Genomic DNA, 72,089 nt, shown 5'->3' with positions numbered 1-72,089 from the left:
TCCACTGGCATGTGAATAAGCCTGGACTAGCCTGCTGGAAGATGAGAGACCCCATCCACTGGAGAGAGGCCCTGGGCCATTTCATCTGTTCCAGCCGAGGCCAACACAGACAAGCCACCCACAACTATACACCAGTTGACTACAGATATGTGAGTGAACCCAGTCAGGATCAACCCAGCCCAGGGTGTGTCAGCCAAGTGGCACCGTCCACTCATACTTGTAAAAATAATAAATGGTGGTTGTTTTAAGCAACAAAATTTGGGGGGTAATTTGTTATAATATTGTGGCTATACCAACATTATCATATTTGACATTTTAAATGGCAATTAACATTTCTGATGGAAAAAATAGTTTTTGAGGTCATGATCAGATGAAGTTCCTCGGAATCAGAATCTATCAGAGCTGGAAGGGACATTAGCGTTAGTCCTCGCCTACAGACAAAGTTTTACAGCTGAGGAAATGGAGGCCTAGAGAAGGAAAATAAATAACCTTGGATCAGACAGCCAGTTAGGAGAAGCACAGGACACAGGTCTCCTGTCTCCAAGGCCTTTGCAAGTCCTCAGTCTGTTCTTTCATGAATATGCTCTCAGTTTTGCTTGTCTGCCAACCAGCAAGCCTTCGGAAACACAGCTTTTAAAAAGGAGATTACATTTAGAGAGAATGGTGCTTCCGACTCTACAATCTGATTCTTTGATTTCTAAAGGCCCTCTCAATTCTTTGTTAAAAGAAATCCCAACTTTGACATTCACTTTTTATGAAAAGATGAACGGATAGCCTTTACCATCACCATGGCACTGCTTACTTAATCAACCATTATGTCCGTTTGTAATTTGTCAAAAATTGTGCATGTTATAATTAAAAAAAAAGTAGCAGTATGTTTTCTACTCACCATTGAGTGAATTTCTTCACTGGTGTGTATTCACTTCCCTGGCAAGTTAGTAACTCAGCCCGCTTGCTTCCATTCTTTCTTAAGCTCTGGTGGCCATTCTTTGCATCTCAGAATTTACAACATATTTTCATGCAAATTATCTGATTTGAATTTCCCAATAACCCATTTTTATCCCCAGCAAGAAAACTGAGGCTTAAAGCAGTTATGTGATTTGTCCCAAGTCATGTGGGCTGGAAGGAGAATGGCTAGGTCATACTTCTAGATTTTTATTCAACAGTCTGATTTCTATGGATGATGTCACCTTGCCCATTTATAATCTGCACCTGTTGGGTATATATAGGTGCCAGTCATGCCCAATTTCTCCCTTCTTACTGAAATACCCTGGTCCAAAGCTGCTTCCTGAGGAAATGGCCCTGGACTCCTCTTGGCAGAGGGGTCTTCCTTGTGGGGTGATCTCAGATTCAGGGCCCTTCTCTTTAGCTGCACAGTGGGCCAAGGTTTAAACTCTGAAATATGGGGGAGAAAGGAATCTTCCAGTCTGAAGAAACTGAGAGGTAAACCTAAAGGAGAGATAATAGCCAACCCTGGCTCTACTGTGTTTCCTTGGGGCCTTCTGTTTCCAGTTCTAATCCATTTGTGTCCTTATAATAAACCTTATTTTGCTTAACTGGACACGAGTCCAACTCACACAGTCACCTTTCTTTCGTATGACATTTCAAAATTTCCAATGTGATGTCATTCAACAAGGGAAACTAATCTATCGAGTGAATTGCAATCAAGTACTATTATCTCCACTTCACAAGGGAAAAAAACTACAGCTTTGAAGGGAGGTTAGTGACTTGCTCAAGGTCATACAGCAAGGTCACAGAATTTAAACCCAGTTCTCCTGCTTCCCAGTCCTAGGATATTTTGGGTTTCTTAAATTAATATTGAATGTCTTTAGTATGCAACAAACAATATGTCTATGTTGCAATCCTTCTTATTGAAAAGTGTACAACAATTTCCTGAGGGAATATGCTGGAGGAGAGTTTAAAGAGAACCTCAGAAAACTGCTCAAAAAATCCTCACTGCCAACTGTCTGTTGGTATTTCAAGGCAGGATACATATCACTTCATACTCTCTACATCACACTGGTCTCCTTCTTTCTCAAAGGTGATCAACAAAAGTCAATGCTTTAGTTAAGAATCAAGACCCCATTCTCCAAGTTTTACATGACAACACCCAAGTCCTTATTGCCATTTCTCCAAACAGAACTTGTAGAGCCTTCCGGCAAATACACAGTTGACAAATGGCTCAGATAGCAGTGGAAGGTCTAAGGTGAGTATGCAGATCGGATGAATTTCATATTTATGAAACCCTCCATGAGATGCCAAATAGACTGATACATGGCTCTTTAAATACTAGCTACCACTGAATGTTTTTGATGGGGAGGGGAAGGAGGAAAGTTATGGTTTTGAGAATGTGTCTTGCACTCCTCCAACTATAAGAAGAGATGTTGACAGAGGGTCCCGACTACTACAGACATCCATCGCCACTGACTTGGTACGCCTAGTCAGTGACTCAGAATGTAGGAATACTAAAGCAGGCCCATCTCTGGGGGACACTCTGGCAGCCCACTTTGGATCAGGAACTCTCTGACAACCCTGCTGAACCTCCCTAAGGCTGCACAGTGATCTCAGATGCTCCCCGCCCACACCCCCAAGCCTTCCTTCCGGCATTCTCTCCTTCACAGGTGTCAGACCTCACCATGGTCTCACAGCTCTCCCAGCCTTCCTTGGCTCCCCCCCTATTTTCTCACAAGGCATTTCCCCTAATAATACCCTTGCATGGTTAATCACATCTTGATATCTGCTCCTTGGAGTACCTGGACAAGGAGTCAGATGAGTTTTATATGCTTAAGTCAGCAGCTGCTATATGTACATGTATGTGTATAACTTTGAAACTAAAAATAAATTTAAAAATGATTACATTCTCTGATAATGGTTCCAATACCAGATTTTGGTCAGATACTAACAAGGGTCTACTTTCCCCATTTTTATCCCCAGATCATAAAAAAATCCAAGATGAGCCAAAGCACAGCTGTTGGCCTGGATGGACAGGTCAGCCCCGTGCAGTCCAAGTAGTGGGCAAGATAAGGCAGTGGTTGATGTGTCCACTGAAGCATCTTGTCCAGAAGGGTTTTTTCCAATCACAGAAGTCTCTTTCTATACCTAGAGCCTCAAGGAAATCAGAACTGGCAGAAGCAGTCAGTTTTAAATCCAGGGCCCTAAGTAAAAATTTGGGAAAAAATGCCTCACCCACACCCAGAGAACAAAGCCTCCTCCCCCTTTCTGCTGGTCTCTGACCCAAATTGAACAGGGAGGGAACAAAGAAACCATAACTCTTTTTTCCCCACTGGCCTGTCAAGATGGAAATTGTTTCTAATGGTCTTCCAGCAGAAACACTACCTGTAACTCATTCTACTTAAGCCCAGCTCATCCCAAACTTTGGTTAAGCAGCCATGTAAATGGCAGAATAGCAATGCCTAAAGCTTTTATTCCTTCTTATTTGCGTCAGTGCAATGTAAGGGCAGCTCTGTCTGAATTTTTCTCTTATTCCAATAATTTGTGTGTTTTTCCTGGGTCTATAATCCATCTAGTCAGTACCCTGGAGGGTAGACTGGGCCCAAAGTATGTTCTACCCTTGAGCATTATTTTTAAAACTACAATGAGCATACTAATGTCCTGAGGATCTTGTTAAAATACAGATTCTAGTTTGGTAAGTTGTTGGTTACAGCCTAGGATCCTACATTTCTTTAAAGAGAAGGGACCAAATTGATACTGTTGGTCTGAGGCCCTAAAGTCATGTTTCTCAAACTGTAACATGCCTCAGAATCACCTGGAGAGGTTGTTAAAACACAGAACCCTGGGCCGCAACCAGAGAGTTGATTGAGCAGGTCTGGTGGGGCACCTGAGATTCTGCATTTATAATAAACTCCCAGATGATGTCAATGTTTTTGGTCCCTGGACCATACCATGAGTAGCAAGGGTTTAATGAACATATCTAATGGAAAAGTCTCATAAAACCTGATTCTTTCTGCTGTCTTATTATTTGATTTGTCTGGGAAAGTGGGTTTGGAAAACAGCTGAGTATTTTTGCATGAGGCTGATTCATTCTTCTTTCAACTTAACCTTATAAACTACGGGTAAATGCATAGGACTAAAAGCTGCATAGGTTTGGGACATGAATGGGAATCATGGAAAAGGTTCAACAGCATAGATTTAAAATCAAGGGACCCTGATTCACCGTAACCTCTCTATGACCCCCTACTATTAACCTTTCTCATCCTAAATAAGACTCCCTCAGCAATACCTAAATTCTACAACTTGCGTTTTACCTCTGCTTTAGGACTGCTTCCAAGGCTGCCAGGACAAGAACATGGGACTCAGAAAACATTGAAAGCTGCCCAGCACTGGGCCCATGGAAATCCTGATAAGAATAAAGACCCATTTCTGGGGAGAGAGACTGTACAGTAACTACTGGGCAACTCTACATATCTGCATAACACAATAACTCTATATCCTCCACCTGTCCTGTGTGCTAGGGGTTGTGATTAGTTTCTTCCATGCACAGTCTCACATAAATCTTATACCAATCCAACTAGCAGATGAGAAAGCTGAAGCTGTGAGCCACTGGGTCACAGGCCTATTTGTCCAAAACCTGGACCTTAGATGTTTGCCACCGAAAGTGTGGCCCATGGATCAGTGGCATCAGCACCACTTAGAATTTTTTTTTTTTTAATGCTGGATATCAGGCCCCATCCCTGACCTACTTGACCAGCTTCTCCATTTGAACAAAATGCCAGGTGATTCCTGTGCATTTTAGGGCAAACGCTTGGGCCCACTCGGCCACATTGCCTCTCTACCAAGGAAGGATTTTTGCAGAGTCATTTTCTTTATTGGAAATGCTCTAGCACAGAGCTGGTGAGACAACAAAGGCAGTCGTTTTCATCACTGGCAAAGGGATTGCTTTCGGAGGACAGCTGTTTGGCACAATGTCAGAGCTCAGGGGAGAGCTGCATGTGCTGACACAGTAGCTCCTATAGCTTTTTGGGGCTGGACTTGGGAACTGATGTGCAGTTATCATCCAGAAGCAAGTTGGAGTATATTAAAAGCAGGGCTTTCCCTTGTAGAACCTGCTTGTACTAAGGGAGTGCTCTCCAACTGTACAAGGGTCTTTGAGAGCACAGAGTTAGATTAAGAAAATAAGAATCACATTCCATTTGGCTTTTTGGGAACATCACAGATTCAAGAGTGATACTGGGTTGGCCAATATGGTCATTTGGGTTTTTCCCTAAAACGTTATGGAAAAACCCGAACGAAATTTTGGCCAACCCAATATCTTTCCTAGGAAGAGGAGATAATATCGGGCAGAGAAATTCAGTACCAGACTAAAGCAGGGGTTCACTTTTGGGGAAATGTGTAAAACAGGACACTTGGCCAACCTCCTTGTATTTGGTCATTGAAACAGTAGCCACTTATAAATTCACAAATCTGTAGTTGACCAGTGTTCTGCTGACCTGATCCAGGTTTAGTTGATAGTGAAACTCTCTCATGGTTCCAGCTGGGACAACTCTGCTCTGGTTCATGTGTCTCTCACCTTCCTACAGCCTAGCCTGGTGGCTCAGTGGGTTTCCAAAAAACTGAGTGGGAACATTCAAGACATCTAGCCAATCTGGCATTCTGTTACTTCTGCTGCATTCTACTGACTAAAGCAAACTGAAAGGCCAGTCTGTATTTAAATACTGGGGAAACACACTCTACTCTTGATAGGAAGAGCAGCAAGGTCACATTCTTGAAAGGGCGTGGATGCAGGGTGCAGAACTGGGGCTTATTTTGTAATCTGTTATATTCCTACTCACTGCCTCTCATCTGTCCTTTTTTGAAATCGTTATTAGTATACTGGCTCTTGCCTAAAGTTTCCACTTGTTGTTTATGGGCTTATTGCTCCTACTGGCTAGATGCTTTTGAAGACCACTGTGTGCATTTAGAGGTGCTGGTTGGCCACCTCAAGAATGCACGCCATCAAATACAATGGAAACAGGTGGAAAGTCAAAAGAGCACAGAATTTTAATATAAATTAAAATCTCAGTGAGATATCAATACACTCGTAAAATATGCTGAATGAAAAAAAAAAAAACACCAACCAGACAACTGTACATATTGGCAAGGGTGTAGAATAATTAGAACTCTCATATTCCATGGATAGAAAGGTAGACACTTTGGTTAACTGTTTGGCATTATTCAATAAAGCTGATGCTATGCCTGTTCCACAACCCAATGATTCTACTCCTTGAGACAGATCCAGCAGAAATGTTAAATAAGGTCAGCCAAGAATATTCATAGCAGGATTATTCGTAATACCACCAAAGAGGAAAGACCTCATTTTTATTCACCATAGAATGGGTAAATCTATTATTGTGTAGTTTTACAATGGAATATTATACAACACTAAGAATCAATGGTTTATAAATGCTTATAAGGATATGATGAATTTCACAAAACCTAAGGTTGGGCAGAAGAAGTCAAAAGAAGACTTGTTACACAAGTCCACATATTTACTTTCAAAAATAGGCAAAACAAATCTATGGTATTGGAATCGAGTATACTAGTTTTCTATGGAGGCTTTGGGAGCGCTGGTAATGCTTTCTTAATCCAGGGACTACTTACATGAAGTGTTTATTAAGTAAAGATTTCACCACTTTCCACTTAGGACTAGGACACGTTTTTGTATGAACATTATATTTCGAGAAGAAGGTTTTAGAGAAGAGTTCTGAAATGAGAGAAATCTGAGTTCAAACCCAGTTCTACCATGTGGATTTGAACAACATTCTTGACTTCTCTAAGCCCCAAGTTCTTCAACTGCAAAATGGTGATAATTTAATATTATAATGGCCTTAATGATGATTAAATTCTAAGATGTGTGTAAAGATCTCTGTGCCCAATAAATGTTAGCTCCTCCCCCTGCTTACTGTGGAAAATGGCTAACATTGCATTTACTGTCCGAGACCTGCAAAATACAATGTTTTCATTATACTATTGCACAAAATCACGTTCTCAATTTTGCTTCCAAAAGAGAAAGAGAGAGAGAGAGAGAGGAGAGAGAGAGAGAGAACTTAAGAACTTTTCCCATTTCATTAATTATGAGTATGAATATTCTGAGTGTTATATCTTACATAGGCTAGAATTTATATGTCATTCTACCATCATTTATGGTGCTTATTCTTCCCTTTTGGTTTTGCAGATTGTTTTGCTGTTACAGCATATCTAAATCATTAACAGCATTTAGAAAGTTGTGTTCCTCAAGGGATTTTATAGCAGTAAAGTTATTACTTTAATGAGTAAAAAGTACAAAACCTTACTCTATTCTGTGGAAGGACTTAGAGCCATTTGGCTTTCATCCTCAAGCTTTAAAATGATCCTGAGGCATAAATGGGTGAATCAGGCAAAAACAGCCTGTCCTGGCTTTTCACTGTTTGTTCCAGAAGAGGGGCAACAGTGCCTGTGGATGGCACGAGGCAGTAGGAAATCCTGACTCCAGCTTTCTCTGTTCTTGTTCGCAAACCCTCTGGGGCTACCTCATTAGAAAGTGGAGGAAAGAGAGAAGCTTGGAGGAGATTTCAAAGTTGGCTTCTCCCCAGAGCTGTTCTCCATGGTGATACTCACACCTGCGCACATGCAGAGATGCACACGCACACATGCATACGTGCACACACACACATGCATGGAATCCATGCTTAAAATCCTATGTTGATAATACAGGTTGTTGTCAGCCAGCCAACATTAAGCCCTTCATGAAACCACAGCTTTGACAAGAAGAAAAATACTCAAAAGGCTTGATGAGATGGGGAAGATGACTTCATCTATTTCATAATTTTACTTAGACCTCAACCCTGATCTGTCATATCCTGATCTAAAGGAGAATCAAGAGTCATTTAACAATAATAATAACATATAATTATTCTTAATAATCATAACCTTAAAGTGCTGTATGAAGTCTGTATTCTCCCCAACAGCACTATAAAATAATCAGTTCTCCAACCATCATTTTATAGGCAAAGAAACTGAGCCTCTGAGAGGTAGACTAATTAGAACTCAAGCCTCCAGATGCTACCCTGAGACTTTGTTTATACATTTCATTCAAGTCCACTTAAAAAAGTTTTATCACTTCTATATATTTAATATTTTGGGGAATTCCCTGGCAGTCCAGTGGTTAGGACTTTGCACTTTCACTGACAAAGCCTCGGGTCCAATCCCTGGTTGGGGAACTAAGATCCCAGAGGCCTCATGGTGAGGCCAAAAGGGGAAAAAAATTGTGATGGGTGTAATGGGAGTCTGGCAAGAACTATAGAAGCAAGCTAGGAAAAAACCATGTGTATATATAATAGACCTAGGGTTTGGTAGATCGTGACATATTACAGAGGTGGCTGAAGTGACCCGAAGTTTAAGGCTTCAGTTGTGAAAGTCTTTTCACAGATAAAAGGAAGTTATTGATAGAAGGGACCTGGTTGGGAGGGATTGAGGATTTGGAGAAAATACTTGGATGTCAGGTGACAAGAGAACCTCTAACTTGCAACCGTCCAACTGGTGAGTTGCTATGCACTACTTGAGCCCAATAGCACCTAGATATCATGACTGTTCACTAGCCGGTATCTGGAAACATTGGATGTTATCTCTACTAGAGGGAGAATGGAAAAATTAAGAGCAAATGTTAAAGGTTGAATCTGGGGAAATGCACTTGTTTAGTGGCAGCGGGGGTTGGGGGGGAGTGGAAGGTCTGAGAAATAGGAAGTGAGAAGTTAAATGGTATGACATTGTTAAATGGTATTACATTGTTATATTAAGAAGCCCAAAGAGTTAAATTTCAAGGCTGCTGCTGATGGTCAAGAACAAAGATGGGGAATCACCAATTAGCGGGTCGTTTGGTGATTTTAGAGCATAGTGGTGAGTCTGGTCATATTGGTGAGTCTGTGAAGCAGGGTTCTGTAGAAGATGGAGTTCACGTTCTTAAATAGTGATATTTTGTGAGACTATGGAGAGTATAGTTGTAGGTCATATATAAAATTTGAGACATTAAAGATAAAAGGAAGAACTGTAAGGTATAAAACAGTAGGATTTTTTTTTCCGATTTGGTTGATAGGCGTGTTTTTCTTCCTTGCTTGCTTTCTTTTGTTTTTAAGAATAGGGGAAAATCTGCTACAGACAGAACGCAAGAGGAAAGATTGAAGGTGCTACTTGTTGAAGCAGGTTACACACTGAGGAGAGAACTTGAGAAGATGTATCGTAGACCAGGACTTCTTAAATTTGAGTGTGCAGAAGAATTTCTGGGAGAACGAATTAAAACACAGATTCCCAGGCCCCCATTCCTGAGATTTTGAAGGAGTCTGTCTAGGGCTGGCTCAAGCGTCTGCATTTCTAATAAATGATGCTGATTCAGGTGGCCCCGGAGCAGCTCTGTGGCGGCATGTTTAGTCTTCTCTGTCACATTCAGCTCAGAGACACTCGGGGACTCTGTCTTCTCTTGGCTTTCTAGAATTATTTTGTTGTAATTTTTCAGCCTTATTTCCAACACCATTCCTTTCTTCCTGTGCCCTTTTCCTCTCAAACTAGGAAGCATCCAGGAGTTGGCTTTCTGACCAAAGACTTTATCTACACAGCAGGCATGAGTAAATCATTTATATCAACGTTTCCAGACACTGATGCACCAGCTTCTCCTTGCCCATGTATCATCCTTCTTGGTATCTCTACCTGGAATTCTCTCCCCAGCTGGTGGGTTTCTCAGATGCTTTAATCAATAGAAATTTCTTAAGAGGCCAGATGAGAAATTCAGGCAAGGCTTTCCTGGGGCTCCGGCTGCAGCACAAGGGAATGAAAAGAAGTAACTGATGCCCTTGCTCGCTCCCTGAGAGCTGGTCCCTTAAATGGGGTGAGGGTGCGGGCGGGTCCAGGGGTTGGGCCGGAGGGGTGACTTGGGTGGTCAGCCCACCCGCTTGATGGTGTTGAGTGCAGGGATCATGCGCAGTGCCCTGCTTTTGCTCCTGACACCACAGAAGTGGCAGTTGGGTTTTTCGTCTTTTTGTATCTTGTTGTTCATACTTTGCCCCAACTGCACATGCACACAGTTCTTTTTAGTCCCTTATAGCTTCTTTGTAGTTTGTTTCTTAAGGAGATGTTTGTCTAGATGCACGAACTGCAGCAAAGGGTCCCAGGTCCCAGGTCCCAGCCTGTCTCACTACCTCTCCTGAAAACTACCTGTCCTTTATTTCCCTCCCAAATCTCACTGTCTTCTACATAGTCTCCCCTGACTAATATGGTGCCCCACAATCTCTTCCCCTCACAGACCAACAAAGGACCGGATCCTTCTCCCTTCATAGCATCCCAATCCAAGATGTGCTCTCCTTGACTAAATATGGACCCCCCAAATACTATGGTAACAACTGGAGAAATTGGACTGGATTGTGAGATGATGCTAAGAAATTATTAATTTTGTTGACTAATTTAATGATTTTGTGGTCATACAGAAAAATGTACTTATTTTTTAGAAATTTATATTGAATTTGAGGGTTGCATGGGAAATGTCACATGTCTGTAAATTTCTCTAACTTACTATAGCAAAAAAAGAGATGAACCAAATATGATAAAATGTTTAAAAGTATTAAATCAAGGTGATAAGTTATGAGTTTTCACTACATTATCCTCACTACTTTTCTGTATAGTTAAAAACTTTGAGGATTAAATAGTAAACAAGAAAAGAAAAGCCATTGTCTACTGAAATCATGGATTTGGTGATCTGATCCTATCTTCTGGAATACTCATTAAAATAATTATGTATTAAAGTAGTTATTTATCATTGGTTATAAGATTATTGACTAATGTGATTTTGGTTCAGACTTAAGAGTTGGGCTGTTCCCCATCTCTTGGAGGTGGTGTATACCTTTGACTGGAATCTGGATGGACTTGCCTTACAGCCGATTTTTCTACAAGTCTAGGATGGGAAGAATCCATTTGCAGCATGACAATGGGAAAAGCAACAACAAACTCTCAAAGTTCCTTTGTGAAAGACTCTTCGGCCATCACAATTTGGCAGCAGCAAGAATGCGGAGGTTCCAGCTCAGGCTTTGCTGGCTCTGCACTTCAGGCGGCTGTCAAAGCCGGGTGTGGATACCTTCCCAGGTGCAGGATCAGCTGTGGGACAGATGTTTGACCTGATAGTCTCTCTGCTGCTTCCCCAGATACTGATGTCTTTACTTAAAGGGCTTTAGAGAAACATCATGGGAGAGAGAAAAGACTCCACCATAGAAACGTTAATAAGAAAGAGCTGTCCTTTTCCAGCAGTGGGGCTCCCTGCTCCATGAGAAATCGCCCAGTTATATACTAAGCCTATGGATTAGTCCCAGGTGACCCCTGTAAGGAAGCCCTGGAGAAGGTGAGGGTCTGGAGATGCCAGATCCCAAAACAAGCAGATGAGGGGCAAGAACGAGCTTGGCAAAAAAGGACAGCTAGGGGACTAAGTTGGAACACTAGGATGCCCTGAGGATGGATTTGAGGGGATGACTGGAGTGAGGCACTTCTGAAGAGTAGCTACTGTCATTCAGGACCACAGTCCCTACAGTGGGTACAGCAAAAGGAAGGGGGGCTGAGAGGACAGGAGAGAGAACATTATTTGTGCTCCTTGCAGACTGTTTCCTGAAAGCATCGTAGAGCCTTCCATCTGAAAACAAACCTCTTGCTACTCTAACCTGCAAGGTATCAGAAAAGTGTTTTCCTACTAGGTTGGGAAAGCCACTTCACTTTTGAATTGTTCGTTTATTAATGAAAGGGGAAGAAGGCAGGGAACCAGATGACCTCCACACTTCTTTTTAGCTTAAATTTCTACCCATTGCTTGAGTGAAGTAACAGGGGACCATAACTGATCCATTAGTCTGGTTGCCATGCTGCTGGTTGCCATGCTGCTTTGAGCAATTTACAGGAAGATTAATAAAATGTTGACTTCAGTTAGTGGCATGTCCAGAGGACACTTAAGTATAGGATGACTTTAACTATTAGAAAGTTGAATATATTCTTTGTGAAGTCTGCCTTAAGATAATTCCGGCTATTCATTTTCTCTCCTTCAACTGAAGGAATATTTCAGGTGAAATAGTATTGATTTTCCAAAAGAGAGTACTCTGCTATAAACTTATAGCTGAATGCTGAAAAGAAAAATGAGATTTTGAAAAGAGAAATGAACTTTCAAGTCGACAAATACTGAAGCTCAGGGCCCTGGGGCTGCGTCAGAATTCAGAGAGATTATCATGTCATTACGTATTATTGAGCTCCCAAGAAGAATACACCCAGAGCTGATGAGTTCTCAGAAGGGGCATTCAGGTGAGTGGGGGACATGCATTTGTGGGATGGTCCAGACCTCAGACAGGGTCACTAAGAGGTGCCAAGACTGTCGAACCCAGACTCTCAAACTTGGCTGCATGTTGGATTACATAGGGAGGTTTAAAACATACTGATGCTTGGCTTCTGCCCACAGTAATTCTGATTTAATTGCCCTGGAGTGTGGCCTGGATATGAGAATTGTGCAAAGCTCCCCAGGTGACTCTAATGTGCACTCAAGGGTGAGAACAAATGTGTGGATCCCTGGGGCCACTTCCAGCTGGAGAACCTGGCTTCCTGGACAGAGCCCCATCCCTGCCCTTGAGGAGCTCTAATTGCTTTACTGTTTCCCTTCTCTTTTCTCTTAGCCTTTGTTCTACTTAGAAATTTTTGTCTTTCTTCCTTGAAAGTGAACTAACCACAACAAGCAAAAGGAAATAAACAATTATTACATCCAGGCAGCAAACAACCACTACCAATGACAGATAGTTTATGTAAGTTTATGTAAGTAGCTTACTTACATAAACTTACTTACTTACTTTATGTAAGTAGCTCCGTAAACAAATGCTGTATTTAAAGCCGAAGAAATGCCCTTCCCCCGACCACTAGAATAAAAGCTCATCCACATGACGGCCTGTGGTCTGATGTGTGAGTCAACTTTGTTCCTCTCTGAGTTTGTTAGTGTCTGATGGAAGCCATGCTATATTCCAGGCTATTTGTTTGAAGGATAAGACTTTTGTAGCAAAATTATCTCACCTCAATAACCGATAAGGGAGCAGCAAACTATAGCTCCATGGGCCATATCCAGCCTGCCGCTTGTTTTGTTAATAAAGTTTTATTGTAACATAGCCATGTCCATTTATTCACTTATTGTCTGGGGCTGCTTTGGCACTACAACAAAGTTGAGTAGTCGTGACAGAGACTGTCTGACCTGAAAAGCCAAAAATGTCTACTTGTCCTTTACAAATAATGTTTACCAACCCCTGTAAATATAAACATTTCTAGGCTGCAGTGTTAGCATTTGCCTGCTATGGTAGATTGGTTAAAAAAATACGGCCATTTCTTTTTTATTTATTTATTTTTGGCTGTGTTTGGTCTTCGTTTCTGTGTGAGAGCTTTCTCTAGTTACGCAAGCGGGGGCTATTCTTCATCGCGGTGCGCAGGCCTCTCACTGTCGCGACCTCTCTTGTTGCGGAGCACAGGCTCCAGACGCACAGGCTCAGTAGTTGTGACGCACGGGCCCAGTTGCTCCGCGGCATGTGGGATCTTCCCAGACCAGGGCTCGAACCCGTGTCCCCTGCACTGGCAGGCAGATTCTCAACCACTGCGCCACCAGGGAAGCCCCAATATGGCCATTTCTTAACCCCTCCCTAAATCCTTTCCAATGTGACCAAAAATGGAATCCATTTCACCAGCCATTGAATTTAGGCTGGTCTTATGAGTTGTTTTGAATGTTTTGAATGCTGAGGAAGTGACACTGGACCCATCATGGGCCTAGGTTTCAGGAGCCCTTGCAAACTTTCTCGCAATCCTTCCTCTGAGAATAAGCCTGCTGGATGGCGAAAGACACACATAGTCCAGTTACCCCATTGCCTCAGCTAACAGCCGGCCAACCTCCAGAAGCAGAGTTGTCCTGCTGACTGTGGCTGACCACAGGTGTATGTGCCTGATCACAACCAGAAGAGTACTGAGCCAAGCACAGTACAAATAGCCAACCTGTAGATTCATGGGCTAAATAACTATTTGATGTTTTAACCCACTACATTTTAGAGTGGATTGTTATACAGCAAAAGCTAAGACATACACCTATCATTAGCAATGGGACTTACAGTTCCTGTGGTAGGAGTTCCTTCTCTTTCCACTCTGTTTTCAGAGTCAGAATATCTCAGTCTTGCCCACAGACCTCAGTTGGAAAACAGGTGAAGGGAACTCTCTAAAGAAAACATTATGAGAATTCTTTCACCAAATGCTAAAAATACCCCACAAAAATAACAACTTGGGGGGTGGGTCTTACATGGTGGCACAGTGGTTGAGAGTCCGCCTGCCAATGCAGGGGACACTGGTTCAAGCCCTGGTCCCGGAAGATCCCACATGCCGCGGAGCGACTGGGCCCCTGCGCCACAGCTGCTGGGCCTGTGTTCTAGAGCCCGCGAGCCACAACTACTGAAGTCAGCGGGCCTAGAGCCCATGCTCCGCAACAGGAGAAGCCACCGCAGTGAGAGGCCCGTGCACCACAACGAGGAGTGGCCCCCGCTCGCCGCAACTAGAGAAAGCCCGCATGCAGCAATGAGGACCCAACGCAGCCAAAAATAAAGTGGATAGAATTGATAAATTTATAAAAAATATATATATATTAAAAAAATAACAACTTGGATTTCAAATAGGAATAACAAGTCTGAAGGGGCCCACATATAAATACATTCTGATAGCTTCTTTAAAGAAAAAATTATATAATATTTATAAAGTTATATAGTATTATATATAATTCTTTAGTATTTGCCTGGGTAGTGCCAAACCAGTAAAGTAATCTGCACGTTTGCTCTAAATGTTCCCTCTGCCTAAAAGGCTCAGCACCCAGACATTTTGTGGAATATCTGAGTCTCAATCAAGTATCAACTCTTCATCAAAGCACTCCCTGATAAGCCAATTTACAATAGCCCCCTAAGATCTGTAATATTATCGTGTTTTTTTTCTTCCTGGTATTTTTATATCATATTCTTATTTATTTATGTGTTTACTTCTTTGTAGCCTGTTCCTCCCCACAGGAACATGCTTCATGAGAGACCGGGACCTTCATGCTTCTTATTCATTGCCGTATCCCCACACTTAGAATAGTGCCTAGCCCATGACAAATCTTGATTAGTAGTTCTTCAATGAATAGTTTATTCTTGCCTCTCATAGGGATAAAATAATTTTTATCTACAAAGTATTCCCCTGTCAGTGACTGAAATGAAACCCTTGATTTTTGAGCAAATGGAAAAATCAAAAGTGTGAGTTTTTTAGTGGCCTAACATTTTCAAGGAAAAAAATTATACAAAAATCTCTCATTATTCTTCATCTCTACATATGTCCATCATATCACTATTACACTAAGAGAACATGTCTCACTGTCACTAATGCTGCCTATGTTCTCACAAGTAAATAAGGCAGGTCACTGTTTTTATTTGGGAACTAGAAGCAGAGGAATTTTCCATTCCATAGGACCCACAACAAACCACAGCCCAATATGTCAGCAGAACCCAAGGACTTAGAAGGCTTAAAATCCACAAGCTCGGGAAAACACTCAATTAACAGAGTGTAAGTCCAAATGTAACTCATACACCTATTGGAAATGCCAGACAATGTCAAACAGTATCCAATCTTGTTTTGCAACCAGGTTAGTGTTCTGTGCATCCTGGGGGGAGACTGGAATTCCATTAAAAAAAGAACAAACATATAAGATACTTTGCTTCCCGTCAAGAAGTGTAACTCATAGGTTTTACCTATGCTCTCCAGCCCCAAATGATTGAACTGGCATTAGTGCCAAAAAATTGGAAACGTCTCAACATGTATTAATTGCTTAATGGTTGTGTTGTCTGCTTGAAAAGGGCGGGATGGTATTTAAGTTGCTTAATGACTTTACATTTTCCCATGGCAAAATACTTGTGATTTGGTTATGCTATATTTAAAGAGTTACATAAACAAGGCTTTGGAAACAAGTGAAATGGCTTCCTTGGGAAAGGGATTTTGGTCACTCCAGCTGGCATGCTCAGGCCCTTCCGGTGGAGAAAACTACAACCACCAGCCTTCCCTCTGCCTTTTAGAAGTTGACCTTGTGTTTATCTCTGCCTTTCTGTGTGTGTTGCTGAGTGTAGTTTACAGGGTTAGGGGAGTAGGTAGAGGGAAGATTAAAAAAAACTAATAATAAAAGACACTTTATTGCTTGGAAACAATTACAAAACAAGTTGAAATGTAAGTAATTAGGACAAGCAGGGTAAACTTAGAAAAGCCTGGCTACCTTGAATCCAGAGAGCCTAGTGATGAGAAACCCCTGGGGCAGAGTGGGATCTGTCTTGTAAAACCAGCTGATCAAATGTTTATTACTGTATAAGGAAGAGCTTTTGAACCCATGTGGTTTGCTCTTGGGTATCCCAGAAACAATGTCCTTCAGAAGCACAGATGTTAAATTTCTTATGCAGACATCTCTTGCAGTGGTGAAAAGCACTCTTGGCAGTTAAAGGAGGTCCTGAGCAGGGGAAGATGATGTTCTGCCTCCTAGACAAAGTATACCAGTCAGGACAATTGAGAAAGAAACTCAAGGTTTGGTCTCGGGTTTACACAGAATCATTATTTTGGGAGACTGGAGGTCCTTTTTAGATCCCTGTTTAAGCAATCTCCTCTTGCTTATAGACATTTACAAGGAAGGCGGGAACCAACTAGACTACATGTCAGCATCCTTAACTAAAGGTGACTTTCAGAGTACGTTTTCTTTTCATTTCCTAGGTTTCAGCCTTTTGTATATTATAATCTTTGTTAAGTTTGGTGGTGAATCATTTGTCATGTTCGTTGATCCAAGTTTCCTACTGAGAACTCATAAATCTATTCTTAATTAAAACAAATATCCACTGAAATTTTATTTTTCTTAGATATTTGCATCTCTTTAACTTTCAAACATTTGTAATTAAATTCTATGAGCCTTTCATTTACTAAATAGCTAAGCCAACACATGGAATGAGCCCAAATCAGCTTACTTTGTCATTAGACTGACTGGCAATTCTTCTAAGGCTAGAATGGAAGGAGACCACATGGGGGCCTTTGCCTTAGATGCTGTGGCGGATTGATGGCATTCCTGGTCCTACCCACAACTTTCCTGCATCCAAGCCCTTTGAACTAAGACCCTGAAGTTCTTCCCACCAAGAGGCAGAGTCTCTTTCCTGTCCCCTTGACTCTGGACTGCCTGGTGACTTGTTTCTGTGAATAGAATGTGGCACAGCAAGGTCTTGCATGCTTCCCCTCTCTCTCTTAGAATCTTCGGCAGCCTATGTGTGAACCAGCCCAGGCTAGCCTTTTGGAGGATGAGAGGCCGCAGTCTCCGCCAAGGCCTGAGTCAGCCTAGAGCCAGCCGACCCCCAAACATCTGAGAGAGCCCAGCCAAGGTGAACAGAGCTGTCTCCCAACCTCCAGCTGACCACAGATGGATGAAGGAACTCATCTAAGGCCAGCAGAACCACCTGCCGGCATGTTGTTATATTGTGATTTATAATTAAGAAATATGTATTTTGTCTTTGTCTTCTTTTCTGGGAGCTCCTAAAACCCTTGGAGTTCCTAAGTGTTGAAAGCAAAAGAAGGTGTCTTTTGTTATGTGAATGAAGTTACTTTTGGACCTCACCTAAGGATGGGGACTGGTTGCCAAGAGAATCAACCATGTGATTGATTGTAGGAACTTCTGATTTATAGCCAGTCAGCTAGAAGCACGGGTAGCAACCTGGACTTTTGATTGGCATCTGAAAGGGAGAGCAATCTTGTAGGTCTGAGCCCTTAACCTGTGGAATCTGATGGTATCTCTACATAGATGGTGTCAGAATTGAGTTGAATTGTCGGACACCCAGTTGTTGTATGAAAATTGCTTGGTGGTGTGGGGAAAAAAACACACTGAAATTGGTGACGAGAACTTTTATGTATAAACTCATGAGTAATAAAAGACGCTTATTGTTCTGAGCCCTTGAGTTTTGAGGTGGTTTGTTATACAGTAATACTTAATTAATACAAATATTTTAAAAAGGTATCATTTTCAGCATCACTGTTACATCCATGGAGGTAAGGAAGTGAAGACATCAGCATCCTTACTACGTAGATGAAGATACCAAGTGGAACACTGGTCAGTAATGGCCAAATGTGTAATGGAAACCTATGAAATTAGAGACAGTTATTCCAGGATCTGGGAACAAAGTAGGAAACCCAATAGACATGGTACTGGTCCTTGGAGATCTTAGAATCCAATAGAGATAGCAGATATTTCAAATTATTGAAATTGAAATGGCAGCGAGAAAAAAAAAGAACTGTGCTTCTCAATCCTTGCAGCACATTAGTATCATCTGGAGAGATGTAACAGTATCACCAACAGTGGGTCTGATCACAAACTAATTCAATCAGAATCTCTGTGCATAGTGCTTAGACATGAGGATTGAGAATTACTGGTCTGCAGTGCTTTTCAAAGAGCGGTCTGTAGATCAGCCGCATCAGCATCACGCAGGATCTTGTTAGAAAATGAGAATCTCAGGTCCCACCCCTGATATGCTGAATCAGAATCTGAGGATGAGACGTGGGAGAAGGAACCTGTCTTCTAACAAATCCTCTGTGTGATTCTCTTTTTTTTTCTCACATTTTTATTGGAGTATAATTGCTTTACAATGTTGTGTTAGTTTCTGCTTTACCACAAAGTGAATCAGCTATATGTATACATATATCGCCATATATCCCCTCCCTCTTGCGTCTCCCTCCCACCCTCTCTATCCAAACCCTCTAGGTGGTCAAAAAACACCGAGCTGATCTCCCTGTGTGATGCAGCTGCTTCCCAGTAGCTATCTATTTTAAACTTGGTAGTGTATATATGTCAATGCTACTCTTTCACTTCATCCCAGTTTAACCTTCCGCCTCCCCGTGTCCTCAAGTCCATTCTCTATGTCTACGTCTTTATTCCTGTCCTGCCCTAGGTTCATCAGAAACTTTTTTTTTAGATTCCATATATACATGTTAGCATACAGTATTTGTTTTTCTCTTTCTGACTTCACTCTGTATGACAGAGGTCCATCCACCTCACTACAAATAACTCAATTTCTTTTTTTTATCGCTGAGTAATATTCCATTGTATATATGTGTCATATCTTCTTCATACATTCATCCATTGATGGACTCTTAGGTTGCTTCTATGCCCTGGTTATTGTAAATAGTGCTGCAATGAACATTATGGTACATGTCTCTTTTTTTTTTTTTTCGGTACACGGGTCTCTCAGTGTTGTGGCCTCTCCCGTTGTGGAACACAGGCTCCAGACGCACAGGCTCAGTGGCCATGGCTCACGGACACAGCCGCTCCACGGTATGGGGGATCTTCCCAGACCAGGGCACGAACCCGTGTCCCCTGCATCAGCAGGCGGACTCTCAACCACTGCACCACCAGGGAAGCCCCATGTCTCTTTTTGAATTATGGTTTTCTGAGGGTATATGCCCAGTAGTAGGACTGCTGGGTCATATGGTAGTTCTATTTTTAGTTTGTTAAGGAACCTCCATACTGTTCTCCATAGTGGCTGTATCAATTTACATTCCCACCAATGGTGTAAGAGGGTTCCCTTTTCTCCACACTCTCGCCAGCATTTATTGTTTGTAGATTTTTTCATGATGCCCATTATGACCGGTGTGAAGTGATACCTCATTGTAGTTTTGATTTGCATTTCTCTAATGATTAGGGATGTTGAGCATCCTTTCATGTGTTTGTTGGCCATCTGTATGACTTCTTTGGAGAAGTGTCTAGTTAGGTCTTCTGCCCATTTATAGATTGGGTTGCTTTTTTTTTGGATATTGAGCTGGATGAACTGCTTGTATATTTGGAGATTAATCCTTTGTCAGTTGCTTCATTTGCAAATATTTTCTCCCATTCTGAGGGTTGTCTTTTTGTCTTGTTTATGGTTTCTTTGCTGCGCAAAAGCTTTTAAGTTTAATTAGGTCCCATTTGTTTATTTTTTATTTCCATTTCTCTCAGAGGTGGGTCAAAAAGGATCTTGCTGTGTTTTATGTCAAAGAGTGTTCTTCCTATGTTTTCTTCTAAGAGTTTTATAGTGTCTAGCCTTACATTTAGGCCTTTAATCCATTTTGAGTTTATTTTTGTGTATGGTGTTAGGGAGTGTTCTAATTTCATTCTTTTATATATAGCTGTCCAGTTTTCACAGCACCACTTATTGAAGAGGCTGTCTTTTCTCCATTGTATATTGTTCCCTCTTTTATCAAAGATAAGGTGACCACATGTACGTGGGTTTATCTCTGGGCTTTTTATCCCATACCATTGATCTATGTTTCTGTTTTTGTGCCAGTACCATATTGTCTTGATTACCATAGCTTTGTAGTATAGTCTGAAGTCAGGGAGCCTGATTCCTCCAGCTGTGTTTTTCTTTCTCAAGATTGCTTTGGCTGTTTGGGGTCTTTTGTGTTTCCATACAAATTGTAAAATTTATTGTTCTAGTTCTGTGAAAAATGCCATTGGTAGTTTGATAGGGATTGCATCGAATCTGTAGATTGCTTTGGGTAGTATAGTCATTTTCACAATGTTGATTCTTCCAATCCAAGAACATGGTATATCTCTCCATCTGTTTATATCATCTTTAATTTCTTTCATCAGTGTCTTATAGTTTTCTGCATACAGGTCTTTTGTCTCCTTAGGCAGGTTTATTCCTAGGTATTTTATTCTTTTTGTGGCAATGGTAAATGGGAGAGCTTCCTGAATTTCTCTTTCAGATTTTTCGACATTAGTGCATAGGAATGCAAGAGATTTCTGTGCATTAATTTTGTATCCTGCTACTCTACCAAATTCCTTGATTAGCTCTAGTAGTCTTCTGGTAGCATCTATAGTATTCTATATGTTTAGTATTATGTCATCTGCAAACAGTGACAGTTTTACTTCTTCTTTCCCAGTCTGGATTCCTTTTATTTCTTTTTCTTCTCTGATTGCTGTGGCTAAAACTTCCAAAACTATGTTGAATAATAGTGGTGAGAGTGGGCAACCTTGTCTTTTTCCTGATCTTAGAGGAAATGGTTTCAGTTTTTCACCATTGAGAACAATGTTGGCTGTAGGTTTGTCATTTATGGCCTTTATTATGTTGAGGTAGGTTCCCTCTATGCCTACTTTCTGGAGAGTTTTTTTTATCATAAATGGGTGTTGAATTTTGTAGAAAGGCTTTTCTGCATCTATTGAGATGATCATATGGTTTTTCTCCTTCAATTTGTTAATATGGTGTATCACATTGATTGATTTGCATATATTGAAGAATCCTTGCATTCCTGGGATAAACTCCACTTGATCATGGTGTATGATCCTTTTAATGTGCTGTTGGATTCTGTTTGCTAGTATTTTGTTGAGGATTTTTGCATCTATGTTCATCAGTGATATTGGCCTGTAGTTTTCTTTTTATGTGACATCTTTGTCTGGTTTTGGTATCAGGGTGATGGTGGCCTCATAGAATGAGTTTGGGAGTGTTCCTCACTCTGTTATATTGTGGAAGAGTTTGAGAAGGATGGGTGTTAGCTCTTCTCTAAATGTTTGATAGAATTCTCCTGTGAATCCATCTGGTCCTGGGCTTTTGTTTGTTGGAAGATTTTTAATCACAGTGTCAATTTCAGTGCTTGTTATTGGACTGTTTATATTTTCTCTTTCTTCCTCTTTCAGTCTCAGAAGGTTGTGCTTTTCTAAGAATTTGTCCATTTCTTCCAGGTTGTCCATTTTATTGGCATATAGTTGCCTATATTAATCTCTCATGATCCTTTGTATTTCTGCAGTGTCAGTTGTTACTTCTCATTTTTCATTTCTAATTCTGTTGATTTGAGTCTTCTCCTGTCTTTTCTTGATGAGGCTGACTAATATTTTATCAATTTTATCTTCTCAAAGAACCAGCTTTTACTTTTACTGATCTTTGATATTGTTTCCTTCATTTCTTTTTCATTTATTTCTCATCTGATCTTTATGATGTCTTTCTTTCTGCTAACTTTGGGGTTTCTTTGTTCTTCTTTCTCTAATTGCTTTAGGTATAAGTTTAGGTTGTTTGTTTGAGATTTTTCTTGTTTCTTGAGGTAGGATTATATTGCTGTAAACTTCCCTCTTAAAACTGCTTTTGCTGCATCCCATAGGTTTTGGGTCATTGTGCTATCATTGTTATTTGTTTCTCGGTATTTTTTTTTATTTCCTCTTTGATTTCTTCAGTGATCTCTTGGTTATTTAGTAATGTATTGTTTAGCCTCCATGTGTTGTATTTTTTACAGTTTTTTCCCTGTAATTAATATCTAGCCTCATAGCACTGTGGTTGGAAAACATACTTGATACAATTTCAATTTTCTTAAATTTTCCAAGGCTTGATTTGTGTTCCAAGATATGATCTATCCTGGAGAATGTTCCACGAGTATTTGAGAAGAAAATGTAGTCTGTTGTTTTCGGATGGAATGTCCTATAAATATCAATTAAGTCCATCTCGTTTAATGTGTCATTTAAAGCTTGTGTTTCCTTATTTATTTCCATTTTGGATGATATGCCCATAGGTGAAAGTGGGGTGTTAAAATCCCCTACTATTATTGCGTTACTGTCGATTTCCCCTTTTATGGCTGTTAGGATTTGCCTTATGTGTTGAGGTGCTGCTATGTTGGATGCATAAATATTTACAATTGTTATATCTTCTTCTTGGATTGATTCCTTGATCATTATGTAGTGTCCTTCTTTGTCTCTTCTAATAGTCTTTATTTTAAAGTCTATTTTGTCTGATATGAGAATTGCTACTCCAGCCTTCTTTTAATTTCCATTTGCATGGTATATCTTTTTCTATCCCTTCATTTTCAGTCTGTATGTGTCCCTAGGTCTGAAGTGGGTCTCCTGTAGACAGCATATATACCGGGTCTTGTTTTTGTATCTATTCAGCCAGTCTATGTCATTTGGTTGGAGCACTGAATCCATTTACAGTTAAGGTAATTATCAATATGTATGTTCCTATTACCATTTTCTTAATTGTTTTGGGTTTGTTTTGTAGGTCTTTTCCTTCTCTTGTGTTTCCTGCCTAGAGAAGTTCCTTTGGCATTTGTTGTAAAGCTGGTTTGGTGGTGCTGAATTCTCTTCCCTTTTGCTTGTCTGTAAAGGTTTTAATTTCTCCATCAAATCTGAATGAGATCTTTGCTGGGTAGAGTAATCTTGGTTGTAGGTTTTTCCTTTTCATCACTTTAAATATGTCCTGCCACTCCCTTCTGTCTTACAGAGTTTCTGCTGAAAGATCAGCTGTTAACCCTATGAGGAATCCCTTGTATGTTATTTGTTTCTTTTCCCTTGCTGCTTTTAATATTTTTTCTTTGTATTTAATTTTTGATAGTTTGATTAATATGTGTTTTGGCATGTTTTTCCTTGGATTTATCCTGCATGGGAGTCTCGACTTGATTGACTATTTCCTTTCCCAAGTTAGGGAAGTTTTGAACAATAATCTCTTCAAATATTTTCTCAGACCATTCCTTTTTTCTCTTTTTCTTTTGAGACCCCTATACATCGAATGTTGGTGTGTTTAATGTTGTCCCAGAAGTCTCTGAGACCATCCTCAATTCTTTTCATTCTTTTTTCTTTATTCTGCTCTGTGGTAGTTATTTCCACTATTTTACCTTCCAGGTCACTTATCTGTTCTTCTGCCTCAGTTATTCTGTTATTGATTCCTTCTAGAAAATTTTTAATTTCATTTATTGTGTTGTTAATTATTGTTTGTTTGCTCTTATTTCTTCTAGGTCCTTGTTAAATGTTTCTTGTATTTTCTGCATTCTATTTCCAAGATTTTGTAACATCTTTATTGTCATTACTCTGAATTCTTTTTCAGGTAGACTGCCTGTTTCCTCTTCATTTGTTTGGTCTGGTGGGTTTTTACCTTGCTCCTTCATCTGCTGCATATTTCTCTGTCTTCTCGTTTTGTTTAATTTACTGTGTTTGGGGTCTCCTTTACACAGGCTGCATGTTCGTACTTCCCACTGTTTTTGGTGTCTGCCCCCAGTGGGTAAGGTTGGTTCACTGGGTTGTGTAGGCTTCCTGGTAGAGGGGACTCATGCCTGTGTTCTGGTGGGTGGGGTTGGATCTTACCTTTCTGGTGGGCAGGGCCACATCTGGTGGTGTGTTTTGGGGTGTCTGTGAACTTACTAAGATTTTAGGTAGCCTCTCTGCTAATGGGTGGGGTTGTGGTCCTGTCTTGCTAGTTGTTTGGTATGGGGCATTCAGCACTGGAGATTACTGGCCATTGGGTGGAGCCAGGTCTTAGTGTTGAGATCTCTGGGAGAGTTCTCACCAATTGATATCATGTGGGGTCAGGAGGTCTCTGGTAGCCCAATGTCCTGAACTCGGCTCTCTCACCTCAGAGGCTCAGGCCTGACACCAGGCCGGAGCACCAAGACCCTGTCAGCCACACGGCTCAGAAGAAATGGGAGAAAAAAGGAAAGAAAAATAATGATAAATAAAAAAAAAATTAATTACTAAAATAAAAAAATTAACAGAATTATTAAAATAAAAAATTTTTTTAAAGTAATAATAATTAAAAAAGAGAGCAACCAAACCAATAAACAAATCCACCAATGATAACAAGTGCTAAAATGTATACTAAGATAAACAAAAATCAGAAACAAGTCAGTCACAGACAGCAAACCCCAGGTCTACAGTTGCTCCCAAAGTCCACTGCCTCAATTTTGGGATGATTCGTTGTCTATTCAGGTATTCCACAGATGCAGGGTACATCAAGTTGATCGTGGGGATTTAATCCGCTGCTCCTGAGGCTGCATGGAAAAATTTCCTTTTCTCTTTTTTGTTCGCACAGTTCCCGGGGTTCAGCTTTGGTTTTGGCCCCACCTCTGCATGTAGGTCACCCTCAGGCCTCTGTTCCCGCCCAGAGAGGATAGGGTTAAAGCAGCAGCTGATTGCGGGCTCTGGCTCACACATGCCTGGCGGAGGGAGGGGTATGGTAGTTATAATTGGAATGCAGGGTAGCCTGTGGTGGCAGAGGCCAGTGTGATGTTGCAACAGCCTGAGGCGTGCTGTGTGTCCTCCTGGGGAAGTTGTCCCTGAATCACAGGACCCTCGCAGTGGCGGGCTGCACAGGCTCCCAGGGTTGGGGTGTGTGGATAGTAACCTGTGCTTGCACACAGGATTCTTGGTGGCTGCAGCAGCAGGGTTAGCGTTTCATGCCCATCTCTGTTGTCCAATCTGATAGCCGAGGCTTGTGTCAGTCTCTGGAGCTCATTTAGGTGGTGCTCTGCCTTCTGTGGGCACACAGGGAAGGAATCCCCTCTCCTCGTGCACTCCGAAACAACGGTCTCTTGCCTCTCCAACAGGTCCAGCGCTTTCCCCAGACTCCCTCCCAGCTAGCTGTGGTGTACTAGGCCCCCTCAGGCTGTGCTCACGCAGTCAACCCCTGTACTCTCCCTGGGATCTGACCTCCAAAGCCTAAGCCTCAGCTCCCAGCCCCTATACACCCCAGCGGGTGAGCAGACAAGCCTCTCAGGCTGCTGAGTGCTTGTCAGCACCGATCCTCTGTGTGGGAATCTCTTTGCTTTGTCCTCTGCACCCCTGTTGTTGCACTCTCCTCTGTGGCTCCAAAGCTTCCCCCCCCACCCCTATCTCCACCTGCGAAGGGGCTTCCTAGTGTGTGGAAACTTTTCCTCCTTCACAGCTCCCTCCCAGAGTTGCAGGTCCCATCCCTATTCTTTTGTCTCTGTTTTTTCTTTTTTCTTTTGCCATACCCAGGTACGTGGGGATTTTCTTGCCTTTTGGGAAGTCTGAAGTCTTCTGCCAGCGTTCAGTAAGTGTTCTGTAGGAGTTGTTCCACATGTAGATGTATTTCTGATGTATTTGTGGGGAGGAAGGTGATCTCCACGTTTTACTCCTCTGCCATCTTGAAGGTCCCCTCCCCGTGTGATGCTTATACCAGCTAAATGTTGAGAGGCACCAGTTGAGAGTTGTAAGGCAGTAAAATCTGACATTAACCATTGATAACTTGGAGCAATTACACACAGCAACACACACACACAAATACTGTAAGAAGAAAGTAAATTGTTGGGGTTGTTTTCCTAGACCTAAAGGTGAGACTTTCACGTACGAAGATTTCAGCTCTTGATATGAGTGATCTATACAACAAAAGCTCATATGACACTTATTTTAACTTTGTTCATGATTGAAATATTCTATGACCTACTCTGTTTAAATTCCCAGAAATGTTTTTCCCTAATACCAGAGTCTATAACTTTATTTAGTACAGTAGCCTAAAGATGCTATGTCTATAGTTTTCAGTTCCATTTGTTATATAATATTTTAAGACTTGCCCTTGTTTCTGCAAAGACTTAGAGGCAAATTCAGATTCAGTTTTCTTTGAGAGGGTCTCTCGCCCAAATTAATGTGATCATATGCCCTTATTTCCCTGGGACAGTCCTAGTTTATGCCTGTTGTTCTAGCATCACCTTTCACTCTCAAAAGGGTCCCAATTTAGACAATAACTTATATGATCACTCGAGCTAAGAGCTGTAACAACACTTTCTTTTGGAAGAAAGTAAAGATGCCACCTGTTAGCTATGCCTTTCAGTGCTCCGTCAAAGTTGCATTTTACTTCTGGTGCAGTTGCTGTAATTTCATTACCATATTTTATAATAGCTAAGATGCCTTTAATAATAAAAGTCATATGCATCCCAATGTTCATAGCAGCATTATTTACAACTGCCAGGATATGGAAACAACCTAAGTGTCCATCAACAGATGAATGGGTAAAGAAGATGTGTGATATATATATATATATATATATATATATATATATATATATATGATGGAGTACTACTCAGCCATAAAAAAGAATAAAATTTTGCCAAGTGAAATAAGTCAGAGAAAGACAAATACTATATGATATCACTTATATGTGGAATCTAAAAAGTACAACAAACTAGTGAATATAACAAAAAAAGAAGCAGACTCACAGGTACAGAGAACAAATTAGTGGTCACCAAGGGGATTAAGAAGTGCAAACTATTACGTATAAAATAAGCTACAAAGATATATCATATATATACAGAGAAGGTAGCCAATAATTTATAATAACTATAAATGGAATACATCCTTTAAAAATTGTGAATTACTATATTGTACACCTGTAACATATAATACTGTACCTCAACTATACTTCAATTAAAAAAATGTTTTAAAGTCAGTGGCCTCTCCCGTTGTGGAGCATAGGCTCTGGACGCGCAGGCTCAGCGGCCATGGCTCATGGGCCCAGCCGCTCCACGGCATGTGGGATCTTCCCAGACCGGGGCACAAACCCGTGTCCCCTGCATCAGCAGTCGGACTCTCAACCACTGCACCACCAGGGAAGCCCAGGAGAATCTACTTCTAATTAAGCTATAACACAATGATTTCTTATCTTTGACCTTGGTATGTAATAGGTAATTGCAGTAATAAAACTTTCTCTCATGTTCAATGATAAACTTAGCTATTGCTTTGTAAATACATAAGGAACTGGTAATTCCTCCAATAATAAATATTTATTATCAAATTTACATCCTGCTCTTCTATCTCCATGCCTTTGGGGGTATTTAATAACTTTTTAAAAATGATGAATCCTAGCTTAATCTTTTTTGAAGGTATTTTAAAGAGCAGTTAAAGTCAACACTTGTAATCCGACAATGCAAAGAACTCGAGCAATGTAAAGACAACAGGACCTAGTTTAAACATTTGCAGGCAGGTACCATATGTACCTGTTGGCTGGCAAATAAATAAATAGATAGGTAAATAGAAACCATCAATTAAAACTGATGCAGTCCAATTTCAGTTATAGTAAAATATGAAAAAAATGTGTGCATTAGTCTAAATGAAAAATGACATTTAGGAAACCACCAATTCCAGTTTTCAAGAATTCAGCCAGGCTACCCTGGAATCTAAATGTTGTGGGAGAAAAAATAGACCACAGACTTTAAAAGTAAGGCTTTGTCATTATGAGACGTGCACCACAGGATGAATGAAGCGGGGCAGGCGGTCAGCAGCACTCAGGGGCTGATGATCGCACACAAACCCCATCCTTTCAAACACCAAAATTACATTCTTTTGTACCCAAGTGCAACCAAAGCTCTCTCCAAGCCCTGGTGTGTGGTCAGCGGGGTAAGACGGAGCACAGACCTCATAAAAATGGAGCTGGGGGGAGCTTTTGAAAGTAGCAGATTTTATAAAAAGATTATGTGAAAGAGGCATTGGTAACATTTCTCAGAAAAGGGTCAGTGTTTGCACGGTAACATATTAAGAGTCTATATTTTATTGAGAATTTAACTTTCTCTAACCAAAGACCACAACACATCCTATTATAGGGGGTGTTATTTCCTCATCAAAATACAAAAAGAATATGCAAAGCACAAAGCAAACTGAGTATGGAGAAAGTGCATTTCTCTGTGAAACAGGAAATCTCTTCTTGTGCTTATTGCAGGTGCTAAACGGTGAATATTAAACAGTGAAAATGTCCATTGTTTATTTAGAAATAAACTGTTCATTTCTATTATTTAAAAATGAACCCCAAATAATAAGAGGGGTCCTCTCCTTTCTGTGTCTGCCAGCAGAAATAATGGTGGGCATCTGAAAAAAATACAGCACAATTTCCTTAAAAATATTCTGTAACTTTTCGACTCTGACTGATCTTTTCTTGAATTACATAAAATAGTGCAGTTTCATCCTTTCTCTGTTTTATGTTCTTCCTCTCCCTTGCAAATTTTGCATTTTTACTTGTGGCTGGTTTCATTTTCTTTAGTCTGTTACTTTTTCTAACAGATTTTACTGTAACACCTCTGCAAAAATCAATCAATACTTCAAAATTCTCTGAGAGAATGTTATGTCCTCTGAAGGAAAAGTCTAACTGTTTATATGGTTGCTAACATTGACTATCATGAGATTTTGGTTAGACATAATCTGTAAGTTTGCTTAATACCAGCCTCATTTTATGGATAAAATGTCCCTATATTTTTAAAAGTCTGGACTTCCCTGGTGGTCCAGCAGTTTAGACTCCACGTTCCCAATGTAGGGGGCCCAGGTTTGATCCATGGTCAGGGAACTAGATCCCGCATGCCTGCAACTAAAGATCCCACACGCTGCAATGAAGATGCCGTGTGTCGCAACGAGGATCCCTCGTGCTGCAACTAAGACTAGGCACAGCCAAATAAATTTTAAAAAGGTCTGCATTTGCTGATTAAAATTGGCTTCCATTTTTCTTTTTATTGATCTTCATTGGCTTGTTTTGATCAGTACATGTTTAATTGGTATGAGTGGCAGCTGTGATTTTCATAGGTACTGTGGAAAGAAGTTAGACACACAATAATAATGCTGTTTGATTCTACCTATGTGACATTCTAGAAAACACAAACTAATATATGGTGACAGAGAGATCAGTGGTCTCATGGGGCCAAGGGTAAATGTAGGGAGGGATTGCAAAGGACAAAGGAAACTTTTGGATATAATGGGAGTGTTCTGAATCTTGATTGTGGGGGTGGTTACAGGGTTTACACATTTGTCAAAACATAACAAATAGTATCATTTGAATGAGTACAGTTTGTTGTATTTAATTGTATCTTAAACTTGATAAAAATGTACCGTAGAATACTATAATAAGGATATGCTTAAATAATGTTTTCTTAACAGCTGGAAGCACAGTTGGAAAAGAATCATCTTCGACATATTGCATGAGATGAAACTAAGCCTTCATCCTCAGATTAAAAGCATCTCCTTTATAATACCTTCATTTTAAAGCCCATCCATTATTCTGGAGATACCAGGGTGTCTAATAGGCTTGCTGGCAGCCATTCTATTCTATTTGGGAGTTAAGACTGAAGTGAGCAAATAATGCCTGGGTTTTCAGAGGTGATCGTTGTGGATGAACATGTTATCTCCTGTAGTAATCAGTCCTGTCTGAGTTTTAACCCGATTCAAGCAATGCCCATTCCCCCTCCTTGCCCAGGTGAGCAGTTTCTCCATGTCAGCTGTTCAATGGATGAGGCTGAGTTGGGGTAAGGTGTCAGACAATTCCAGTGGGATTGGAACTCCTGACCTTATAAAGCAAGAGGGCTCACAATCTCAAAAAACAACAATATCAAATAAAATACCACATATACTCACACACAAATGTGATGTTCAGCATCCCCAAACTAATGCTTGTTTATAAATACAAGTGTCCCAAATGTTTAAAGACAAGTCATGCTCTCTTTTTAAACACTTTTACGTTTTAAATATGTTTTAAAGTTCATTTTGAGGTACAATATACGTACAGCAAAATGCAAAAATAGAATTGTTGCAGAACCAAACTTGGGTCTGCTCGCCCATGTGCAGTAAAGCCAATTCACTGACACTGGGTTGTGGTGAAGAAAATCACACTGTTTATTGTAGGGCACCAAGCAAGGAGTCCAGGCAGCTAGTGCTTAAAAGACCCCAAATCCTCAAAGGCTTTCAGGGAAAGGTTTTTAAAGACAGGGTGAGGGAGGGGGTTGTGAGGTGTGTGATCAGCTCGGGACAGTGATCTGATTGGTGGGTGGTGAGGTAATCAGGAATCAAAATCATCAGTTCTGGTTCCAACTGGTCTGAGGTCTATGTGCCTGTGGTCATCATACAGTTAACTTTTTCCACCTGGTGGGTGTTCAGTATCTGCAAAACAGCACAATGGACATGGCTCAGAATATTACCTATAGCCCTTGAGGAGGAACTAAAGGCCCTTAACTTTGTTTAGTGGCTTAACTATTATTATTTGTTTTGCTTGACTGTTTTCCTTTCTGCATTTTCTCACTTCTTGATTAAATTTATTCTTTGGAACTCGGGGAAGGCCTAGGAGATCAAAGTTTTTCTATAGACAAGAGGCAGGTGGAAGACATGGGGGCAGGTGTCTGTCCTAGGAAGGCCCTATAGGACCTGTTTGTTTACAGAAGTGTAGAATTTATTGATTTTTGACAAATGGAAATATTAATATAAACCACACCCCTATAGATTTAGGACTGTTTGATATGGTATAACTTTTACAATTACATTTTAACTGATTGCTCCTGGCTATAAAAGTGCATTTGGTTCCTGCCATTCTTTTGGTAGCCAACAACATGGCAAACCCTCCTATTTATTCTAAAAATGCATCCTTAAGCTGCTGAATTTTGTCAGTAGGCATTTATGTCATCTTCAATGACACTGTTTTGTTTCATTCCAAGTCCTAATTCCTTTTCTTTCTTTTTCTGGTATAACTACACCAATAGTGAACAGATGTAGTTCACCAAAGATAAAAAATGTCCATATTTTTCCAGAAATTGATCCAGTTAGTGGATCAATAACTTTTCACATTAGTTATAATATTTACTACAAGCTGTTTTTAAAGTTTTTTTTAAAGATATCATTTATCTGGCTAAGGAAACTCTTTTTTCCTATTATTAGTTTTTAAAGTTCCTTTTTTCAACCACAAATGGATATTGAATTTTATCCAATACTCTTTTCTGTATCTATTTAGATAATCCTATATAGTTTTTCTCCTTTTATATGTTAATAATGTGAGCAATGTAATCTTATTTTCTAATGTTAAATCAAATTTGTATTCTTGGGGTAAATCCAATTTGATCAAAATAGTTTACTTTTTAATTGTGGAATTCAGTTTGATAAAATATTTAATATTTTTATATTACTGTTCATGAATGGTATTGGACTATAAATTTTCTATTTTATAACATTCTTAATTGGTTTTGGTATCAAGAGTATGTTATGCCCAAAAAATGAGTTGGAGGATGTTTCCTCTTTGTCTATATTCTGAAGTCATTCTTGTAGGACTGAAGTTATCAGTTTATGAAATTTGTAGTAGAATTTGTCCTTTAGTATTTAGTAAAACTTGTTACATTTTTGTTGTTTATTTTTGTTTTATAAATAAACTTTATCTTTAAAAAGTTTTTTTAAGTTGAAAATATAGTATAGAGTTGCCATAAGCTTCATACCCAGCTTCCCCTATTATTATTAACATCTTATAATAGTAAGGCATATTTGTTGCAACTAATGAACTGATATTAATACTTTATTGTTAATTAAGGTCCATAGTTTATTCAGATTATCTTAGCTTTTACCTAATGCCCTTTTTCTCTTCCATCCAGGATACCATATTTAGTCATCATGACTCCTTTGGCTGTGACAATTTCTCAGACTTTCCTTGTGACCTTGTCAGTTTGAGGAGTACTGCTTAGGCATTTTGTAGAATGTTTCTCAGGGGAAGTTGTGTGATGTTTTTTTCATGATTAGACCAGGGTTATGGGTTTGGGGGAGGAAGACCACAAGGTACAACACAGAGGTACAACGCTGTTCTAATAATGTCATAACAAGGGTACATGCTAGCCACATGATTTATTCACTGTTGACATTGATCTTCATCATCTGGCTGAGGTAGTGTTTATCAGCTGTGTTCTTTTCTTTCTTTAAAAAGTAGAAGGGTCCTTTACCTCCTTTACTACTCAAAGTGTGGACCACAGATCAGCAGCACCCACATCATCTGGTAGTTTGTTAGAATCACAGTATCTCAAATTCCATCCCAGAAAGAATGAATCAGGATCTGCTAGTTAAAAAGATTCCTAGGTGATTCATATTCTTCTCAACATTTGAAAGCACTGCTTTAAGGTAATCTAGCACAGACTTCAGCAATTTTTTTTTTCTGTGAAGGGCCAAATAGTAAATATTTTCAGCTTTGTGGGCTATATAGTCTCTGTCACAATGACTCAACTCTGCCTTTGTAGCAGAAAGCAGTCATTGACAATACATAAACACATAGGTGTGTTGGCATATTTTTAAAATTTACTTATAGACACTGAAATGGAAAAAGGAAAGATGATCATACATTAGACTCAAGTGGTGGTGACGGTGGAGAATACAAAGAAAATTAGTGTATTCTGGAGATGTCAGGAAGTAAAATCAAGTGGATTTGGTGAAGGATTGGATGTGGGAGATGATGGAGAGGAGATGGTAGTTTCAAGAGTAAGTCTAAGGTTCTGGGTTACAAAACTGGAGGAAGAGCCCTGCTATTAATGGACACATGTCACTGGAAGAGGCCATCCAGGTGAGGAAGATCTTGATTTACTTATGGTCATGTTGAGTTTTAAGTGCCTTTAACATCCTTGGTTTTAACTAGTCAGTTAGCTCTGTAGGACTTGAACTTGAAAGAGAGATCAGTTAAGCAATCTGGGCTACAGCATCTTCATCTTCTTGTAGGAATAATAAAATATTACTTACAGACCATTGCAAGAATAGAAAATATGTAGTAAAGGAATGCAAGATGCAACAGAATTCATAGTAGTAGTTGTTATAATGCACAAAAATAGCGTCAAGCTTTCTGCCACTGGCTTTTGGCTTGTTTGATTGACTAAACGTTTGCCAGCATTTTAATGGGCACTAAATTGTCCATGTGATATATTCCAGGCCATATAGTTTTGACAGGAAACCTTTGGAAGCAATAAATTGACCTCAAACCACTGCAAGTACAGGATTTTAGCCATAGTTACAAAATAATGAGTACGATTTCTTTACACAGGACTCTTTCAGACCATATCTTCAAAGCCTCCGGTTCTCAATTTTCCCTGCCCACTAGAATTATCTGGGGAGCTTCCAAGAATCCCAGTACATGGGCCAGTTAGATTATAATCCCGATACTCAGTCCTATTAAATCAGGATTTCTAGAGGGTGGCAACTAGATATTGTTATTTTTTTCAAGCCCCCAGATGGATCTGGTATGCAGTCAAAATTGAAAACCACTGGTAGAGGTGACAGTCTTTGTGTGAGTCCAAGCTTGATGGCCAAGCCATCCAGGGAGACATTTAAAATTTTCTTCCATGGTTCAGGACTATGGACTATGGAACAGAATTAGTAGCTTTGAATTTTTCTTCTTTCTCTCTGTTGGGATCTAGTCATCAGGAAGAATGGAGGAACAGTTTCTTTGTTCATGCTGTTTTAGGCTGTCCCTGAAGAATCCTGCTAGACATAGCCGTTGGGGGTTGGCATTGCTCCAGACTCTAGCTAATATTTGAGGACACTCCTCTTTTCCTATATTCCTCACCTGAAGATTATGAATCAAGAGGATAAAGGTGGGAATCTGAAATCTGTGTTTTGAACAGAATGGGCAGATTCTTAAGACAAGGCAGGTTTGGGAAACAATGTCCTAACCATCGTTACTGCAAGTGTGGTACTTGGACCACCAGAAAAAGCATCACTGAGGAGGGAAACACAATCTCACGCATTCCAGGTCTATGAATCAGAATACATTTTAAGACAATCCTAAGGTAATTCATATGCCTATTAAAGTTTGAGAAGCACTGCCCTAAAACAGTGTTTCCCAAAGAGATCTTCCAGACCACCTACAACATAACAACTTGGAGTGCTAATTAACAATGGTCTACTCCAAACCTTACCAATCAGAATCTCTGGTTGGGGGAGGGGGCTGGAAATCTTCATGTTTAACAAGATCAACTACTGACTCTTATGACAACAACTACAGTTTGAGAATCTTAGATCTAGAACTGGTTTAGTGAACATTTGCTCAGGCCACTCCAAGGAGCTGGACCAACATCACAGGGTAAAATGTTGTGAGTTGGGTTATTGGCTCCAATACTCAAATGTGGACTAGAGCTAGAAACAACTCACTATAGACTTTTATTTTTGTTACCATACCTACCACATATTGGTCAACATGTGTGGGCCCAGAAAGTCTTACTCATGGATCAACATGTTAAACATGCATGACTCAGAGGATGTGATCATAAAAGGAGCTTTATTTTTCTTTTCCACTGTCCCTTGAAACATGCTTGGGGATGGGGAGTGGTGAATACTTCCTCTGCCTTCAGGTGAAAATCCAGGTGACCATCATGATTTTATAGGTACAGTAATACAAACTCTGAGCTAGATAGAATATTAACATATGTTGAACTAGATTGAATATTAACATATGTTTCCTCCTTGGCTGGGGTTGGCTATAGATGGGCCACCTGCTTTTGGAGAGAAGATATGGTCTTCCTCATTTTCCCTTTTCCTTCTCTTACTCACTAGCTATGCCACTGACATCTTCTGGAATAAGCAAGGAGAGGCAAGAAGAAGAACAATGGGAGCAGACAATTATTATTTGACTGATAACTATCACAAATTCACTTTCTTTGGGCCTGGTGTAGATTTAAAGTATGGACACTTTCATAGGTTTTTGTTGGTTATCCTACTGGACTTCACTAACTCACCTCCCATGATGCGGATGACACATTCTATTCATCAAGCTGCCACTCTTCCCTCAGCCACTAGTTTTCTGGACACTCATTCAACACAGACACTCTTGGATTCCCAACAGCTGACAAAGTAGTCACCTTAGACGAGAATCAAAGTAGTTTTAGGCTCATATCCTTCAGTTTGATGCAAATACAGGTCATCAAAGACATGGGCATCCTTTGTCCCACTTTGTCCTTCTTCCATTGGAAGTATGGTAATTTCCTAAACTTGGTCCTCAACTCTCACTCCTTCTTACTCTGCCTTCTTGATCTGAAAGCCACAGACTCTTGACCTTGGAATACTCAAATGGAGGTCAGACTCCAGTCACTGTACTTTTCTTACCATGAGGACCAACACTTACCATGTTCTTCAAGTGGTCATGATGAAGCCACTCCCATTTGACTTGAGGAGCAGGAAAATGCATCCTCGTCCTTCCTCAATAGGGCCTGGTCCTTACAGCACAACAACTCTCACTAAAGAAACTCTATCACCAATTCCAAACACCTGACTCTTTATCCTTTATTTTTGTGACACATTCAAAGTCATTGAAATGGTTCTCAGTCATTTCTTTTAAATTTTTTGCCTATAGTATGGCACCTCCATTGGAATCTGATATCTGCCATATATTGCTACATCAGATGAAACTTCCAATTTAACATCTTGTTACAGTATGAAGAATACACATTTTCCTTTTCTAAGCAAAGAAAAGTTGGATGAATTTTAAAGGAATGAGTTGTAAGATTAGTGGTAAATTCAGTCTATCAGCAAATTTTTATAGGAAGCTGATTAATACATTAAGATTGAGATAATCTTTGAAACCTTAGAAAGTATAAAAAATTGATTATCCTTTTCTGTTATTTACTATATGAATGACTACATAAAAACAAGCAAGTGTACAGTTTGGGAAGGAAGAAGTAAAACTGTCTTTGTTCATGGGAAGGAAGAAACAAAACTGTCTTTGTTCACAGATGACATGATTGTCTTTACAGAAAATCTGAAAGAATTGACAAAAAAAGAAAACTTCTTGGAACGAATTAGTGATATCGCAAAGTTGCAGGATACAAGGTTAACATAACAAAAGTCAATCACTTTCCTATGTACCAGCAATAAACAAGTAAATTTGAAATTAAAAGCAATATTATTTACATTAGCACCCCCCCCCCCTTAAAAAATACTTAGTCTAACAAAATATGTACAAGATCTATATAGGAAAACTACAAAACTCTGATAAAAGAAATTTTTTAAAGAATTAAATAAGAGATATCCCATGTTCATGAATAGGAAGACTAAATATTGTCAAGATGTCAGTTCATCCCAACTTGATTTATAAATTCAATGCAATCCCAATCAACATCTCAGCAAGTTATTTTGAGAATATTGACAAACTGATTCTAAAGTTTATTTGGAGAGGCAAAAGACTCAGAATAGCTAACACAATATTGAAGGAAAAGAACAAAGTTAGAGGGCTGAAACTGTTTGACTTGAAGACTTTCTATACAGTTACAGTAATCAAGCCAAGTGTGGTATTGGCAAAATAATAGACAGATAAATGAATGGAACTGTACAGAGAGCTTGGATATGGATCTACATAAACATAGTCAATTGATCTTTGACAAAGGAGTAAAGGGAATGCAATGGAGAAAAGATAATCTCTTTAGCAAATGGTGCTGGAACAATTGAAGGTGCACATGCAAAAATAAATAAATAAGAATCTAGACACAGACCTTACACATTTCACAAAAATTAACTCAAAATGGATCATAGACCTAAATGTGAAAGGCAAAACTATAAAATTCCTAGAAGCTAACATAACAGAAAACTTACATGACCTTGGGTATGGTGATGACTTTTTAGATAAAACACCAAAGGCATGATCCATGAAAGAAATAATTGATAATCTTGTCTTCTTTAAAGTTAAAAACTTCTGCTCAGCAAAAGACACTGTCAAGAGAATGAGAAGACAAGCCACAGACAGGTAGAAAATATTTGCAAAAAAACCACATCTAATAAAGGACTAGCATCCAAAATATACAAAAAACTCTGTAAAACTCAGCAATAAGAAAACTAACAACCTTATTTTAAAAATGGGCAAAAGACCTAAACAGATACATTACCAAAGAAGATATACAGATGGTAAATAAGCATATGAAAAGATGCTCCTCACCATATATCATCAGAGAAATGCAAATTGAAATAAGGAGATACCACTCTGCACCTATTAGAATGACTGACCACCACCATTGCTGACAAGGATGTAGAACAAGAGGAGCTCTCATTCATTGCTGGTGGGGATGCAAGATAGTAAAGCCACTTTGGTAGACAGTTTGGAAATTTCTTACAAAACTATACCTACTCTTACAAGCAATCACACTCCTTGGTATTTACTCAAATGAGTTGAAAACTTATGTCCACACAAAAATGTGCACACAGATGTTTATAGCAGCTTTATTCATAATTGCAATAACTTAGAAGCAGCCAAGATGTCCTTCAGTAGGTGAATGAATAAACCATGGTATATCCAGACAATGGGATATTATTCAGCCCAAAAAGAAATGAACTATCAAGCCATGAAAAGACACAGAGGAGCCTTAAATATATACTATTCAGTAAAAGAAGCCAATCTGAAAAGGCTACATACTGAATGATTCAAGTTGACCCTTGAACAACTCAGAGGTTAATCCACATATAACTTAGAGTCAGCCCTCCATATCCAGGTTCTTCTGCATGTGCAGATTCAACCAACTGCAGACAGGGTAGTACTGTAGTATTTGCTATTGAAAAATATCTTATGTATAAATGGACCTGTGCAGTTCAAACTCTTGTTGTTCAGGGGTCAACTTGTATATACATTCTGGAAAAGGCAAAACCATGGAAACAGTAAAAATATTAGTAATTTATAAGTGTTAGGAGGGAGGGAGATGAATAGGCAAAACACAAAGGATTTTTAGGGCAATGAAACTATTCTCAATGATACTATACAGTGGATACGTGTCATGCCATATTTGTCAGAACCCACAGAATGTACAACACCAAGAGTGACCCCTAATGTAATTTATGGACTTGGGGTGATAATGATGCAGATTCACTGACTATTAACAAATGTACCACTCTGATATGGTTGTGGATAGTGAGGGTGGAGGGAAAACGTGTATATAGAAACTCTCTATACTTCGCATTCAATTTTGCTGTGAACCTAAAACCATTCTAAAAAAGAGTCTATTTAAAATATTTTTAAAAAAACCCAACAATATCAAGCAACTTGTCAATAAATAACGGAAGTTATACCAAGAAACACTCACAATCAAGTTCTCTGTTTGGCCATATCTCAGAAAATACTTTAGAGGATGCAGTTAATGATAAAAGCAAGCAATGGGAAACAAACTATAACAAAGTAGATACAATGACAAGGATCTATATCTCAACTGATTTTATTAGCATTGCTCAGGACTCCAGGTATTTGGCTCACATATACTTGGGCAATATTTTAAGACCGACTCAACTGTGTGCATTGACCATGCAGGGTCTGGATGAGGGACAATAAGCATTCCAAAGGGTCAGAAAATAATTTTGTTTTCATGATAATCAAATGACAGAAGGAATATAAAGCATTTAATATTGTCCTCAAAACTGTTTAAACATATTTTCACTGCCTCTTAAAACTTACAACCAGTTCTCCTTCAGCATTCTTGATCACCATTACCTATGCCATTTTTTTTTGCCAAAGTACTGATTATCTTCTAACTACAACATAATTTACACATTACGTTGTTTATAATTTTTCCACCCTCCACCCCTTCCCCATTATCATATAAACACTATGTGAGCAGGATCTTTGTCATTTTTGTTCCCTGATCTATCCTAAGTACCTAGAACAATGCGTGGCACTTAGTAAATGCTCAATAAGTATATTTAATTGAATTTAAATGTGTGTGTTGACTATTTGCCTTGAAGGTGATAATTCTGCCGTTTCTTTCAAAGGAACACTTCTCCCTGCATTTATTTTATTCCTCCAAGTTGCCTTAACTTCCCTTACCTCCTGAACATTGAAAAGTAATGGAATTGAGGCAGAAAAAAAGAGGCAGGAGTTTGAAGTATTAACCTCATCACTGAGGAAGTCACTTTTCCTCTGTATTTTCTTTTTAAGCTTTAAACTGAAGAGTAAATAATGAAAAGAGTATACACTATATGCATAAAACTTAATGAATGCTCACATTCTGAACACCCCTGTGAACTCAGCTGTCAGACATTACCTGTTCCCAGAAGTAAATCCTATCTTGAATGTTATCACCAATGATTAGTACTGTCTGATTTAGGACTTGTAATACATGGAATCATATAGTTTGTGCTCTTTTGTGTCTGGTTTCTTTCACTCAACACTGTATTGTGGAAGCTATTCATACTACTGTGTGCAGTTGTAGTTTGTCTGTTCTCAGTGTACATAATACTCTATCATGTGAATATACCACAGTTAATTTACCTATTCCACTGCTGACCAGGTAGCCTTCTTCTCTACATTTTACACTTGAAGCATGTTGATTGGGATTCCCCTGACTCTTGCAGTTAGCGGTCAGTTAAGCTCAAAACTCAAATTAAACTTCATGATGAAGGCCAACTCCTTCCTCTGTCCCCATAAACAATGCAAAGTGGTAAAGATGGATTTAGGTGCAAAAAGAAAACTGGGATGAAAAACCAACAAGCGTTAATTATAGATCATATCTCTTTGTTTCAGGTAGGAGGTGCGTCTGGTCTTGTCTGGTCCCATTCATGTGTCTGTGGTTGTCTGTGAGTTGGGGAGGGTGATTTTGGCTGGATTCTTCATTGTTCTGTGGTGCTGGTCTGGGCTTGTTCATGCGGTGGTGGAAAGATATGAGAGAGCGTGGAAGTACACAAGCTTTCCGAGGTCTAGACTCAAAATAAAACATCACTTCCTCCACATTCTATTGGCCAAGACAAGTCACAAGAACAGCCAAGACACGACTTGGGTCATGGTGTAGGGAGGGAGACAAGGTTTCAAACAATAAATTGTTTCCTGATGGAAGGGTTTCAAAGTCACGTTGCAAAGGGCATGAAGCACTGAGGACATTTTTGCTACTGTACTACCACACTATGTCTTAAGATAAGATTATCTCACAATAGATCAGATCATCTCATCTTTATGACAATTCTTGATATGCTTCTATTTCAAACCACGATTTTCTGTTTTCACTCATTCATATATTAACAAATATTTAAATGTCTTAACTATTCTAGACACTTGATCTACCTTTCTGGAGCTTACAATTTTATCTCATAATCACAAGTAAAATTGCTGGATTCCTTTTTTTTTTTTTTTTTTGCGGTACACGGGCCTCTCACTGTTGTGGCCTCTCCCGTTGCAGAGCACAGGCTCCAGATGCGCAGGCTCAGCGGCCATGGCTCACGGGCCCAGTCGCTCCACGGCATGTGGGATCTTCCCGGACCGGGGCATGAACCCTTGTCCCCTGCATCGGCAGGCGGACTCTTAACCACTGCGCCACCAGGGAAGCCCTGCTAGATTCCTTTAGCTTGAAAATCTGTATTTTTGAAGGCATATGTCTAGGGAGCCAGCCACGATTCATTAATTTTTTTTTTCTATGCCCCTTAAATCATACTAGATATTTTGGTATAAATTCCAACTAGTATAGCTTCAGAAATAGCTATAGAAAATATTTAGTTACTAACCATCTGACATATGCACCATGTGAGTATTTGTAGGCCCACCACCTACAATGGGTGGGCCATGGACCATTAATAAGTTTTACCAGGGAGCTTGTGAGAAATGCAGAATATCAGACCCTGATTTCAGACCTGCTGAATCAGAATCCCTAGTGGTGGAGCCCAGGTATCTGCCTATTTCCTAGTTTTTCAGGTGATATCAGGTGATGATAAGTGAAAGTTTGTGAACCATTGATTTAGGGGCCAGTTTTTCAAGGCTTTTCACCATTAAGAATAAAAGGAGTTTGATGTTTCTATATCATAGTTGGAATGAAGTAGTGACTTTGACATATCAAAGTCATATTTTTCAATCAAAATTTATTCTCATTCTATTGTATTCTGGATATTAGATTTTTGGTTTATTTTTTTTTCCTACAGAATATATTTGGTCTGGATGTTATACAATGGCTTTTGAGTGGAAGAAACAAAGATTTGACCTTGACTTTGACATACCATTAAAGTATAAAATTCATTGTGGATACTACTTTTTTCATATTATTAATGTTATTCCTTTTAAACTATTTGATAGATTCTTTTTCTAATTATTTATATTGTTTACTATTAATAATATGGAATTTTATTAGATTTTTTTCTTTTGGGCATTGATATTCATTCTTTCTCACTACATTCAATCAGCCTCATTTTTCCCTCCATCAGAATTCTCCATGAACATCCAATGCTTTTGACCCACTGTTTGTCCAACTTCACACTTTTCACCTTTTTTTTTCCTCTTTAATTAACTTAATTGCCCATATCTTTCTTCTTTTCCTTTTCCTTCATGGATCAGGTCAAGATTTTCTTCTTTATCTTTTTAAAGTCAGACTATAAAAGTTCTCAAATTTCTTGCTTAGTCAAAATCCACTGTGGATGAGGTGACTCCTCAGGACAATTTTATTCCAAGTGGTAATTCAGGATCCCATATGTGTCCACCTTTGTTTCTGCCATCTTGTCAGCCATCTTGCAGGGTTGGGTTGCCAGGGAAAGAGAAGAGAGGGCTGCAACATCACTCAGTGTGGTGGACAGTGTCTAGGGTGGTTCCATGATCCCTGCCTCCTGTTTCACACCCTTGTGTGAGCCTCTCCCTTGGAGTGTAGGACGACTGTGACTTGCTTCCAACTAAGCGTATGGCAAAGGTGAAGGGATGTAGGTGTTTGTTTAACTCATCTTTGAAACAGAGGCCTCAGGTAGTATCCAGACTCCTGACCCTTAGAAACTGTGAGATAATAAATGTGTGCTGGCTGACGCCACTAAGTTCGTGGTCATTTGTTATGCAGTAATAAATAATTAATACCCTGCCTTAGCACCTCATGTGAACACATAGTAAATATTATGATTTTATTATGTGAATGACTGTAACCTTCACTGAGAACTTGTACTGTGACCAAGCCTCTCAATCATAGGGCACACTAGAGGCGTTTTGTCTGGACTGCTGTAAAAATAAAAATCTCTGTTTTCAAATGAAAATCAGATGAGAGAAGGACTATGACTCATTAGCTAGTCATGCTGTCTTCACTCCTTCATGGCTGTGGTGGTGGGTATCAGTTTACAATTCATCAGATCTTTCCGGTTTAGGAAAGTATGTTAGGAGATGGGTCAGATGTTTAGTGGGTTTGAAGACAGTGCTGCCAATGGTGATGAGGAATATGATTAGATAAACTTCCACTGCTTTTTAACATTCATGTTCTTCTTGCGAGATGGGGAATGAATATAAAATCAACTATAATAACAGCAAAACTTAACTTCCTAAGCTGGAGTTGCTCAAATAGGGAGGAAAATAAAAGAACAATTTCATTCCTAGCTAATCTAGAAATCAAATACTGTAATTCTTTGGTCCCAGAAATTTGGCAGTCTGATTCCTTCTGAACAAAGATGTATTAGCAATGTGAGTCTTTTGCTATGGAGACCTCATGACGCTCATAAAACATTCCATTGTGGTTTCTCAAGTGAGATACGGAGTTGTTTCTTAAAAAATAAGAAATTGGCATTATCTAAAGAAATGAAGAAATTACAGAAATTTGTTAACATCAGCTTTTCTGAGAACATGGGAAATGTCAAAATAGGTTCAAAGCAATAGGCTTTCTAACTGAGAATTCTGTTACATGGTAGCACCAAAGGCTATTTCTTGAACAACTAAAAGTTATCCACCATTCACTAAATATACATCACGTACCTAAAATTTCCCCTAAGTTTTAGTTTATTAGTTTATTCCTGAAGACTGAACTAAACCTTTCTTGAAATTGACTTAAAATTATGCCAAGTTAACATGCCACACTCATGGCCATATAGCATATATTTATATTCTGAACCTCAGATAATAAGATTCACAATTTTAAATATTATAGACTAAACGGAAAATTGGAGTGAATAAAGTCAATACAATTTAAATTACGACTTTAAAAACTTGTCATCATATTTAATTTTAACTACACAAGTAGTAAGTGCAAAATGTGACTCCACGATACCACATTCTCACCACACTCAACCTTCATGTTTTGTGCTTCTGGTGTCCTATTTAATAAATCACTTAGCAAAAACTGTTCAAATGTTTGAATATAGTATCTTCTGGAAGCCTTATTAATGTACTGTTTATATTTAGATCTATAATCCACCTGTAATTGTGAATATTATGGGGTACTTCTTCCCACCAAGGCCCTCTGATATCTTCTTTGCTGTAACAAATAAGTCTGTTTCTAGACTCTTTCTTCTATTCAAGTGGGATATTTGTTTGTCCTCATGCCAACATGACACTGTTTTAATATGTATGTTTTATAATATGTCTTGATATCTAATGATGTAAATCCTTCAGCTTGGTTCTCCTTGTTGAAGATTGCCATTGGTATTTCTGTTCTAATGTATTTTGCAGTCGACTGCATTGCTCGTGGTTCTCTTTCTCTCCCTTGTGGTAGGATTATACATCCACACCCTTGCCATGGCCTCATGGTTGGCAAGGTATATTTTCACTGACTTTGGGCTTGGGTATACGGCTTGATTTTATTGATAGGACATTGGCAGATATGAGACGAACAAAGGCTTCAGACATGCTTGTTTAGTTGGTTTCTTGCAGTCCTGATATAATGAGAAGAGCATAACCTGGGTAAATGGTGCCTCCCAGCCAGGGTTTCAAACAGACTAAAGCAGGTGAATCAAAACTGCCCCAGCTGAGCCATAAACCCAAGCCCAAAGCAGAATCACCCCAGACCTGCCAGTGTACATATGTGCTCCTTTTAAAAAATATGTTTGTTCCCAAATTTATTTATTTTTAATGAACTATTTTAAAATAATTTTACAGGGAATTCCCTGGCAGTCCAGTGGTTAGGACTCCACACTTCCACTGCAGGGGGCATGGGTTTGATCCCTGGTTGGGGAACTAAGAAAAAAAATAGTTTTACATTTTCAGAAAAATTGTGAAGCTGGAAACATTTATAGAGTTCCCATATATCCAATCCCCCCCTTATTGACAACTTATATTAGTACGAGTGAGACCAGGCAAAACCAGAACAGTCTCCTACCTGAAACAGAGAGATATGATACATAATAAATGCTTGTTGGTTTTTCACCCCAGTATTCTTTTCTCACCTAAATCCATCTTTACCACTTTCATTGTTTAAATAAAGTTTTTATTTTAGAACAGTGTTGGATTTACAAAAATGTTGCAAAGCTAGTACAGAGACTTCTCATATACTTCACATCTGATTTTCCCTACTGTGAACATCTTATATTAGAATGGGACATTTGTCCCAAGTAACGAACCAATATTTTACAATATTTTTAAAGTCCATACTTCATTCAGATCACTTTAATTTCTACCTAATGTCCTTTTTCTGTACCAGAATCACATCTAATACACCAAATTACATGTCGTCATGTCTCTTTAAGCTCCTTTTGACTGTGACAGTTTCTCAGACTGTCCTTGTTTTTGATGATCTTGACAATTTGGAGGTATATTGCTGAGGCATTCAGGAGTAGTACTCTTGTTAGAAGTTGTGTGATGTTCTTCTCAGGATTGGACTGAGGTTATCGGTTTTGGGAAGGAAGACCACAGAGGTAAAGTGTCATTCTCATCTCATCATATCCAAAGTATATATTATCAATATGACATCACTGCTGATGTTAATCCTGACAAACTGCCTGAGGTAGTATTTGTCAGCTATCTCCCGTGAAAACTTACTCTTTATTCCCCATCACCAAACTATACTCTCTGGAAGGAAGTCTCTATGCACTACCCACATTTAAGGACTAGGGAGTTATATTCCTCCTCTTTAAAGTATCTATATAAATAAATTGCAATTGTTTACACAAATCTATCCATTCTTCTCAATTTATTTATTTCTTAAACTGTTAATTTATATCAGAATAGACTCAGGGATATTTATTTTATATTTTGGATTATAATACAACTATAGGTTATGTATTATATTGCTCAATTTGTTAAAACTTCGGTCATTGGGAGCTCTTTCAGCTAGCTCCTGTGTCCCACTGACATAGTCTCATCATGGTTTTTTAATTTTTTTTAATTTTTATTTTTTAGCATTTCCTTACTTTATGGCACTACAAAATACAAAATGTACTGTGTGTTTTGGGTACTAGGGTCTACTCAGCTGACAGAACATGAAACTATGTGTGCATACTAACCTGTGTTCATATAAATAACTATAAATATTTCCATGTGTAACCATCCATATTTATATTAAGCACATGAGTTTATACCAATGTCTCCAACTCTAGCCCAGTTTCACATGGATCCTTCTAGGTTTCTCCTCTTGCTTATGAGTAACCTCCCAGCCCAACAGTGAAAACCCTGGCTCTCACTACCTGCCATACATTTACTTACTTTTCCAATTCCAGTATACATAAATGGTTATATCTGAACTATTAAACCATACCTCCACTGAATACACATTTATGAACTAGAGTACAGTACTTATATACAATTATTTTAATGTTTCCCTCTTAGCACTATTTTTGTTGCATCCCAAAGATTCTGAATAAGCTGTATTTTTATTTTCATTTAGTTCAAAATATTTTTATTTCTCTTGAGATTACTATTCTGGCCATGTATTATTTAGGTCAATTTCCAAATAATTTAGATTTTCCAGCTATCTTTCCATTATTGATTTCTTGTTTAACTCCACTGTGGTCTGGAATCATACTTTGTAGAATTCTTTGTATTTTTTTAAATAGATCCTTATTGGAGTATAATTGCTTCACAATACCATGTTAGTTTCTGTTGCACAACAAAGCAAATCAGCCATATGCATACACATGTCCCCATATTCCCTCCCTCTTGAGCCCCCCTTCCATCCTCCTTATCCCACACCTCTAGGTCATCACAAAGCACTGAGCCAATCTTCCTGTGCTATGCTGCTGCTTCCCACCAGCCAACTATTTTACATTCTGTAGTGTATATATGTCGACGCTACTCTCACTTTGCCCCAGCTTTGCCCTCCCACTCCATGTCATCAAGTCCATTCTCTATGTCTGCCTCTTTATTCCTGCCCTGCAACTAGGTTCAACAGTACCATGGGTTTTTTTTTAGATTCCATATATATGCGTTAGCATACAGTATTTGTTTTTTTGACTTATTTCACTCTGTATGACAGACTCTAGGTCCATTCACCTCACGACAAATAACTCAGTTTCGTTTCTTTTTATGGCTGAGTAATATTCCATTGTATATGTGTGCCACATCTTCTTTATCCATTCATCTGTCTATGGACACTTAGGTTGGTTCCATGTCCTCGCTATTGTAAGTACTGCTACAATGAACACTATTGTGCATGTCTCTTTTTGAATTATGGTTTTCTCAAGGTATATGCCCAGTAGTGGGATTGCTGGGTCATATGGTAGTTCTATTTTTTGTTTTTGAGGGAAACTCCATACTGTTTTCCATAGTGGTTTTATCAATTTATATTCCCAACAACAGTGTAGGAGGGTTCCTTTTTCACCATACCCTTCCCAGAATTTATTGTTTCTAGCTTTTTTGATAATGGCCATTCTGACCGCATGAGGTGAAACTTCACTGTAGTTTTGATTTGCATTTCTCTAATAGTAATGTTGAGCATCTTTTCATGTGCCTCTTGGCCATCTGTATGTATGCCTTGGTGAAATGTCTATTTAGGTCATCTGCCCATTTTTTAACTGGATTATTTGTTTTTTTGATATTGAGCTCCATGAGCTATTTGTATATTTTGGAGATTAATCCTTTGTCTGTTGTTTCATTTGCAAATATTTTCTCCCATTCTGATGGTTGTCTTTTTGTCTTGTTTATGGTTTCTTTTACTGAGCAAAGGCTTTTAAGTTTAATTAAGTCCCATTTGTTTATTTTTGTTTTTATTTCTGTTACTCTAGGAGATGGATCAAAAAAGATCTTCCTGTGGTTTATGTCAAAGAGTGTTTTTCCTATGCTTTCGCCTAAAAGTTTTATACTGTCTGGCCCTACATTTAAGTCTTTAATCCATTTGGAGTTTATTTTTGTGTACAGTGTTAGGTAGTGTTCCAATTTCATTTTTTACATGTAGTTGTACAGTTTTCCCAGCACCACTTATTGAAGAGGCTGTCTTTTCTCCACTGTATGTTCTTGCCTCCTTTGTCATAAATTAGGTGACCACATGTGCATGGGTTTATCTCCGGGCACTCTATCCTGTACTGCTGATCTATATTTCTGTTTTTGTGCCAGTACCATACTGTCTTAATTATTGTAGCTTTGTGGTATAGTTTGAAGCTGGGGAGCCTGATTCCTCCAACTCCGTTTTTCTTTCTCAAGATTGCTTTGGCTTTCAGGGTCTTTTGTGTTTCCATATGAATTGTAAGACTTTTTTTCTAATTCTGTGAAGAATGCCACTGGTAGTTTGATAGGAATTGCACTGAATCCATAGACTGCTTTGGGTAGTATAGCCATTTTCACAATATTGATTCTTCCAACCCAAGAACATGGTATATTTCTCCATCTGTTTATGTCATCTTTGATTTTTTTCATCAGTGTTTTATAGTTTCCTGAGTATAAGTCTTTCACCTCCTTAGGTAGGATTATTCCTAGGTATTTTATTCTTTTTGTTGCAATGGTAAATGGGAGTGTTTCCTTAATTTCTCTTTCTGAGTTTTCATTGTTGGTGTATAGGAATACCAAAGATTTCTGTGCACTAATTTTGCATCCTGCAACCTTATGAAATTCATTGATTAGTTCTAGTAGTTTTCTGGTGGCATTTTTAGGATTTTCTATGTATAGTATCATGCCATTGGCAAACAGTGACTGTTTTACTTCTTCTTTTCCAATTTGGATTCCTTTTGTTTCTTTTTCTTCTCTGACTGCTGTGGCTAGGACTTCCAAAACTATGTTGAATAAGAGTGGCGAGAGTGGACATCCTTGTCTTCTTCCTGATCCTAGTGGAAATGCTTTCAGTTTTTCACCATTGAGTATGATGTTTGCTGTGGGTTTGTCATATATGACCTTTATTATGTTGAGGTAGTTTCCCTCTATCCCCATTTTCTGGAGAGTTTTTATCATAAATGGGTGTTGAATTTTGTCAAAAGCTTTTTCTGCATCTATTGAGATGATCATATGGTTTCTATTCCTCAATTTGTTAATATGGTGTATCACATTGATTGATTTGCATATATTGAAGAATCATTGCATCCCTGGGATAAATCCCACTTGATCAATATCCTTTTAATGTGTTGTTGGATTCTGTTTGCTAGAATTTTGTTCAGGATTTTTGCACCTATGTTCATCAGTGATACTGGTCTATAATTTTCTTTTCTTTTGGTATCTTTTTCTGGTTTTGGTATCAGGGTGATGGTGGCTTTTTAGAATGTATTTTGAAGTGTTTCTCCCTCTGCAATTTTTTTGGAAGAGTTTGAGAAGGACCTGTGTTAGCTCTTCTCTAAATGTTTGATAGAATGTGCCTGTGAAGCCATGTGGTCCTGGACTTTTGTTTGTTGGAAGATTTTTAATTAGGGTTTCATTACTTGTGATAGATCTGCTTAAATTTTATAATTCTTCCTGATTTAGTCTTGGAAAATTGTACATTTCCAAGAATTTGTCCATTTCTTCATGGTTGTCCATTTTATTGGCATATAGTTGTTTGTAGTAGTCTCTTATAATCCTTTGTATTTCTGCAGTGTCAGTTGTGATTTCTCCTTTTCCATTTATAATTTTATTGATTTGAATCCTCTCCCTTTTTTTCTTGATGAGTCTGGCTAAGGGTTTACAATTTTGTTTATCTTCTCAGAGAAAAAGCTTTTAGTTTCATTGATCTTTGCTACTGTTTTCTTCATTTCTATTTCATTTATTTCTGCTCTGAACTTTATGATTTCTTTCCTTCTACTGACTTTGGGTTTTCTTTGTTCTTATTTCTCTAGTTGTTTTAAGTGTAGGGTTAGATTGTTTATTAGAGAATTTTATTGTTTCTTGAGGTGAGATTGAATTGCTATAAACTTCCCTCTTAGAACTGCTTTTGCTGAGTCCCATAGGTTTTGAGTTGTCGTGTTTCCATTTTCATTTTTTACTATGTATTTTTTAATTTCTTCTTTGATTTCTTCAGTGATCTCTTGGTTATTTAGTAGTGCACTGTTTAGCCTCCATGTATTTTTGTTTTTTACAGTTTTTTTCCTGTAATTGATTTCCAATCTCATAGCCTTGTGGTCAGAAAATATGGTTGATATGATTTCAATTTTCTTAAATTTTCCGAGGCTTTATTTGTGATCCAAGATGTGATCCTGGAGAATGTTCCATGTGCACTTGAGAAGAAAGTGTATTCTGCCACTTTCAGGTGGAATGTTCTATAAATATCAATTAGATCTATCTGGTCTATTGCGTCATATAAAGCTTGTGTTTCCTTATGTATTTTCTGTTTGGATGATCTGTCCATTGGTGTAAGTGCGGTATTAATGTCCCCTACTATTACTGTGTTACTGTTGATTTCCCCTTTCATGGTTGTTAGCATTTGCCTTATGTATTGAGGTGCTCCTATGTTGGATGCATAAACATTTATAATTGTTATATCTTTTTCTTGAATTGATCCTTTGTTCATTATGTAGTGTCCCTCCTTATCTCCTGTAACAGTCTTTATTTTAAAGTCTATTTTATCTGATATGAGTATTGCTACTTCAGCTGTATTTTGATTTCCATTTGCATGGAATATCTTTTTCCATCCCCTCACTTTCTGCCTGTATGCTTCCCTAGGTCTGAAGTGGGTCTGTTGTATACAGCATATATATGGGTCTTGTTTTTGTATCCATTCAACCAGTCTGTGTCTTTTCATTGGGGTATTTAATCCATTTACATTCAAGGTAATTATCGATATGTATGTTCCTATTACCATTTTCTTCATTGGTTTGGGTTTGTTTTGTGGGTCTTTTTCTTCTCCTGTGAGTCCAGCTTAGAGAAGTTTCTTTACTATTTGTTGTAAAGCTGGTTTGCTGGTGCTGAATTCTCTTAGCTTTTGCTTGTCTGAAAAGCTTTTGATTTCTCCATCGAATCTGAATGAGATCCTTGCTGGGTAGTGTAATCTTGGTTGTAGGTTTTCCTCTTTCATCACTTTAAGTATATCCTGCCTCTCCCTTCTGGACTGCAGAGTTTCCACCAAAAAATCGGCTGATAACCTTATGGGGAATTCTTTGTATGTTATTTTTTGTTTTTCCCTTGCTGTTTTTCGTATTTTTTCTTTGTATTTAATTTTGTTAGTTTGATTAATATGTGTCTTGGTGTGTTTTTCCTAGGGTTTATCCTGTGTGGGACTCTCTGTGCTTCCTGGACTTGGGTGCCTATTTCCTTTCCCATGTTAGGGAAGTTTTCCACTATAATCTCTTCAAATATGTTCTCAGACCCTTTCTTTTTCTCTTCTTCTTCTGGGACCCCTATAATTCGAATGTTGGTGCATTTAGTGTTGTCCGAGAGGTCTCTGAGATTGTCTTCTTTTCATTCTTTTTTCTTTATTCTGCTCCTCGGCAGTGAATTCTACCATTTTGTCTTCCAGCTCACTTATTTGTTCTTCTGCCTCCATTTTTCTGTTGTTAATTCCTTCTAGTGTATTTTTCATTTCAGTTATTGTGTTGTTCATCTCTGTTTGTTTGTTCTTCAGTTCTTCTAGATCTTTGTTAAACATTTATGGTATCTTCTCAGTCCATGCTTCCATTCTATTTCTGAGATTCTGGATCATCTTTATTATCATTACTCTGAATTATTTTTCAGATAGATTGTCTATTTCCTCTTCATTTATTTGGTCTTGTAGGTTTTTACCTTGCTCCTTCATCTGTGACATATTGTTTTGCTGTCTCACTTTTTTTTTTTTTTTTATGAGTGGGACTCTGTTCCTGTTTTACTGGTCATTTGGCCTGAGGCTTCCAACACTGGAGTTTGTAGGCTATTGGGTAGAGCTGGGTCTTGGTGCTGAGATGTGGAACTCTGTGAGACCTCACTCTGATGAATATTCCCTGGGGCCTGAGGTTCTCTGTTAGCCCAGTGGTTTGGACTCAGAGTTCCCAGAGCAGGAGCTTCCACCTGACCCTGTGCTCACAAGTCAAGATCCCATAAGCTGAGTGGGGTGGCAAAAAAAGAAAAGCAGAGAGAGAAAACAATAACAAAGTAAAAAATAAAATTAGACTAGGAAACTACCAGATATGTTAGAAATAATGTAAAAATTAAAATATAGATGAATCAACAACCAGAAGGTACATCAGTACCACAATAGTAAAAAGGAGTAGGAGGGAAAGGAAAAAAAAGAAAGAAAAAAAAAAGGAGGTGGGGAAAGGCCTTGGCTCTGGAGAGCAGGGCCTAAGCAAGGGCAAGGTTTGGGTAGTAGGTGGGGCCAATGCTCAGGACCCACAGGGCTGGAAAAGGCCCTGAGGGTTGTGGGGGGGTGGGGCTTAGGCTCAAGGAACAGAAGGGGCCCAGGTGTGCCCCCCACCCCTGGTCTCAGAGGGCAGGGGACCTCACCTGGGAGCCCAGCAGGCTTCCTGGGCTCGAGTGGGTGGGGCAAACACCCTCATCTCCTCTCCTGCTCCTCCAGTCTTCAGTCTGGGAAGGCCCCTCCCGCCTACCCCTCCTATTCTCCCCGGCCTCCCTCCTATGCCCCCAGGACCAATGCAGAGGCAAAGGGGGGCCCTTGGAGGCAGGGGACCAGCCTGGGACTCAGCAGGCTCCCCGTGTCCAAGTGGGCAGGGCAATCACCCTCTGCTTCTCTCTGGCTCCTCCCAGAGGGCCCCTCCCACCAGCCTCTCCTGTTCTCTGGTTGGCCTCCTTCCTATGTCCCCAAGGACCCACACAGCCTGGAAGGGGCTTGGAGGGCAGCACATTGGCCTGGGAGCTCAGCAGGCTCCCTGTGCCAGAGTGGGTGGGGCAATCGCCCTCCACTCCTCAACCTCTCCTCCTAGAGGGGCCCTCCCACCTGCCTCTCCTTATCCTCCCAGCCTCCCTCCTATGCCCTCAGGACCCATGTGCCTGGATGGGGTTTTGGAGGATGTGCGGGAACTAGCTTGGGAGCTCAGCAGGCTCCCCAGCCCCAGTGGGCCAGGTGATCACCCTCTGCTCCTCTCCAGCTCTTCCCAGAGAGTCCCTCCCACCTGCCTCTCCTGATCTCCCAGGCCTCAGGGGTGCAGATCTTGTCTGGCCTCTACTTCTCCTCCCCCCTTGGTCCCCCTATGTCATACTGGTTCACTGTGGGGTTCCTCCCATCTCCTTGGGGGTTAGAGTCCTCTACCAGCACCCGGCAGGTGCCCTATTGCAGTTATTCTCTTTTAAAAAATCCTATTTTTCTGTCCTCTCTGGTTTTAACTGAGCATTTAATATAATTTCATTTCATTTTCTCTCTTAGCATAGCAATTATATTTTCTTTAAAAATTTTTTATAGTTGACCTAGTGTTGCAATACATATTTTTATCTAATATAAGTCCAGCTTCAAATAATTTCACATCACTTGATAAGTAGTGCAAGTACCTTACATCAGAGTACTTCCAATTCTTCCCTCCCATCCTTTGTGACATTGCTGTCATTTATGTTCCTTATAGCTATGCTAGAATCACCCAAATACTATCACTATTATTGCTTTGAACAGTTATCTTTTACATCAATTAAGAATAAGAAAGGGGCTTCCCTGGTGGCACAGTGGTTGAGAGTCCGCCTGCCGATGCAGGGGACATGGGTTCATGCCCCAGTCCAGGAAGATCCCACATGCCGTGGAGCGGGTGGGCCTGTGAGCCATGGCCGCTGAGCCTGCGCATCCAGAGCCTGTGCTCTGCAACTGGAGAGGCCGCAACAGTGAGAGGCCCGCATACCACACACACACACAAAAGAATAAGAAAAATGAAATATTTCATTTTGGTGTTATTTATTTATTCTCCAAAGTTCTTCCTTTTTTTATATAGACCACAATTTCTGGCCTGCATTATAGTTTTCCTTCTGACTAAAGAACTTCTTTTAATATTCCTTTCAGGGAAGGTCTGCTGGTGATTAATTCTCTCAGTTTTGGTTTGTTTGAGAAAGCTTTATTTGTCCTTAATTTCTTTTTCTAAGCATAATTTCACTGGTATAGAATTATAAAGCCGAGTTTGTTTTTTCTTCAATTAATTCACTCCCCTCTCTTCTTGCTTGTGTGATCTCTGATGACAAGTCTGATGTTATCCTTATCCTTTTTCTTCTATAGTTAAGGTGATTTTTTTTCCTCCTTCTGACTTCAAGATTTTCTCTTTGTCTTTGATTTTCTGCAGTTTAAATACGATATCCTTAGGTTTGGGCTGTGTGTGTGTGTGTATGTGTGTGTGTGTGTGTGTGGTATTTTTCTACTTGGTGTTCTCTGAGTTTCCTTGCTACATGGTTTGGTGTCTGTTATTAATTTTGGAAAGTTCTTGACCACTATTAATTCAAATATTTTTTCTGCTACATTCTCTCTTTCTTTTCCTTTTGGTTTTCCAATTATGTGAATGTTACACCATTTCAAATTGTACCCCAATTCTTGCATGTTTGTTCAGTTTTTTTGTTGTTGTTGTTTCTGTTGTTTTTCATTCTTCTTTCTTTGTATTTTAGTTTGGGTAGTTTCTGTTGCACTATCTTCAAGCTCACTGATTCTATCCTCAGACATGTTGAGTCTATTGATGAGTACATCAAAGGCATTCTTCATTTCTGTTACAGCATTCCTGATTTCCAACATTTCCTTTAGATTACTTTTTTAGAGTTTTCATCTCTCTGTTTACATTGGTCATCTCTTCTCACATATTGTTCCCTTTTTCCCTTAGAATGCTTAGCTATTAGTATAGCTATTTTAAATTCCAAATCTGATAAACTTAAGATCTCTATTATACCAGAATCTGCTTGTCATGACTGCTTTGTCTCTTCAGAGTGTGTTTTCTCTTGCTTTTTCTCATGCCTTCTAGTTTTTTGATGAAAGCTGGACATTTTGTGTTGGGTAATAGGGGCTGAAGTAAAGAGGCCATTAGTGAGAGGATGTTATGTTAATCTGGCTAGAAGTATGCCTTTGGGTATTGCTTCTTGTATCTATAGGTGTCATAGTCTTCAAATTCCTCTGGTTTCCTTGTTTTTTTTCTCTTCTATTGACTTTTTTCTCTTCTCTTCTAATTAATCCTCTCAGAGGATCTGTGTCTTGAAGCTTTTCAGTTGTAATCCACTGTTACACTTGGAGCCCTGCTGTTGTGGTACTGAGGTGTGAGGGCTGGGGGGCACTCTACAATTTTCCAATTAAATCTCAGGCTTTTTTGCGGACCTATGTTTCTTGACTTTTAACACCAAAGTATTTTTTTAATGTTTATATACTTTTTAAATTAATGGAACCATACTGTATATATATTTTTTATTTCTGGCTTCTTTCTCTAAACATTATGTTTTTGAGATTCTACCAAATTGTTGTATATAGTTGAATTCATGGGGTTGCATTGCTATATAATATTCAATTCTGTGAATTTACCATCATTTATATATTCTTCCTACTCTTTTATGGGAAGTTGGGTAGTTTCCAGTTTTTTACTATTACAAAGAATGCAGCTGTAAACATCATGTACATATATTTTTGTGTGTGCATACACAATTCTTTCAGTTATATACATAATAGATGAATTGCTGTACCACTACACATATTTATCATTGCTAGAAATTGTCAGTTTTCCAAAGTGGTTTTATCAATTTACATTCACAAGCTGTACATGAGAGTTCTGATTGATCAACATTCTCACCGACATTTGGCATTTTTCTCTAATTTTGGTTTTAATTGAATGTTCCCAATGACTAATGAAGTTTAGCACTTCTCCATGTGTTTACTGATCGTTTGACTGTCTTTGTAGAGAAGGAACTGTTTGAATCTTTTTCCCATTTGTGTATTGTTTATCTACCAGTTTCTTATTAATTTGGAGATGTTATTCCTTGGACATGAGTGCCTTGTTAGAAATATGTCTTAAAAATAATTTTTCTCAGTCTTCACATTGCCTTTTCACTCTTTTAAGCTATAAAATGAATAAGTTATGGGAATGTAATGTACAACATGGTAACTATAGTTAACAATACTGTACTGTATACTTGAATGTTGCTAAGAGAGTAGCCCTTAAATGTTCTCACCACACACACACACACACACACACACACACACACACACACACACAGACAAATTGTAACTATCTCACACACACACAATTGTGAGATAATGTGTTAGCTAATCTTATTGTGGTAATCATTTCACAATATATGTGTGTACCAAACCATCATGTTGTACACTTTAAACTTACACTATATGTCAATTATATCTCCAAAACACTGGAGGGAAAAGTAGCTTTCTATTCCTAGTTTTTAATGGTTTCTTTTTCATCATGAATAGATATTAAATTTTATTTAATGCTTTTTATGCAATGAGATAATTATTCTTTTTTTCTGTTATTGTGGTGAATAGCCTTGGTTGAATTTTAAATGTTAGGCCAAATTTGCATTTCTGGAATAAATCCAATGTCATCATGATATAATATCCTAGTCAAATATAACTGATATTTCTTTTAAATGCCTAGAGTTAATCCATTTCCATGCTCTCCCCATGAATAAGTTAAAAACCTTCTTTCAACTCTCCATCCTTCTATCCATACTAGCACCTGTATGATAATAACTAACTTTTTATTGCTCACACTCTGTTAGGTATTCTTCTAGCTACCTAATCTATAATACATTAATATATTTAATTCTCATGGAAAAGTATGGGAAAAAATCCTATCCCTATTTTACAGATGAGAAAATTGAGGTATGGAGAGGTTAAGTAATGTGCCCAACTTCAACCCAGACTGAGTTTTGTTCCTGGAAGTCTCATTCTAGCACCAATGTCTTCAATGACTCTACCAGTACCGTATATTACAGAGAACGCCTAGGTGTGATAAGATTTGTGAATCGACACATGTCTGAAAGTGTATTTGTTTACTTTCCCATTTGAATAATAGCACTGTGAGATATAGCAATCTATTTACTTCTCCACTTCCTCCCTGCACAAATCTGTTCCAAATTTCCAAACACTAGAAGCCATCATCTTTTTTTCTCTCTTCATTGTTCTGAGATTTCACCACAATACATTAACAGATACATCTTTTACAATTCATCCTGCTCAGTAGACCCTTTCATCCTGATGAGTAATGGCTTATTTAATCGTGAGACATTTTCTTTCATTGCTTTGAGAATTTCAGATTATATGTTGAACGTTCTTGTGGCTTCAGGCTTAATTATTAATTTTATAACATTCAAAGACATTTATAAACGGAATACTCCATAATTCTGTCACCTAGATATATCAGCTGTTAGCACTACTGTTTGAGCATCTCTTATAGGCAGTGTCTGTGAAATTTCTAACCAATTTAAATGACTTTATATTTAATGTTGTATTTTGTTTTCAGCTCATTACATGTTATAAATCTTTTACACGTCACAGAGCATTAGTAACCATTTAAAAGCTTATTATATTCCATTTAGTTGTCAAAACATTCTTAACCTGCATAAAAGTAGATTCTGGAGAGATAATCCCTGCCTTCTATTATAAGTGATTTTACAAACCACATCTCTCCCTACTAAACCTGATTTGAGTCTACAGCCAATTAAGAAACATACATGGATATAAGATAGATGAAAAACGAAATATTAACTTTACAACTTCTAAAATTAAGTTAAAAAGAATCACTTTAACGAGCAGCCAGAGCCAGCTTCTTGGACATGGGAACTGCACAAGGTCTTGCTGCTGTGCCGTCAACACTTTCAAATTATTAATCATTTTTTAAAAGGGAGCCCTGTAGATTATAGAGCTGGTCCTTCCAGTAGTCATAGCCCAAGCTCCTAGCATTTCTCTTTAAATATAGACCTCGGAATGACCCCCTCGAAACGGAATATGCAGAGCTTACCTTTGCTCATCAGCTCAGATGGGATCCCTCCCTCATACCCATCAAGCCCCAATACCAGGAACAGAGAGAGGCGGGCCTCCCCACTAACCTCTAGAAGTGTTTACACATGGACAGGGAGCTGGGAGAGAGTATCACTGCTCATCCCACTGCTTTATGAGCTGCTATGACTTCCTACAGAGGGAGGAAAACGTTTCTCCTATCACTTCAAATATGGGAAGGGTTGTCAGTGGAAAAAAGTTTAGATTTATTCAGTATTGTTAACAGGTATGAAGCTGGGTGAGAAGGGTAGAAGTGAGAGGTAGGCTTATTTGGAGAGAATATAAGATTAACCTATTTTAAAATAAGAGTTACTGAAAAATAGAATGTGATGATTTGAGATGTAATGAGTGCCATGTCAGTGGAAATATACAGCCGGGCAATGACTGGATAAATGTCTACTAGGAAGAGGTCTTTAAATAGGGAGTTGAAAATACCACTTGATGAAGAATCGAAAAACCAACTTTCCTTTGTGATTTATTTGGTTTTCCTTCTTCAAGGGATAACTTATGGCTCTGTTACTGTGAGGTATTTTCTATAGTTTTGCTTAATTTGAAACACCCTTTCGACACTCAGTACAGCTCTGAAGCTGTGCTTTACATCCATACTCAAACGTCTTTCAAAAGTAAATATATGTATATATATATATATATATATACACACATATAGATGTAGCTATATACATCTATATAGATATAAAATAAAAAGTTATTGAGCAATCCAGCAAGTCACTGGGCCGAAATTTCAACTGTGTAGGTAACATCTTCTTTAGTTCTATTAGATACCATCCTTATCCCATTTTACCAAGAAGGAAACTGAGGCTTAGATAAGCTTATCACCTTGTTCAAAGTTACACGGATGGTAAGGTTCAGAATTTGATTCAAAACCAAGCCCATGTGATTTCTGAACTAGGTTTCTTCACCACCACAATATAGTATCTAACAAGTCCTAATATTTTTGCCCTAGGTTTATACACTTTCAAGTTTTTTAACAAATTGCCATTTTCCCCACCAATCTGGCAAAGCTGTCATTAGAAAGCTCTTGGTATTTACTGTGACAAATAAAACGTCACATGCGTCTAGCTGTTGAGGTAGGACACCTCATTTAGTCATCACAGCAATCCTGTCAGATGCGTAAAGTTTATTATTCCCACCAGGGATGAAACAACGGTGTCTCAGGGAGGTTAAACAATTTGCCTAGGAAGCCAAGACTGGTAGGCAACTCGGCACAGACACAGGAACAGGAATGGATACACAGAATCACAAGAAGGAAAACATTAAGGCTTCAAATCCAGATGGAGATGCTGAAAGTTTGGCAGGGTCAGCAATCCTTGTGTCTTCCTTGCATCCTTGCTTCACTTAGTTTGTGAATTCGCGATTCAGAGACTTGTCATTTTCCTTCCTTGTCTTCTGGTCTCAGACTTGGAGCTAACTCATAACCCCACAGGCAGCAGCAGTACGAAAGGATAACAATCACATACCAGCTTGGTTGTCTTTTCTGTGTCTCACTCATATGACTTATTTCCTCTCCATCCTCAGGGCCACAGTTTTAAGTGCCTTTGCTAAGTTGCTGTTCGAGAAGTTGCCCAGCTTTGCATTGTTCTTACATGTATATGAATGTTCAGGGACCATTGCCCCCTTCTTTCTGTATTTCAATGTAGGAATATGTATCTCTCTCAATTAAATCACCTTTTTTTCTTTTCGACTTTCTAATTCCACTGAGCAATTCTATACTGAGTCTTTGAATTAAGACAACTGGCTCTGCCTTTTTCCCGCAGTATCACATGGTATGAAACAGATTCTCTAATACTTGAGTTTATACTTGAGTTTATTACTGAACAGATGATTATTTTAAATGAATGACTGGTACTTCTTTACTTCTGCATGAGGCAAATGCCACAGAGGGCTGTTTAAGCCTGCTGGGTTTGGCGAACAATCCCTGTTCCCGAGGGGTTAATGACCAGTTTCCTCAACTGACAAAAACTTAACGTTTCACTTCTTCATCATGGAGCACGTGAGGCAGAGGAGGGATTTCCCAGCCCCAAAATGAAGCTGTTTATACTGTTTATTATACTTGCTGCCCCTCATTCCATCCAGGGGGAGAGGACTTTTTAAGAGCCCTGTCAAAACTGCAGGTGTGCGAAGGCTCCTGCTAACAGCAGGGGCAGCCTTTATAGGGTTTCCTCGAGACTGCCTCAGATCACTTTTCAGTGTGTAAAACCGGATTTTCATGAATGGCACTAATGACAGGCTAATGGGCACAGGGCGGTGGCATGCCCGATGCCAGAGGCAGGGCAAGGGAGGCTGGAAACAGGCCAGTCTGAGCTCCTGGAAGATGAAATACCACGGGGTGGTGATGCTCTGCATTTCTTCTCAAATATCTGGCAGGCCCAGGGCCGCCTTGTCAAATGGGTCACCATTAAGGCCAAACAGGAATAGATCCAGTTACAATTTTTCACACAAGGATAAAACAAGGAGGCAGGAAAAGCTCAGGGTTCAGACATTTGCAAGCTGCAGCTGGTTTGCGTGGCAGGAGGTTCTCAAGACTTATGAGCTGACACATTACCCTGGACACCACCAAGCACTGACCTCTCTGCTCCTTTTCCTCCCCAGAGTGGGGTTCAAGGCTACCGATTGACACAAGGGCCACAGAGGACCATATCAAAGCAGCGGCCCCATCACAACTCGTCATTTTTAAAACACACACAATCTGCTTGAGCTGGAAATGCATAGGAGCAAATCTGAGTTGCTGGCCTTGCCTCCAGGGAGCTCAGGTGGTCGGTAGTTCCTGATTCTTACAGCAGTTCTTCGTGGTAGGTCAGCATAGTTTCTAAGTAAATGGTGTGAGAGCAGAGGAAAGAGAGAAGCTGATGGAGATGGATTACTTTGACTTTCTTTTCACTGTATAATCCATCAGCACAGGAAAATACTTTCTTTGCGCTATCCTCCCTGGCTTTGACCTTCTCAGTGGAATGCTGGGAGAAATTATGGCCTTTAAAGTGTGCCTGTGTCATTGTAATATTAAAAACTACGAAGAGGCTACAGTACAAAGAGGCTAGTTCATCACAAAACTAGAAATATGACTCAAAAATCAGCTCTATAAGGCACGGCAAAGGCAAGACACCCACACCATCACGTTCTGGCTTCGCTGAAGCAGAAGTCAGCACCCAAGGAAAAGCCTACTATTTATCATTCCAGCTCCTAGTCAATGTTCTCATTTTGAAGTCAAGAAAAAAAGATATACAGGGAAGTTGAATCACCCAGCATCACACAGCACTTGGGATGGAGCCAGAGCTAGAAACTTGGTCTCTGAAACTTTCTATCCAGTTCTCTCTCTTCTGTTTCATATTGCCTCTTAGAAAATCCCCTTTGAATCATATTTTCTCCATGAGTTCTGTGGCCGCCACAGCCTCTTAGTTGGGCTAGCTGTGGCAGGGCCAGCCTTCCTGCTGGTCAGTAGCTGATGGTCCTGCCTCTATTGCATTTGAAATAGGTACATTCTCTTGGGTGTCATATTTGTCCCTTATGCAGGTTCAAAGCCAAAGCTAAGGTTTTGTTCCCTTTAATTTCTCCAGCTGGATAATTCCCCCAAGTTTTATATTGTGGCTCTATAATCAATGTAATTTTCTTATGTCCATATTTATCTCATCAAACTACCAAGAATTTTTGCTATTTATTTGTACATAGTGGCCATTTTTATGTTGGTACAAGGGACTGTGAATGTACTATGCTGAAATGATACACATTATGGAGCAATAGGAGTTATTAATCCATGTCAGCATTCCTGTGTGTGTGTGTGTGTGTGTGTGTGTGTGTGTGTGTGTGTGTGTGTGTTCATCCAGATTTTGGGTTGACTGGTACAGAAGTGTGAAAAGATGGACCACCTAAAATATGCACATTTGTAAGATTTCTCTCTGTGTTAGGTGAATACTTGATGTCTTGTACCAGTGTGATGATATAAAGCTGCTTTGAATATTCTTGCTAAGGCTGGTGGAATTAGGTCATAATATAGAGGGAATGAATGTATCTTAAGGAGTCAGGATAAAATAGTTGAAAAACCAAAGACATAAGTTACTAATCTTTGGGGAGGGAGGAGAGGGCTTCAAAACTACCCTGGCTGCTACTTTGAGTTGAGGGGATTAAATAAGATAATAAGACTGCAAACACTTTGTAAACTACGACAGGTTATATATATATCTATTACACATTAAATCACATTGGAAAAACGAATATGAATATTATATGTTGCTTTACCTTGGAATCAATTGGTTAGCCTCCCCATACTTGAGAGCCTGAACTCAAAATCAGCAAGAGAGTATAGATTTTCATAGTACACTGTATCAGTTAGCTATTGCCACAGTAGTGCTACATAACAACCACAAAATGTCAGCCGCATACATTTGTTTCTACTTCTGTGGGGCTCATTTGATATAAGCTGGGCTTGCCCATCCATCCACAGGCCAACTGGCTTAATCAGATATTTTCAGGTTGGCCCTGTTTCATGTGTCTCTCATCCTCTTCTTGGGACCAGAAGGTTAACCTGAGCATGTCTTTTTATTGTAATGGCAGGGGCTCAAGAGCAAGTGGAAACACATGCATGCTTTTTCAAACTTCTGTTTCTATCAAGTCAGCAAGTATCCCAAAGCAAATGACATGGCTGAGACTAATGTCAAGGGGTAGGACAGGTCACCCTGTCTATGTGAGAGGACACTGCAAATTTGCATAGCAAAGAGCATAAATACAAGGAAGGATAGGGACTTCCCTGGTGGCGCAGTGGTTGGGAGTCCGCCTGCCAATGCAGGGGACACTGGTTCGAGGCCTGCTCCAGGAGGATCCCACATGCCACAGAGCAACTAAGCCCGTGCACCACAACTACTGAGGCTCCACTCTAGACCCCAAGAGCTACAACTACTGAGCCCGTGTGCCACAACTACTGAAGCCTGAACACCCAGAGCCAGTGCTCCTCAACAAGAGACGCCACTGCAATGAGAAGCCCACTCACCGTAAGGAAGAGTAGCCCCAGCTCGCCACAACTAGAGAAAGTCTGTGCGCAGCAACAAAGACCCATTGCAGCCAAAAATAAATAAATAAATTTATTTTTAAAAAATACAAGGAAGGATAAAGATTCGGACCAACTAATGCAATTTACCATATATACATGCTATTGAAATCATTAGTAGAAGCAATGGATTAACTGAATATAAAGCAGTATGAATGAATCTTAACAACATAATATTTAGTGAAACAGATTGGAAGAAGAGTGAGAAATATAGTAACCCCACATATAAAAATTTAAAATGCATACACTCAAGCAGTAACACATTCAAATTGAAAAATAAACTCACTAAGCATACTAAAAGAGTTGTCTTTGTCCCCAAAGTGTGATGGAAGGGGGTATGGCACAGACAGGGAACTACATTTAAAAAATCATTGCTATATATACACTCTGACCACTAAAGACATGGTTGCAATCATGATTCACAGCTTGTTTATCAATTCTGATTTTAGACCAATAAAAGACATAGTCCTTGTTCTAAAAGAGACTATTTTCCCGTTGATTTTTCATTTTATTCATGGAAATCAATAACAAATTAGTTTATTTAGGGGTGTTAGACTGTAAGATCATGTTGCCCATAAAATATTTATAAATTGGGTCCAGATTTTTTCTGTTTTTTAACCATTATACAGTGTTTCACAGACTGTAAATTATTTTCATATTTTTTAACTCATCTAATCCTCATAACAAATGCTGTGTGTATAGCAAGGTACATTATGGACTCAGAAACCAAGGTTGTGAGCTGCTAAGTGGTGCCTCAGGTGACACAACCTCTATTTCTCACGATTCTTATTAAAATGGCTCCTCAAAATCACTTGGCCACAAAAGTATACATACTTGGGTCCCACTACCAGAAATTCTAAGTCAGTAGAACTACAGTAGACCCCAGACACCTGTTTTACAAAACTTCCTTAAGGGATTTTGATGTACCCTGAAGGCAGGAACTCTTTAACCCGGGTATGCTTTCTCGGCAAAGATATGGTTAATTTGCAAGAGATTGGACACATTTTGTCAGTCTTTTCCATTTTCTCTTTTCTATACCCTTTCAGTTGGCTAGGTGCTTCCAAGCCTAGGAATTATTATCTTGTTTTGCTAGTTCTCCCCATTTCCCTATTGCACTAAAGTTTAGTTGATTTGTTTCTGCCCACTTGATTCCTAGAAGATTAAGCAGAGTTATTTTCAAAGAGGACTAGGGCAGAGACATTGCTCTCTTGACATTGAAAACAAAATAAAGGACTCACAGCATTTCTAGTTACATATTACACTGAGCACTTTATACCTTTCAAAGCATGCTCAGGTTCTGCACTTTACTACTTGAATTCACAAAGAGATGCTATTTTGGTGACCTGGTAAGATAATTCAACTACTGGTCTAGAGAGCTAGGTTACAACCTTCACTTTGCCAATAGCCAGCTGGGTGACTTGGAATAAATATAGTGAGGGGTTCATGACTTGGCCTTTCCATAAATAGCCACGAGTAGGTATACAGTCAGTTTTGCTCTAAGGCTTGTTTTGAAAACATGAATTTGTGTCAATGCAATGAACATATTATGTAAGCATTTGAGCATAATATATTTCAAATGCAGGATTTCATCCTTGAGAAACACTATGTGAACACAGAAAATTGCACCCAACTAAACCAAACTGTGTAGGAATACACAAAATGCACACAAGCATATACCTCAAATATCTACCCACTCCCTCAGTTCACCACATGTGCTGTAAGACACACCCATCCACATCGAGGGCTACAACTTTCTGGTTTCAAAGAACTCTCCTTCCACTCTTCACAATAACTAATAAGCTGCAACCATTCCGACATCCCCACCCACAAGCAAACTTTAGATCACTTTCAAAGTAAAGCACCATATTCACTGTAGCATGTAAGAGACTGCAAATATTACCATGGTAGCCAAGTTTTGGAGTGCTTCTCCAGGGGAGACCTGGGGCACTCCGCCCACCTGCCTGCATCCTCGCAGCATACCTCCTTTAGTTATTCATGCTTTAGGAATAAACCAAGGTGAAATCAACACTGAACTTAGTAAAGCTCTCCAGTTGTACCCATTTTTGAAACAAGAACAGTCTCTGAGGGATAGCCTAGCACCACCTTCAAACTGTTTGGATTTTATTTTTTTTAAATGAAAGAAGTGGGTTAGATGAGTTCCAAAACATTTCCAGTTTGGGATCACAACGGGCCCCACTGTAGTCACGTGGGGCTTGGTATTAATATTGAAAATGCTGAGATTTAAAGTTTCTTTTGTTACCTGAGCTCTGTCAGGTAACAAAAGAAAAACATAAACTTTATCCCAAGTTAGTGTTTAGTTGACTTGGTCACATAGAACAAAGGTGGTAAACCTCCATAGTTAAATGGAACTTAATGCTTGAAACATCCTCAGGGAATATGGAAAGAAACAAAAGAATAGTTGCAAAGATTGATACATGTTGACCATGATTATTAACTTTAGTTTCTGAAGACTGCTATAAAATTTGAAATTAAATTTCTATATTAATCCTCACTAGAAGCTCCAAGGGTTTTTTGGGTTTTCTGTTATTGAGTTGTATGAGTTCCTTGTATATTTTATCCGATTAACCCCTTAATAGATATATGGTTTGAAAATATTTTCTCGCATTCCATAGATTGCCTTTTCATTTTGTTCATGGTTTCTTTTGTTGAGCAGAAGTTTTGTAGTTTGATGTAGTCCCATGTTTATGTTTGCTTTTGTTGCCTTTGCTTTTGCTGTCAAATCTAAAAAATTATTGCCAAGGCCAATGTCAAGGAATTCCCTACGAATTCTTCTAGGATAGACTAACTCTTCTTAAGAGCCAAAAGACCTGAACACATTATTTCATCTTGAGTTCTTCGTTAGCCTTCAACTATTCTTACCACCAACTTAACTACAGTGTCCTCCAATCATATGGGTTATCTGTAATTTTGAGTATAGTATTTTCTGTCTATTTTATAGAAGCAACCTTTTGAGAAAGAGCTGGGTCCACTCCTTGAGGTAATCAAGGGGTATATGCCTTGTCATATTATACATAAGGGCTTTGTTGAATCCAGGCAAAAAGATACAGCAATGATCTCTCAGACTTTGCAAAACACTACGGCAGACTTGAGAGCATAGCAGACACCAGACTTCAAGGGCAGAGGGTTAGGCAGAAATCAGTGCTGCAAGAAAAAACAAGAAGCACTTTTCTGGAGTTCCATATTGCCACATAAGAGCAGTGAGTCCATAGAGACTGTGCAAAGTGGACAATGAGTAGGTGAGAACATTCCAACCTCAGGGCCGAAGGTAAAAGCTCAGCTGTGAGGCCAGAGAGCAAACCTGGCAGTGTGGACTGGCAGGGCCATCTTTGACCAGCCATGCCCTGGAGGGAATGGGCTGAAAAGAAAAATGTCATTTGGATCCAAAATCTCTGCCTTTGGAGTTCTGGCATGATAACTACCAAAAAGTTCTATGAAACAGAAGGGGAGTACCTCTTCTCCAGGATTTGTTAACCAGGTGAGGTTTTGTCTGGGAGCATTAAAAAAACAGCACAGTACAACACATAAAAGTTTACTTTTCTCTCCTTAGGCAAAAATTAATAGAAGGGATATCTCAGATGTATGTAGAGAAATAGTTTAAGTAAAAGTTGGTTTGGTTTGGCAATATTTTTGCATGCTTTGGTGAACATACTCCAAACATCTGTATGTTCAGAATGTCATGTGGCTTTAATTTCTTAGCAGGATCTTGAATAATCTTTAAGCCTGCGAACACAGGAAGTAATTTATAATGATATGGTATTTAGATCATGTTCATGCACTTAAGTGCTTTATTTTTATTAGTAAAGTGTGTTGGTAAAATAGTAAAAATTGTTGCATATTTGGACTTTTCTAGAGATTTTTATCTCTTTTATTTGATGTATCTCTTCTTACTGTTTATATAATTTAAAATAGTCACAAATTGATGATGGCCAAGATCTTAATAATAGTAATTAAAACACAATGTGTAGAAGGCAGGTCCATAAGTCACATGGGGCCCCAGCTGTCTAAATTGAAGTATCTAATGGTTCAAATTTTCAAGAGTTAGATTTCCTTGGACATTTCCCACCCAGTGCAGTGCAACTGTCACCATGGCCATAGATATTTTCCTCATTTCTGTAAAATAATTAATTCACATGCAGTAAGAGAGTATAATCTATAGGAATTTTATTATATTATTGAGCTCATAACTACCGCATAGTAATTCTCATAGGAATTTTCATAAGACTTTTCGACTACTGACACTCAAATTCTGTTTGAAATGTCATTCAGGAAAACCACCAATGGCAACCTGTCCATTAATCTGATCTCTCTGGATACCTACTTAGCTCTCTTTATTTCCTTCATTCATTTTGGTAGATATCAACTCATTTTTCAAATGAGAAAGTAACTGAAGGACTCACTGACCATTAAAAATCATCAATAGTACAGGGAGAAATGAAATAGAACATCTTGAGTTCTGCTTCAAGGGATTCAAAAATTGCTCTTTTTTGGAAATGTGATCTTTCCATACTGGACTTGTACTTCAGCCATGACACAAAGCCTCATTTTAGCACTGAATTTCATTCTCCAGGGTCCTGGGCCAGCTAGATCAGCTACACATTATTCTTGATATTCAATTAATGCAGTGTCAATTTAACTAAACGAGCAAACTTACTCTATGGAATGTAAAAAACAGAAGCAAACAACCATCAAATACACCTAACCTGGCAATCCTCGCTCATCTACTGTTACGGTAGTTGATTTATCTGAATAACTGAAATTGACTCAGTTATTACACAGTTTTGTTCTTATCTATTCCTCATGTGTCCAGCTTTACTGTGGAAGCAGTCTTTCCATTAAACAAATGAGTATTCTAAATATTATCGTAGACATTAGAATTATGAAGATGACTTAGGCTAAATCCCTCCTTCAAGAAGTTCAATTCAAAGAGAAAGATGTGTGAAGACTAATTGTCATTATTATATGGTAAGTAGATTAACAGAAGCAGGCACAGGGTGTTATGGGAGACCAGAAGGGTGTAACATACTTTAGTAAGGGAAGTTACATATGGCTTCCTTAAAAACTGGAGCTTGAGTTAATTGTTAAAGGTTACACAGAATTGATTCCAGAAGAACAAAGGAAAAGGAGCAGGCCAGGCAACATGAGAAAGGCATGGCACGGGACTGGGGAGGGGGATAATTATAAGCACGTAATTTAAACCAGACCATAAAATTCAGGGCAAGGAGTGACAGCAGATAAAGCCAGAGAGATGATGACACCTTGTTTCTTGGTACAACGGGAAATGTAGTCATTATTTTTGGAGTTTTCTCTGACTCTCTAACCTGCCTGAAGAGCTCCTAACTCATACATTCTTTCCTAATTCCTTTACCAGAGTGAGTTGTAAGGTCTTTTGAGCTAGAGGGCTCTTACAACAGGAGGTTTCTGGATCTTTCCTCCTGTTCCATAATGTCCTTTTTTTCTCCAGAGGAATGTGGTCTTTCCACCCCAGCCTGGGAGCATGGCTCTATTCAGGGAAAGCCCTCCTAATTCTACTACCTAAACCTAATCAAATTGTTCCTATTACTAACTGTTCCTGCAGTAATTGGCCCAACTGTACTCTGAGTCCAGTAAGATGTGATTTCCAACTCTTAAAGATTCAATTGTGAAAAAATGCATATGTACATGACATACGTACCCACATCCCCACACATCTTCTCCCCATTTCTCCTGCTTATTGTTGGATATTGCACAGAAATTTAGTTGCAAAGACAGTCACTGGAGTGTTATTAATTTTGTGGAGAATTAGAAACAACCTGAGGAGAATGAATATATATATATATATATATATATATATATACACACACACAGAGTCAACCATTCATACCTATACACACACACATAGATTACAATAAACTCATATTTATAAACTCATAAATATAGGCTCATAAACTCATATTTAATAAAAAGTTAAATCAAGTTTTCTAATAATGTATAAACATGAAAATTATCCACGATGTGTATTTATCGAACAAGTTATACTACAAAACTGCTTTCTCCTAATTTTGCTTCTGGGAAGTTTCACACACACACACTCAAGTACACAGAGAGCCAAAGAGTAGAAGGTAGAAGACTGTATTTCCAATTTTTACATGCGTTGTCTGAATAGCTGTATTAGTGATAGTTTTTGTTTTCTTTTCTCTTTGTACTTTTCTTATATTTTACAACTTTTTAAGATGAATATACATTACATTTATTTGCTTTAATTTCTAATAATATTGTAAACCTGCAGAAAACTCTAAAGAATAATCTAATTAACAGCTTGATAACCTTAGGGATGTGGCCTACATCAAGTGAATGACTTGGCCACAGGTTTCAGAAAAGACATCTTAGAATCCAAGGCCTCTCACTTCAAGGCCAGTTTTCCCTTCCATACTCTGCTCCTCCCCTTTCTATCATAAACAGCTTATTCCTTTATCAAACTTTGTCTTCCTCTTTGTCCTCTTAGGTAAGCTCTATGTAGAAAAAGTAATTGCTTTAAACTCACCTTCTGGTCATAGATGAGTATCTCCATGCATTTTAATGGCAGGACAATTAGTTCAAGTCTCCTTTTATTCTTAAGCCAAGGTTCCAAAGTGCTGCAGAGATTTACCTAGAATTTAAATGTTAGAACAGAATAGATGAACTATAAATAAATCAACATATAAATAAAATTATTTTAGGCTTTTGTAAAATGTTACTGGGTTTATAAGAGTGGCATCAATCCAAATAAAATGGAAGGCACTTAAAAATGTTCAATTTGCCTCACTTCAAAAGGCATGGTGTACTAATATCACTAATTGAAATAACAGATTTAATAACTACAGTGATTTTTTTTTCCATTCAATATTGAGGCCAGTAACAATTCAGTTTGGCTTTACATTGGAGACCAATACATTCTTGGATCATTTACCGAAGACTAAGCTCCTTTGGGCTATGAACTTTGGAACTTAATAAGTGACATTTAGTCCTGGAAATACATCGGCAGATGAGAGGAGATCTGCCACAGAAGGTAGTCAGAGCTGGGATCTTGTTTTCCTTTCAACTTGGGTAGATGGAAGCCTCCAGTCTCAGTGTTCTTTGTCTGAAGACTTTGTTTCTGCCTGTCAGTGCCCAATCTTGACACCATTTCAGCCACTCTCTTAGCTGGGGGCCAGCTCTTTCCTTTCTCAGTATTTTCTCTGTTCTAACATTGCTTCCTTGAATCACTTTGTCCTTCTCTATTCCCTGACTCTCTGAACTTCAGGACTGTAAGGAATGGAGATCATCTAGCCAAAGTTCCCCAGTGTATTCCCATTTGAGCCCCCTTTAATAAATACACATGGTGTTCCATTTCTTTGACCTGGAAATTCTGCCAGGATGCCCCACCTCCCTTTAGGAAGGTTGATTCTTCTGACCACTAGTGGAATTCAGGAAATTTTTTCTTTATACCTACATGTTTTTTCTAACCCATATCAAAAATTCTGATATACACCCTCTCTCCAAACTGGTATGCTACCAATGCTGATTAAGAATCATTAATATGGGGTTGGCCAAAGTGTTTGTCCGGGTTTTTCCATAACATATTATGGACAAACTTTTTGGCCAACCCCATATAATACAATTCTCTAATTTTACAGATTTTTAAAAAAATGACCCAAAGTTAGTAATCTGCCCAAGATTAAATCATTACTTATGAAAGGTACAGAGCTAGAACCTGGGTTTTTTTTTTTTTTTTAATTCCTATACTGGACTTCTGAAACAGAACTGAATCCAGAACTCAGGCCTCTTTGCTTCTAATTCAATTTCTCCATAGAGCCCTTGAATATTGCCTCCAACTTTTACATCCTAATCACCCCCAAAACTGCCATCCCACTAATGAGACCACCAAATAGGAACTACAGAAGTCAACTAGTCCCTGCGACGCGTTTACAAATAGGGATGACAAAATAACTGAATATGAAATTCACCCATATCTGGATGACATTACATGATCATCTTCTATTTACTTAGCATCTGCTGTGTCTGATTCACCTGTAGTTAGAGGCCATTAAGATCAGCACCTGTTTACTAAACACCTCTTGTGTTGGGCTAGTTCCTGGAAATACAGGAGTTAGCTAAAAAGTATTATTTGAAAAAGGTTTTCCAACCTCTACTGATTTCTTTTTCATATTAGAAAGTAAGGCCGTTTTTTCTCTCGCTGCCTTCCGAATTCCTGTACCCCTGGTGGAGGCGGCAGTCTAGTGTAGGTCAAGCAGTGAATTAGCAGTTTTGGTTTATTCTCAGCTCTGGCCTGTCTCCTTATCCATAAAATGAAGGCGTTAAGGCAACTGATCACAAAGGTCCTTCTGAACCCTAACGTTCTATGATGCTCTTTAATCCAAATTCAACAAGGTCAAAGCCCTTTTTGGAATTAATCATCTGGTAAAATGTTGTCAGGAAGCCAATATGTTGGGAAAACAATATGCCTTTTGATCTAAGCTCTTGCCATTTTTCCAAAATAAGTCCCTATTAACCATGATTATAAAATGACTCATGAAACTATTTGTTTGTATTGAGAGTCAATACAGTACACCCACACAGATAGTAAATCTTTCACTACAGTGTGAAGAGCATGTAGCATCGGTGTGACATAAGTAATATAGCTCTTTCTAGAGGTGACTCCACTTTATCCTGACTCTTCTCATTTAGGCAAAGTTTACCAAAGGAATGTCTCATAGTCAAGCCCATTCTGCAGATGAATAAAATGAGAAACTTGTACCCAGTCTCCCATGAGAGCTAAGGATTCTAGTTGACACAGCTCTCTAAATAGTACCATAACCTCCCATCACCTCCACGCTAGCCGGCTCATTATCACCAACACAAGATGATGTACTGAGTGAAGACTATGATACACATGGTCATCCAGAGTTTCTTTTCAAAACAAGTATTTCACATCATGGCAACAGTCGTCATAGTATTGAAGGGAGATTAAAAATCTTGGCATCCATAAGTGAAAAATATGGTCACTAACTGTGGCAGGCAACCTTTAAGATAGCCACCAATGATTCTTGCCTCCTGGTATGCATACTCTCGTGTAATCCACTCCCCTTGTGTGTGGGCTCGACTCCTTGTCTTCTAATGAACAGAACACAGTAGAGTAACGGTATGTCAGTTCCAAAATGAGGTTACAAAAGGGCTGTGGCTTCTGCCCCCTCATGTCCCTTTGTCTCTCTCTCTCTCTCTCTCTCTCCTCTCTCTCCCTCTTTCCATCTTGAAGCCCTTTTCTTCGAGAAGCAGGCTGTCATTTTGTGAGTGACCCGATGGAAAAGGCGATGTGTCAAGGAGCTGATAACTCCAGCAACAGCTAGCAAGAACCTCTTCCCTGCCAAAAGCTATGTGAGAGATCCCAGAGGCAGATTCTCCCCAAGTTGAGTCTGGTGTGTTGAAGGCAGCCTCAGAGAACACCTTCACTGTAGCCTGTGATGGACTCCGAGCCAGAGGCACCCAGCTAAGTTGCAACTGGATTTCTGACCCATAGAAACTGTGAGATAATACACATTTTTAGGATGCTAATTTGGGGGTAATTTGTTATGCAGCAACAGACAACTAAATC

Source organism: Tursiops truncatus, chromosome 15 (genome assembly GCF_011762595.2).
Source record: "Tursiops truncatus isolate mTurTru1 chromosome 15, mTurTru1.mat.Y, whole genome shotgun sequence".
In the NCBI taxonomy this organism is placed as follows: Eukaryota; Metazoa; Chordata; class Mammalia; order Artiodactyla; family Delphinidae; genus Tursiops; species Tursiops truncatus.
This window is presented reverse-complemented; position numbering follows the sequence as displayed.